The 71,918-nt window shown below is 46.0% G+C and overlaps 1 protein-coding gene across 2 annotated transcripts; it reads right to left on the reverse strand.

Annotated features, from left to right (window-relative positions):
* Positions 1–7,818: 7,818 nt before the first annotated feature.
* EHF (ets homologous factor) lies at positions 7,819–44,515 on the reverse strand. Of its 2 annotated transcripts, XM_012649570.1 has the most exons (9): positions 44,398–44,515; positions 24,452–24,551; positions 20,637–20,882; positions 18,284–18,346; positions 15,754–15,822; positions 15,568–15,636; positions 10,438–10,500; positions 9,033–9,228; positions 7,819–8,929 (listed from the first exon to the last, which is right to left on the reverse strand). In XM_012649570.1, exons 2-9 carry the CDS (start codon positions 24,546–24,548, stop codon positions 8,830–8,832), a joined length of 903 nt encoding a protein of 300 aa, XP_012505024.1. In that variant the 5' UTR covers positions 24,549–24,551; positions 44,398–44,515; the 3' UTR covers positions 7,819–8,829. The 2 variants fall into 2 exon arrangements, with proteins under 2 accessions (XP_012505024.1, XP_012505025.1); XM_012649571.1 differs by lacking the exons at positions 15,568–15,636; positions 44,398–44,515 and having other exon boundaries at positions 8,817–8,929; positions 24,452–24,548.
* Positions 44,516–71,918: the final 27,403 nt, after the last annotated feature.

Below are 71,918 nucleotides of genomic sequence, written 5' to 3' on the forward strand. Positions count from 1 at the left end.
ATCTGGTCTCCCAGCAACACTAGGATGTGCAGTTTTTCTTCTCTGACTTGGCCATGACCCGGAGGGGAGATGGTGCTGTCTAGATCTGAAGAATCAGTGTAAGAAGACTGCACGGCACCACCATGGAGGCCAGGGGGAAGAGGAGCTCCCCTGAGGCTGTCTCTATGTTGGGGTGGAAGAGCCCTGTGGTTATGGGAGGCCCATGGCCAAGGATGTTCACCTTGGGTGGAAGGATTTTTGAATGAGAAAGTGGGAAAACTGGCTTCCCTCCCAGCTGAGTCTGAGGGACCTTGGGTCTGTGCACTAAGCTGTCTAAGCTCTTGCGACAGGATTTTGTACCAAATGATGTGCATCTCTAAGCATCTCTGGGGCTATGATTTTAAGGCAGATCAGCCACTAAGCCCTCTCTGAATCTTAGAACCTGGCTAAGGATGGTCAGGTATGACATTAACACAGGGTAAAATGACTTGAAGGCACCATGTTGGCTAGTTACCGCTGCATTCCCATGCTAGACACGCTGAACACCTCTCTTTGGGTCATCATGAATTCAGAAACAAGTTCTTTACTTTATTCAGTGCTTAATTCTTTCCTTAATGCTTTCAAAGAGAGGCAATAGGGTATTATGATTAAAAACTCCATTCTGGATTCAGCCAAGCAGAGGTTCAAATCTCAGCTCTGCCACATACTAGCAGAGTGAACTCAGTTAAGATTGTATGCCTCTGTGAGCCTCAATTTCCTCATCTATAAAATGAAAATGACAGTAGAACCTGTTTCATGAGGTTAGAGTGAGGATTACCAAAAAACAAAACACACAAAACACATAAAAATCAAAGTGCTTAGCACAAGATCTGCATGTATAAACCCTCCATAAATTCTGGAATGATCAGGTGCTTACATCTGCTTGATTCCCATAACACCACTGGGAAGTAGGGATGTGTCTCCATTTAATAGAGAAAGAAACTAAGGGATGAAGTGAAGTGACATGTCCACAGTCCCCAGCCAGTTAGAGCTGAGGCCAGGACCGGAAAGAAAACAGCCTGCTCCTCCCCCGTTATCACTATGCAGTCTCTTGAGATCAAGATTTCGAGAACCTAAACGTTGAGGGGGAGAATGGGGAAAGAGAAGAGAAGAGGGCTGGGGATTTAATCCTGGGGAACATGCGCAGCGAGGGGTGGGAAAAACAAGGACCGAAGAACGGTACTCAGGGAAGCAGAAATGCAAGAATCTAACTGGTGCAGGACACAGGGAGCAGATACTTTCCAAAGGTGAAAGGGGTTGGGGGCACCAGTGCCAAAGAGCGTGACTCCAAAAGAAAGGCCTCAAAATTTGAAAATAAGAAGACCCTTCATTTATTCATTCAACAAATATTGATGGGGCCAGGCGCATGTGTTTTGCACGTCCTAGCTCTAGGAACACTTGGTGAACATGGAAGGCTCCTGCTCTCCTAGAACTTACATTCTAGCAGGCAAAATAAACACTATAAAAGTAAACTAATGGATTAAAAACATAAATTCAGATACTTTAAGTTCTGGGAAGATAAAATGTGGATAATGCCATAGGAAGCAATGGCGTTAGGTGGGCATCTGAAAAGAGTGCGATTAGGAAGGTGACTTTTTGAACTGAGACCAGTGTGACTAGAGAGAACCAGCCCCATGAAGATGAAAAGCGGGTGCATTGTAGGTGAAGGGAACAGCTACAGCAAAGACTCTGACGCAGGAATGAACTTGACTGTGACCTTCAAGAGGGCATTGTTAGGGACTTGATAGGAACAGAGGCCAGATGATGATGGAGGGAATTGACTTCCAAGGAAAGAGAGAGCCTAAGGGTAGATGTCTTATGCAAGAAGTTGTTCTTGAAAAGAAGGAGGAAAATGGTACTAATGCCATGTACAGCGGGCAGTGGGCAGTAGCAGCCATTTGTATTGGGGCCCTTTCATTTCCCTTCCCATTTTGGTGCCCTCCCCTGAGCACTAATATTCTCTACCAGAAAGCCACATCCTTTGGACCATTCACATTCACGACTGTACGGTATTTGCGGGGTTTAGAGATAAGAATAATCAAATCCTCCCACTCCAAGTCTCCACCGACAGCATCGAACTTGTTTGTACTTGCAGATACTGTCATCATTCCAGCAAACACTGAGATATTTGCTTTGGATCTTTATTTTATTTATGTATTTTTTTGTTCTCTACAATTCAGGGTCACCTTTGGTTTCTAAGGCTCCCTGGATCTTATTTCACAGTTGGTGAGTTTTGCACACTATCCTTTCTGCCCTCACCCCACCTTCCCAGGCCAGATTCTAGAGCAGTGCTGTCCAGTAGAATTTTCTCTGCTGACGGAAATGTTCTATATCTGCATTGTCCAATAGAGTAACCATAAGCCATATGTGGCTATTCAGCACTTGAAAAGTGGATAGTGTGATTAAGGAACTGAAATTTTAATTTGTGTAATTTTAACCACTGAAGCTTAAATAGTCACATGGGTCTCATGCCTATAGTTTTGGATAGATAGTTCAAGTGAGTTAAAACTCAGGAGGGTTCATAGCCCCCAAAGAGTCACTTTGCAAGTCCTTTGTGATTACTTTCAGTAATTATTTATTTGCATCAGTGCGAATAAATAATGCCCAGGTCAGTAACTGAGGGAATTTCGTCTCGAGGAGAAAAAAGAAAAATGAAATATATTCAACATTGGGCAATTTTGATGTGCAGAAATACTATCATCATACTTTATTGGGCCCAAACATGAAAATACTGCCTATTCTAAGTCTCAGAAGTAATCTCTAAAGATTGTTATTTCTGTAAGAGTTTCTAATCGGTGCCATTTCCATGAGATCTTCTTTGATGAAAAAGGGCCATTGTCAAAGAGGCTTGGGAAATTGGGCACACTTTCTCCCTACCTTGTGGATTCACAATGCAAATCCTCATAAAGACTCTGAGAAGTCCTACAGTAAACAGCTCTGTAAAACATTGTCCAACTTAGTATTTCTCCAGTGTATTCAACTCTAGAAATCTGTGTGTACATGTGTGTGTGTGTGTGTGTGTGTATGTGTGTTGACATTAGCATCCTGAGGAACTAAAGAAATACCAGGGTTAGAGCCAGAGGGACCTGGATAAACAATATCAGATCTACCATGTATTACTAGCTATGTGACCTCAAGAAAGTCACTTAACCTTTTTGACCTTGATTTTCATCATATGAAAATTGGGGATAATATCTATATATTGCAGGCTTGCATGAGGATTAAATATAATAATGTATGTCAAGAACACACCACAGTTTCTGGGACCAAGTGAATCTTTCTAAAATAGTTAGCTGTTATTTTCTTTATTATTTATGAAGTTATCTGACCGAGTGACTGAGACTTTCTGGACGCAGGGAGAAATGTGTTCTGCACTAGAAGAGCTCCCTTACTGCTTGGAAATATTTTAAAGTATTGTATTAGAAACCTGGGTGTTAGAGTCATCTTTCCTACCCCTCTTTGCTCATCTTTAAGAATGTACACCCAGCATTGAATGGCTTCCTGCAATCCATTCTCAACACCACAGCCAGAGGGATCCTTTTAAATCGGAAGTTGGAGCACGTCACTCTTCTATGGCTCTGCGTATCATGCAGAGGAAGAACGAGTGCCTTCATAATGGCCTCCAGGCTCTATGTGATCTGGTCCACCGGCGTCTCTCTTTCATCATTTTTTACTATTACTCGTCTCTTCTGGCAAACAGACTTCCTCACTGCTCTTTGGACATGACAGGAACACACTCACCTCAGGACCTTTGCACTTGCTGGTCCTTCTGGTATGGATCACTCCCCTAGGTATCTGCTTGGCTCCTTCCCTTAGAGTCTTCAGTCCTTTATTGAAATATTTCCTTCTTAACCCTGCCTAAGCTTGCAATACACCCCTCTATGCTCCGGCACTCTCTATCATGTCTCTCTACTGCACATCTGATATGCTAAGCATTATTTATTTGTTTGTTAGTGTCTTGTCGGTTACTACTCAATAGAACATAAACTTAATGAGAGCAGAGATTTTTGTCTTTCATTATCTGCCATAATTCAGTGCCTAGAACAGTGACTGGCACATAGTAGATGCTCAATAAATGCTTACTGAGTACAGAAGTGTAGAAGCTGTGTACATTCTGTTGTTATAGACCAAGTGCATCTCCTCTAGGCTCAGCTTCGGATGGCTTCTTGAAGAATGAAACATACATTTCCAGGCTGGGCTCTATAGTTTTTATTAGTATTTTCTGGGACCCATTAAAACAAAAAAAAACCCATATTTTGAAAAATATAATTCTTTCATAAAACAGAAATACTTGGTTGAATTTAATACAGCTCAAAGAGAAATATTGCTGATTAAAAAAAAAATAGTGGCAGTAGAGTTGTTTCCCACAAATTTTCAACCCATAAGCCAGATGGGGAAAAAAGCAATAATGATGTAGGTAGCTACAGAAAGATTAATCCCAAATTTAGTTAAACTTGTGAAGGTCTGTACATTTCAGAAGTTTATAAGACACAGTCTCAACAGGATTTTTTTTTAAAAATGCTCTCTTACTCCAGAAATTGAATCCTGAGAAGCAACGTTGGATAATTCAGCTCTGACATTGTGATTGCTGTGATGTTCTTTCATTCATACAGTACGTATCCACCAATAAGTAAATATCAAGATCTAGTACATCCCATATAATTAGACAAACTCTCACATATATGGTTCTATGCTGTGCTCATAGTAGGCACTCAACAAATCCTCCCTTTAACTATAGAATAATAACATAACTGCCTTCCCTCTTACTGTTTTACCTTTTTCTATACTTTATACATTTGAAAAACAACACACTTGCAAAACTAAAATCTAATATGCGTTGCTAACCTTGTCAAAAGATCCCTCAGTATTTTTCAAAGAGAAAAAAATAAAATAAAATAAAAACCAATCCCCAAATACTAAAACTTAGAACTGCTTTATACTTAAATAGCAATTTACATCATATAAACACATTCATAATCTTCATTGGTTAAAACAGGTCAAAGGTTCATTACTGGTTTCTTGTACCAGATAAGTCTCACAGTCTGTTTTGGTTTCATTTCAGCACAGGTAGGAAAGCAAAATAAAGAGTCTCACAGTAAAATGTTCATAGTAGATAATATGTCCTTGAAGGTTTGGCCGTTGTACTCTTATTCCAGTGAAGAAGTGATCCACGCCCCAATTATAGGTGTGGGCTCCCAATCAGCAGAGTTTGCCAGAAGATAGTCATTCATTAATTCAACACATATTTATTGTATACCCATCTCTTGCTAGGTAATGGGAAACGATAGTGGTAAGACATAGTCCCTGTCCTCAAAGAGCTTACAGCTAGCAAGGTGAGAACTTTAAGGAAGGACCAGCATGTTCAAAAGGAAACTCATAGCCTGGGTCCCCCCTGCTCAGGTGGCACATTCGAGAAACTGTAGGATACGTCTCTGGGAGCCAGGGCCTTGCTCAAGTTTTATCAAGTCAAATATCTAGAAGCCTGAGATGGTCTGAACCTGATCAAGTCTTAGCAATACATTTCCTGCCTCAGGTTCCCATGAAAACCTGCTAACGAGAGAGCCCAAGCCTTAAGCTCAAACCTCAGGGAGGTCCAAGGAGACCATGTTTAGTGACCATGTAGACATCCAGCACAAATGAGCTTCTCAAGTGAGAAGCCGTGTGTCCCCAAAAGAAAGCGGGAGGCTTATCTGCAAGACTACACTCTCCCTTTCAACACTGGTGGGGAGTAAGTACTCTGTTCACACCCCAAGTTGGCATGGCCCAGGTTCCTTGAGTTCTCCAAGTCACGAATAGCACATAGAAAATGCAGCAAACGCAAGCCAAGACAATAGAGGGATTCGCTAAGAACTTAATACTCCAGCCTTTTCAACAGGCACCAGGTGCTAAGAAACCATCATTTTCAACAAACAACACAATCTGCTAATTATCTGCAGAACTGCTCTAGTTGGTACTCCCCAGATTCATTTATCCCTAGCAAGGATTGCTCTTCAATGGAAAGGTTGCAGAAAGAGTCAAAGCCAAGTTGGAGGAATGTGAGAAACGTACAGATTTGAAAAGGGATGAACTCAGAGAAGGATCTAGGCACCTTAGGTGATCCACAAGCAAAGCCAGGGAAGGAACAGCAGAGGGAGAATTGGCAGATACCCCAAATAACGTCACACAACTCACACACACACAGACACACAAATAGTCACATGTTACACCAATTCAGATATCTGGGTGTTCAATTCATTCTGTGTGTTGAGCAGTCATGTGCTGGGAAGGCCCCATAGTTCTTCAGCCTTGCTTGGAAAGCAAGGTGTGTCTTTTCTGCAGGAATGTCTGAGTTGCACAGTCAGGATCTTTGCTGTTCATTGTTACCAGCTCCCTCGGTAACTTGACAACACCAAGTAAAATCTTCGCAGAGGCGAACAAGCCAAGTGGAAATAAAAATGGACCTGGTTGTACCTTCTGAAGGTCATTCGTGGGTGCTCCAAGGTCACCACACAGAATGGATCTCCGTATAATTAGCACAAATTCTTAACTACTTCTTACTTCTAGCCTTCCAAATACATTACAAACACTTTGCAACCTTTAAATATGAGTCGCTCACCTCCACTGGGCAAGACACTAGGGTAGGCGCTCTATTAGTTGATGAAGAGAACTCCCTCCTATTGCTACGCATCTTTATCCACATATTACTGTGTGAGAAAGGGAGGCAGGCTGGAGGAGAAAGTCAAGGACACGAGGAAGCCAAAAAGAAAAGCTGCAACAGGGATCCGTATATCCAAACCCGTTTTCAAGGTGTCTGCAGACTCACGTTCCTCCCAGATTGCAGGGCCCACTGAGAAGCTTCCGGGTACCCGAGAACAATCCCATTATCGAAGAACAAGCTTCCAACTCCTTGGTGACAATAGCTCCTCAGCTGAGTTTTCTATTTGTCTTTTCCACTTTTTCTTTCCTTCTTTTTTAAACATTCCTCTGAATGCAAAGCTAGGCAATAAACCATTCACTTGAGACGAGTTCTCACGAGACAGATAAGAAATGATCCAACAGAAAAAAGATTATAAGAATTAACACCTGCAAAGAGGATTCCTCCTGGAACTCTTTTTCCCTCTCACACATACACAGATTCTTCTCTCAGTGTTTCCTCCTGCAATATAGTTTTTTTTGTTTTGTTTTGTTTTGTTTTGTTCTTGAGACAGAGTCTCACTGTGTTGCCCAGACTAGAGTGCCGTGGCGTCATCTTAGCTCACAGCAACCTCAAATTCCTGGGCTCAAGCGATCCTTCTGCCTCAGCCTCCCGAGTAGCTGGGACTACAGGCATGTGCCACCATGCCTGGCTAATTTTTTCTATATATTTTTAGTTGTCCGATTAATTTCTTTCTATTTTTTAGTAGAGATGGGGTCTCGCTCTTACTCAGGCTGGTTTCGAACTCCTGAGCTCAAACAATCCACCCACCTCGGCCTCCCAGAGTGCAATATAGTTTTAACTCTGCCTTGTAATTCCAGTGAAAATGTCTCCTATTGTAGCTCTTGCCACACTACTATGTTTAATTCATCTGTCTTTGGCTCTCATCTAGGGTTCTCCAAAGAAGCTCCTCTACAGATTTCAACTCACTGTCCCTAACTCTTCAAAAAATAAAAATAGGTTGACTTTGAAGTCTTGCTTTTGCTTCGCTCTAGGGACTAAAAGACCTTACATATTTTTTTTTTCTAAGAATAAATCACCATCTTCATCTTGACTGGTTAAATTGGTGGTTCTCAATCAAGGGCAATTTTGCCCCCCAGGGGACAAACATCTGATGATGTCTGGGGACAGTTTTGGTTGTCACAGCTGAGGAGTGCTTCCGGTATCTAGTGGGTAGAGGTCGCGGACACCGCTAAACATCCCGCAATGCACAGGATAGCGCTCACCACAAAGAATGATCCTACCCAAAATGTCACCTGTGCTGAGAAACCGTGGACTGTAGAGATACAAGAGCAAACTCATCATTCGTGTTCACACCACCACCTCTTTTTCCCACTCATTTATTAAGCAGTTGGAATAAAAATAACCAAGGCTGAGCCCTCTTTTGGATAAATAGAAGTGAGCAGACATGGCAACTGAAGCTTTTCCACCGACCGTCCAAGGCAAAGTGAGGGGGATCCCCCTGGCATCAGGTAAATCATCTCTGGATGAGTATGAAGACCCCACCATTATTCTGCTTGCTGATTTAAACATTTCAAGTCATGCGATTATGCAGTGATTACAGCCCACCCTGGATTTTGGAAGCCCCCATCCTCCACTCACTGGATCCTAAAGGTCAGGTTAAACTTCCCAGCAACCTTCCAGTTTACTCCATCAATCTGAAATCCTGGAGTTCAGCCTGGCGACCGTGTCCACTTTTCTTAACAAGGCCACGTGGATGCTTATGTGTGGAGGACACATCACCTTTTTCTAAATCATTTTGCATACAAAAACATTTAATGCCCTCTGATTTTTTTTTTTTTTCCCTTTCTCTTAGCAAGAAGTACAAGGCCACAAACCCTGCTATTCTTGCAGTGGAAAAGAACTTCACAATAGAGGTGAAAACAAATCACAACCACAGACAGCATCGTATTTCACAGAAAACTGTGTACGTTTGTCCTCCATATAGGACATACTTCAAAGTAACAAAATAATTTTTTATCAACGGTAGTGTTCCTTCTTCCCATTAGAAGTAGTTTTTCTTCCCCCTCATGGTACATAAATATCAGAGAAAAGTAGTCTTCGAAATATTTACGTCCAGGAGTTCTCTGTTTGTTATCTGGTGTGTGTTTTGGTTTGTGTTCAAAGTGTTGGAAGCTTCAGTTTTCATTTTCTCTCCACCCTCGAGCATTCTTCCCAAATTTATATACCAGTCTTCTTCCATCCACACGTTCCAGAATTTCTCTTTTGTAGTAATATCTGTAACAGAGGAAATTACGTAAGGTGGCCGGTCAGATTCAGACTTTTGGGTACATAGCTGGTTGTGCGGCCTTATAGTTTTCAGAGACAAGAAACTCCTCACCTCATAGCTCGGCTGAGTTTTTCGTAGGTCATGCTGCTGTTGTTTTTCTTTTTTCCCCATAACTGAGCCACAGCCTCTGACTTCAAGAACCTGAAGATGCCCTCAGATCGGTCTTCCCACTTTATTAACCCCGGGTTCTTGTCTGGGTTCAAGAGAATGTCGCGGATGAATTCCCATAAGTGAGTTCCTCTCGGATCTGATGAAAAGCAGAAAAGGGAGCTTATGAAGTGCCTAAGTCACAGCAAAGAAAAGGCAGAGGGAGTGTTGAATTGCATCATCTTCCTTCAAGTAGGAGCTACTCAATTCTCTGCTACTCACCAGGGAAGATGGATCACAGGATCACCAAATGTTGGACACAAAAAAAGCATTTGAGAACGAACTAGCACCATTTTTTAATTTTACAAATCAGGAAACCAAGGAGCAGAAAATTTGACTGACTTGACCAGGGTCCCCCAGCCAATTAGCGGCGAAGCCAAAACTAAGGAATAGCTCTTAGGTCTCCTAAGCCAGGTGGAATTTCTTCTAATTATTATTCACAAATGGTTTGGGATTCATTTCATCGTGTTACTTTCCCAGAGAGCAACTTTCAACCACTTTTATCTAGTAGCTGAACCAATTAAATTGCTCCAACCCAGCAGCTGTGTTTTAGCCAAATGCAAATCAATAAGGCTCTAGAATTTTAACTTCTAGAATATATGGGTCTTGGGGGGGTGGTCACACAGGCATTGGTGCCCCTATTTGAAAATGAAGCAGCTACTGTAATCATGTTCGTACCCAAAATCAATTTTACTCCCACTGGATTTTTGACCACCCCCCCCCACAACCACTTCAGGGGCTGCATTAATTCAGTTTTGTGGGATGACATTCTGATTCCCTAAAATTTCTAGATTGATACCATCTTGATTTCTTTCTGTGCTCCTCCCCAATTCCATCTCTGATATTTCATATGGGTTCATAAGAATTTATTACTGGGGGAAATCCAACTCCCGAAGAGCAGTGTGGAATCTTAAGGGATCTTAAGACTCAACAGTTATTCCTTTAATAACCCACAAAGGTAGGTAGAATGATACATCTCAGCTGTGTCTTCCCACTGCACTCCCTGCCCACCTTTTTTTTGCTGGGACAGAGGGAAATTGCTAACCCTATGTCTTCGAGAAGTTCTTATTCACTGAGTGTCTCCATTTTAGAATAAAGATGACAGAATGAGGAGGAAATACACAGTGGGGCCACACCTTGAGACAGAGCTGCAGAGGGGTTACTTCGCTGGCAACTGATGCCTCTGTTTCTCACTCTACCCAGTCCATGGTGAACAAATAGAGGCAGCAGGCAGACGCAATTATTTGTCTAAAAACCAGTGGCCTCCAGTTTTGCCCAACATCATGGAAAGACACAAGCGCCAACTTACTGTGCTTTTTGGTGTGGCACTTTGCAGGGTGGTCTTGCTCCTTTTTCATATCAGGTGACTCTGCTAAGGAGAAAAATGAGAGCAATTCAATTTTCCTATTTCCTACAATTATCGTTTGCATTCATGTGTCCACTCATTTAACCAATATGAGCACCTACTGTGTGCCTGGCACTGTTTGAGTATGTGGTAGTGAACCAAGCAAAACAGAGATGATAAGTGCCATGGAGAAAAATAATTCAAGGAAAGAACTGGGGACAGAAATATGGAGGTGGAAATAATTTGCAATTTAACACAAGGTGGTCACAGAAGATGTCTCTGATAAAGCGACCTGAAATATGTGAAGGAGACAGCATGCAGACAGCTTGTGGGACAGCCTTCCATGCTTGAGGATAGTAAGTGCAAAGGCCCTGAGGTCGATGTGTGTTTGGCATGTGTGTGGCTGTGAGCAAGAGCAGAGGAAGAGGGCTGAGGTTCTGATCATTAATACCTTAGGGGACATTTTAAGGACTTTACTCCAAGAGAGATGGGAAGCCACTGAAAGATTTAGGTCATTGAAAGGTGCTTTTTTTTTCTTCTTCCATAACACAAAAATGTAAACATTTATAACAATGAAAGATGGCTTTTAAGCCAGAGGACTGCCTTTTTTGGCATGCAAAGTTACATTTTAATTAGCCTCACAAAGAGGCCATTGAGTGGCCTGAACTTAGTACAGAGGGCCACAGTGGACTATGGAAACACAGATTAGTTTAACAAATGACTCATTATGGTAACTCTTGCAACAACACCAAAGAGGAGATGACAGAGGCAAATCAGTGAAACAAAAATTGTTCAAAAAAAGAAAACTAAATGACAGCAGTGTGCATATGTGTGTGTGTGTGTGGTGTGTGTTTCTCAGAGGGCACTTCAGGTGTTGGGAGGACAAGGCAGATCTTATAAAAAAAAAAAAAATCTCACAATCAAAAACCAACCAACTTTAATACAAAGTAGTCCCTAAACACAAGCCAGTCCTTTAAAGAAACTGGGCCAGTAAAACTGGTCTCTTCCATGCGCATTGCATCAGGGCTTCCTAACTTAGGGTTTGCTGACCCGTGTGTGGCCTTCAAGGGCATTCTGAACTGACTGACACTGCATGCAAAGGAAGAAGGTCCCTAGTATTCATTTGATTGTCAGGAGTGGTCCATTATTCAAAAAAGTTTATGACCCACTGACCATTAGCTCCTAATTAAACTGGTTAAGAAGAATAGCTACTCTTTACTGAGTGCTTACTATGTACCAGGCACTGTACTAAACACTTTACATGAAACACCTTATTTAATTCACACAATAACCCTGTGAGGTAGGTACTCTCGTGATCCATAGTTTACAGCTGTGGAGGATCTGAGAGACAGAGAGGTCAAATGACTTGTCTACAGTCACACACACAGACTGAAAGCAGAGCCGGGATGTGAACACAGTCTGAATCCAGAAGCTTTACCTGTAACCACAATTCTATGCCATTTCCAAAGATGGTGGTCTGCGCTCAGTCTCCTTTGGCACATAACAGATTTCACACATGTCTATCCTGCAAGAGTCAGGTTCACTCCTATAATGCTTTCATTAGTGGAAAAAAATAGTTCCAATCCGATGATTCTGTATTTCCCATTGACCTATCTGATCACCCAGCTAATCAGGACTCAGTGCGCACAGTGGTTTCTCCAAAAGCCAAGGCAGGCTGGAGAAGAGGGGTTTAGTAGGTTCTGAATAGAAGAGAAATCTCTCATTCTGGTTAAGAATTTCTCTCCTGGCATTGTCACCAGGAGGGCCTGCACCTGACTTGGGTTTCTCTGAAATCAGGAAGGACAAATACACAGAAAAGGCAAGGAGACTTCACTCTCCCTCCCTGTAGGTTACAGGGTGAGGTTGCAACATCCCATCAGGATGTGACAATATTGCGACAGCTCTGGCACCCACCCCGGTTTCCAAGTGATACATCACTCTGACAGGGCCACGTTGTTCTGCAGACAAAGAGTAGCATTTACCCAGCAGGCCACAAGCAAAGCTCGCTTTCAAATGGCATCCAAGAGGGGATGCAGGGCCATTATTTCAGAGCCAGGTCTGAGTTCAGAAAAACCCAAGTGCCTCTCAGTGTATTGGCCTCAATTATTGTTTGTGGGTTCCAAGCTGATCTAGAATTAATTTATTTGGAGTTAAGGTACCTTTGTGAATAAGATGAAAACCTTGGACCCTCTCTCCACAAAAATGCTCGTATATGTATGCTTATAAAATTTTGTCAACCATTTCAGGGGTCCGTGGCCCACGTGGGAGTCCATGGACTCTAAATTAAAAACCCCTAGACTAGATAAACCATGAGGGCATTTACTCTTCCAAATGTCAGCCATTTACCCAAGCTAGACCTCCAGCCAGCTTAGGAAAGATTTAAACAAAATCCCCAAATAAAAATCTTTTCATCATTCTTATGCAAGGATATGCAGCCAAAGCCAAAAGAAAAATCTAATTTTTTCTGGCCCCGTCTGCCCTTTGCAACGTGCAGGGGTGAACTGTGGAATCCCTGACCTGCCTCAGCACTAAAATCTTTTGATCTACAATGTCACTTTAATAGGGTGGCCTTCCCTCCCCTTCTTCCCCCTGCCCCAGAATAGAAGTCAAGACCTTTGAAGTTAGCCATATGGTTAAGTGATTCATTCTCATAAAATAATGGCTTGCTCTGGGGAAGCCGTCCAGCCTGGCTTTCCCTTGCTCTGCACCCAGGCACTCCGGGCCAAGGCCCGTCCGGTCCAGGCAGGGGCAGCAACAAGCCACGGGTTTATGATGCAAGTACAGGAGCATGACTTCAGCTAAGCTGCTTCGCAAGAAGCAAAGATTTGAAGCATTTGCATATGATTCAGCCGTGAGCCATTTCTTTACGGGATATACAAATTTCAGCGTTCTAATAGGCTGTGCCACCCTAGCTTTAGGCTCAACAAGTCAGTGGATAAACACATCAAGCCCGAGCTGGCACGCCAGGCCGGAGGACTGTCGGGCGAAACAGGACACTGGCGGCGGCCATTTTATGAAACGGGCAGATGACAGAGAAACCAAAACAAAGCCTGCTTCCCCACCTGTGTTTATCACAGAGGGCATCAGTTTACGCTGAGCCTTGCCTTAGCTCAGCTTCTAACTTGCATTGAAACATAGAAAGATATTTCATTTCACTGCCCTCAATTTTACAGAAGCTTGAAATATAAAGACTCGGGCAAATGACAGGGGTCTTCTGGGGGGTTCTGTTTCCATCCAGCAGAGACTATAAACTATTCTGAAAGGAATTGACCCATACAAGGCTGTAATTAACTAACCTGGAGGGCTGTACCCCAAAGAACTTACCAACCCCAGACACCGAATTGATTCTTTTAGGTAATAATTCTGACAGAGGGCCTGGGTCGTTTAACTCATTTTCCAGCTTGTGTTACCACCGCAGAACAGGAATGAGGGGCTGGAGGGAACTGGGATCCCGGAGGGCGACAGAGAGCAGATCATGAGCCCATCTTAAGAAGGACTAGGCAAAAACACAGCAGGTGGCCTCAGGAGACAGTGAGTTTCCTGCTACTGCAAATGTGAAAGCAGAAACTGGACTCTGAGGTCCCTGTTGGTTCTGAGATTCTAGAAGGTGCCAGACACAGAAAAGAGAAGGATGGCTGGGCTGTCAGGGCAGCAGAGCAGGGACTATGGCTTTTAGATTTCCCAGGGGTCGGGAGGACCTAACAACCCCTGAGGCTCAGGAAGTGGTTGGTGCAGCTTTATTCTTAGTTGAATCTTGTGCCATAAGTCCAAGACCCAAGCAGAAGGACATGGGAGGGGCCACCTTAGGAAGTCTGAGAGGAAATCAGAGGGTACTCCGGTGGTTTCCTCAGCGCTGAAACCCCAGGTCTTGACTGGGTGACAAGAAATCTGGTTGCCACAGAAATCTTACCCCGATTGGCTCGGTTCCCCCAGAATGACAAATACACTGCAGCCTTTCCTGTGTTTGATCTATTGCCTAATTTCAACAAACACTTCGAGTGACACATAATGCTAAGGGCTGTGGGGGGAGGGGGACGCCGAGAGCTGAGTTGGCCTCAGTTCTTAACCTCGATTTCAGAAGCATTTACACTGGCTCCCAGCCCTGTCTCATTCAAGGGGCTTGACCCAAACAAAACCTCAAACCAAAAGCTTTCATTATTTAGGTTCTCAAAAATACACACTCAACAGATGCAAAAAAAAAAAAAAAAAGGGAAGGATTGCGATCTTTCTTTCACAAAAACTTGATTAAATCCCGGTTCTGAAGTTGCCCCAAATTCAATTCCTGTCTAAGCTCCATTTCATAGACCCAAAGAGATGCAGAAGTTTGCACCTGAGTCTAGAGAAAACAGGAAGCCCTCTCTTCAGCTAATTCCCCCACTGCACCTCTTTGGGAGGGGAGTGGCAATCTGCAAGCCCCCTCCCAGATTCCCAACATACCAACCCTCTCAGTCAGTGTAACCTTGGTTAAGAGTCACAAATAGCCCCCAGCTTCATCCAATCTTAACCAGATGCAACATATTTCATAAAGCACAGGGACTCTGACTGATTAGTGAGTACTGAAGACCCATGTGAGTTAGACCTAAAACCGGACAAAACAGTGTGATTTCAAGGGTTCCAGAAAGTAGTAGTGGTAGTTCCAGTGGCTACCCCGCCAACCCAGAAACCATCACCACAGGTTCACGGACCTCTGAATTTCTCCATTAGACAATCTTTCTCTAAAGCCAAATGTAGTTTGCTGAATACTGCCTTCTCCCTCAGGAGTACACCAAAGTATGAATAATTTTATTAGATATATCCCAAGAGCAAGTTTGTGTTGAAAAGAGAAGAAAGCCTAAACAACCTTTGTTGTCACAAGAGAGTGACTGTTTTCACAGGAGACAAATCCTTTGCCCAGAGGAATCTTTACCGGTCATCCTTGACGTACAAATATTGGCTCAAAAGCAGACCTCTTATAATAGTAACTCCATTCCTTTCCCAGCCTTTTTATGAGAAAGACCCCAATAATGCAGAAACATGAGATGTTGGTAATTCTCATCAATTCTCTGTAGGCACCTGTGTTAGGCACACCCAGCCTCGGATGTCAGGACAACTTACCGACAGGAAGGTGATTGGTGGTTGTCATGGAGATCTGAGCCCTGCAGAAAGTTTTGCTATCCAACAAATCTGTGGCAATGAAAAGATAAAGGGTATTTAGAGGCCCCTCCTTACAATGTAACACTGTGGCTGTTAGACAAACAGAATAAGAAGTAAAAGGACCTTAAGTGGTGGGGAGTTAGTTACCTACTGTGCTACCATAGCTGGTGTCATATAAATAGTTCTCGTCTTTCCAGGTGTTCATGATGGAAGGGTCTACGAAGAATAGAAAATGGTAAGGGTCAGCAATTATCTTCTCCAGGGTGAAGAGTCTGCCGTGTCTAACTTATTGCTCATCAAAGAGGCATGGGTGGGCAAGGGGTGGTCCTCAGAGGGAAGGGGAAAGATTCTGCTTTAGCCACTTACTTTGTAATAATGTTATCCCATTTTTCTTCCAGTGTCCTGGGGCAAATGGACTTTGTCAGGGCCCCATCCATGTGTTCCACATCTGTTGCATTTTCAGGGAAGCAAGACGAGTTGCAACAGTGGGATCCTGTCCTAGACCAATGATTTGGTTTCCAGGAATTTTCCCAGCCTTGCTTGGCATTGTTTACATTCTACTATATGATCACCAGAGTATTTTTAGCCTGGGGTATGTGGAGGGGGGAAATCTTGTAAAGGATAAATTTATTTAATTTTATAATAAATAATTAATGCACATCTTTTCCTACTAATATCTTCCTGGGAGAATTAAAGCTGTTTCTTTTAGAAAAGGTCTAGTCAGTCTTATCACAGTTTCTTTCTTGCTGAAATCCTAGGTCTCTCCTAAAGTTGGGTGGCAGCCCTCTCCCTCCAGGGTTTCTCCAGTTAGCTTGAGGGGTGACACAAAATTCTCAATACAAAACCAAGGAGAAGGGGAGAAGAGTGTTACCGAATCAAACAAACAACTTTTAAGAGCAGAGCCCCATTGCTTCGTCTCGGAAAAGAAGTGCTCGCTCCCTCACTCTCTCTTTCTCCAGGGTGTGGGTAAGCACATCTCACTTCGATTGACTCTTCAGATTTCAGACTCAAAGGAAATTCCCCTCCACGTCTCCAAATGAAGCTCAACTCCTACACAACCCCCAGATCTGGGCTGGTCTCCAACAAAAGCATTTTCTTTCTTAGCTAGCCAAGAGCTCTAAGATCTCTCACCTTGTCCCCACCAGAAACTTCCTGCTTTCTCCTCGCCACAGACCCAGACTGCCCTCAGCTCCCCTCCTGCCCGGAGTATGAATTTTAGGACCAGGGTGGTAAGCCACTGCCTGGGTTTCATTTTGTTTTTATAGCATAAATGGTATAAAACCTGACTCACTGGCTAAGTCCTCCTGTTTACGACATAGGGATTTAGCTGGTATTTTAACTAATAGCTACGTGTTTGGACATCCTAAGCCCAATCTCTTGGGGTTACACCCTCTCTTCTTGTTGGGTCACCTTGTACACCTGTTGTTGTCTCTGAAAACAAACCGAACCAAAGAGGTTTGGGGGTGTTGGCCCCTCTAGGAGCCTCTTCTCCCCTCCTCCCAGGGTGGACCTTCTTCTCCACCCTTCAGCTCAGCTTTTCTGAACTGGCAACACAAGAATGTCTGGATGGTCAAGGAGGAATTATCAAGTCTTTTGGGCTCTCCAATATCACCCTGGCTTCTCCGGTGGGGCTATCTGTCAGGTCAAGCGAGGGAGGTGCCCCATCCTTTTGGCCAAGTCCTGCATCTGTCTGCAGGGCAAGGGCAGGCTCGTAAAGCACAGAGCACCCAGGTGGCCCATCCCCTGGTCTCTGAAGAGAAGGGCAGGGCTAGGACAGCCTAATTAACATGCTTAGCAGCTATTGCTTTTTTCTTTAATAATGGTAGACCAGCCCCCCTATAAAAGAGCAAATAACTGCATGGGCCAATCACAAATCACCCCCAGGTCAAGTTCTGTCCTTGGTGACTGGCACACATCCTCAGGGAGGCCTGTGGGACGCAGTCTCCCTGGTGTGGACTTGGGGAGTGACCCAGGAGCAGTGGCTGCTGCATGGTTTTATCACAGCCTGTGGACTTTGGGGGACAGTATTCAGGAGAGGGATTTGGGACAGAGGAAGGGGAGCAAAAACGAACATAGATCCCAGGACTGTAGACTCTGTTGAGAGCCCAGAATAGTATTTTTCATATAAAAACACACTTAAGGCAGGAGTTGGGTTCTACAGCTGCCTTTGAACATCTCTACAGAAGCTCCCACGAGCCCCCAAAACTACATTAACTACAACATCAAGTCACCATCCTCCTCCTTCCTGCGAAACACACCCCCATCAGGGGAGAAGCGAAGAAGAACATTTACTCTTCCTCCTCTCTTGCGTTTCCAAACGTGCCCGACTCCAATCTCCTGACTCTTTCTGTGGCAAGGAGGTGCCCCTTAGGTTCTGCCTTCTCCTAGCTACTGGCCTGCAGTCTGGAGGGTGCCCTGACCAGTAGTAGGAAGAAGAGGAGTGTGGGTACAAGGGAGGCTCATCATCAGTCTAAAAATCAGAAAGAGTTGGTGGTCACTGGTCCCAAGGGCAAGGAATGAGGCTCATGGTAGGTGGCCCATTGGAGACAGCCAGGGAAGAGGCTTCTTTGGGCTTCCTGCCAGAACCCGCTCCCACGTTCTCCCTCTCTCTCTCTCCCAATTGTTCTCCCCAGGGCTGTGCTAGCCAAGTTGGCTCCCTTCATCCACTACTGCTCACCGGTTTGTTCAGTCTTGACAATGACATTGTGTGTGGACTGGAACAGGTCACTGCTGCACTGGCCTGTGAAGGACAGATTGTGAAGGTCAGAGAGGGCCCAGATGGAGCCAGAACTTGATGCTTAAATAAGGACAGAGCTGGCTTCTTTGAAGAGCTTCTGCCATCCCGCTGTCTGGTCACCTATGCTTGCTTATGGGAGGGGGGCTTCCCTCTCAGCCTCTACAAACTCAAGGCTGCAGTCCCTGGCCCCAGAAAATCAACTGTCTAGGGCACCAACTTCAGATGCAATTGTTTGGCATTGTATAGGGAAGGCATCCAGTATGGTGGGAATAGAACTTCGGAAGACCATTTTTTGCACTGCTAGCTGTGAGGCACTTCACCTTTCTGGGTCTCAGTTTTCTCATCTGTAAATTTAGGGACTAAACAAGATAAAGTCACTAGATGGCCTCTATGGTGCTTTCCCATACTGAGACAGGATCCAAAATGAAAATGAAAATATAGGGAAAACCATTTTAACTAGCTGAATTTTTATTTGATCTTAAATTTTATCACACCTATCTTGATTAGATCTGATCTATGAGATATATCTAGATAAAAGGCAGTGATTCTTTCCTTAATTATGACTTAGCACACATACAAGCAGTGCATGCCACGTATCCTTGTGTTTGCTTGCAACTCCTCTTGAGTTGTAGCACATATTAAAGTACATGTGTACATGTGAATGAATCTAGTATGTTTTTCCTCCCCAGGCAGATTGCAAATATCTCAGGAACAGAGATCACGTCTCCAACCTCTCTGACTTTTGGTCTTCCCATCTGTAAAATGAGCATGAATTTATTTTTCCACAACGTCATTAAATGAATCAAATCACTTACAGTGCCTAGTATAAGTAAACATTCAATAAGTGTAAATTGATAAAATATCTCCAAAAAGGCAAACAACCAAACAAGGGTGAGAAAACTGGCTGGCCGCTGAGCACTCAGAGGCAACAGCAGCATGCAGTGAGATCAAACAAGTCATGGAAGGTCAAAGACAGACGGACAAAAAGGGCCACAGCACCTCCCAGGCCTCCCCGCCTCAGGCTTCAATCAGGGCAAAGCTTTAAAGGAGTGGATTTAATTAGAGGTAGGGAGGTGAATATTTTTAATTCTTCAAGTGTAAGTCTGCTCTTTCTGAAGATTCCTGAGGGTTATTTATAGAGCCCTGTTTGGTTTGATTCTAGTAAAAGAAAAAATGAGCAACGATGCCTCGAGGTGGGTGGGAAGAAGGGTGCGCCAGGGACCTGAATGAGGTCATCCAACATGGCCGCCGCAGCCGGCTCAGCAGCCAGGCTCCGGGTCCTCTTCAGTGTTGATGGCAGCTGCCAGGGTCTGACTGTACTTTGTTGCTCTGGAACTCATGGTTTTTGAGCCCCAGTTAATTGCCCAAACACAGGCTCTAAGATATATTTGCCCTTCCCAATATGGACAGGCCAGCTCACTGTTCTTATATATCACTACTTTCCAAAATGCCCACAGCTCTCAGAGAAGTAAGTTTTTTGCAGCCACTTTCAGGGAAACCTTACGCCAGTGTCAAAGACATTCTGTAAGATGAGCTGTCTGCCCTACAGGGCCTTACAAGTCAGTATGAAATGTGTGCATGTGTGTGCGTGAATAACCTGTCACCCATGGACAGCATCTGGAATGGCGGCCTTTCCCTGTGCTAAGGGGGGGCCTGGGAGAGATATCTGGGGTGTTTGGGCAGCGGCAATTCCAGAAATCGCCTCGGAAACATCCCACAGCACACGTGTCCAGACCGTTTGTTCTAACCCTTTTTTTTGAGTTACAGATCTTTTAAGAATCTGCAGAAATATTGTGAGCCTTCTCCTCTCCTAAAACACAAACATAGAACTAATTTCATATATCTTCTCACCACTTTTGGGCCCCCACTTAAGAACTTAGGTCTACAAGTGTTTTTTGTTTGGTTTTGTTTTGTTTTTTTAAGTAGCCATGATGATCTTTAATAAGCAAGTGATTGGGAATTAAACTACTGAACCCTATTTGCAAAGGAAAGAAGAGAAGGTTTTCTAAGAGTAGCAAGTATTCTGTGAATACCCAGCCAGCTCTTGTCTTCTTGAAAATTAATATCGCCATAAGGCGAGAATTAAATTACAGCAGCGTTCATAAGGGATTAGACACACCTTGTACCCTAGGCTTCAATCCTGTCCTCTCATCTCCTTCCTACTTCCCTGTCTTGGGACACGGTAATTCAGAGGTGAGACCACCCCTTGTCATCTCTGACAAGGAATACTGCCGGCTGTGGGGTCTCCCCTCTTCCGGCTGGCTCCTAGCAGGGTAGGGAGAGAGATAGTCACCGTTCCACTTGAGATGCTGCAGGTTGCTATAGAGGAGCTGCCCTGCTGTCCCCGCCGCCCGGGTGAACTCCTGCAAACTCATGCTGCAGAGGTGCTCGCCGTTGATGTCGAACTCCTGGAAAGGGATGCAGCTGGCATCCAGCTGGTTGGTGTCCAGGAGGTGCTGGAGCCACTCCCACACCTGGTATTTGGTCCAGTACTGAGGATGGATTTCATGCCACTGGCCTCCAAAAAACCCGCTGGAAACTGCAAAACAGGAGGTGGCCCCATGAGTGACCCCTGGTTGTTCCTGGGTATCATGACAGACATGGGGGCACACTGCTGGCTGCCAGATGTCATGGGGGCACAATCAGCATGGGGGCTGGAGCGGAAATGTGGTTCTTTTCCCAATTGTGGCAGGAGCCAGTAATTTAGCCTCTGAGCATCTTCGTGTTCTTCACAGCATGAGACTTACCCCTGGACACTGGAGGAGGACAAGAGACCTGAACTGTTCCGAGCTCATTCCCTGCCTCCCCCTCCCCCTAAGGAAAGTACCGTGAAAGCTAAAGCATTGCCACAGTGTCAGCAACTTACTAACTTAGGTCCCCACCAAGATGCAGCAGTTCTCGTCCTCTCTCTCCCCTCCCCCATTTTTTCTCTCTTATACACACACACATACACACCCCAACTTCAGATCATTTTCAACCAAAAGTAAGGCCTGAAATTAAGGTTCTTTCCTCTATGATGCCTTTGCTTATCCCCAAAGGGGTCCAGAGTATTCATCTGCTAACCAGATATCCCCCCACCCCAGCCTGGTTATTTAGCTACTGTGATGCACCTCCCTACTCAGTGACCTTCAGTAGCTCCCCATTTTCCACCAAAATTAGGTATAAAACTGCCAAGCCAGGCCTTGAGGCTCTTCACTAACTATTCTTCAAGTGACCTATGACTGTTGTCTTTTTTCTATGCTGTTTTTTTTACCTTCGCTTGTGTTCTACCTTTCACTCCTATTGAATTCCTACCCATCTTCCAAACTCTGACCACCCCATAAAGCCATCAATGTCCCCAACTGACTGCAGGGCTCACTGTCCTCTGGCTCACTGGAGACATGCTTGGTATTTCTAATGGCTTTTGTCATGTGCTGCTTTTCTTTACAGGTCTCTAAGTCCTGCCTTACTCTCCTTGTTTATTGTATGCTTGAAGCCACCATCTCTGTCTTACTCATCTTTGTATCACCTATAAAAACTACCTAGAGACCTTGCCACAATGGATGCTCACTGTACATTTATGTATTGGAATTTGTTGCTGAAGAGGAAATGATGGAGGAATCTGGAGGATGTGTAAGGTGCATTCACAAGGTGCTTAATTCAGTTACCGGTGAAGAAGTGACGTTCATTCAAGTTAATAAATATCGCTGAGTCTACTATGTGCTAAGCATCTATGTAAGTGACTTGTGCTCATTTAAAACAATATTCCATAGTACTAGGGGGATGGAGAAGAGAGAACCAGCCTCCAGGAGCATGTGACAGTGCTCAGAGATCTTACAGTTCCCTTGAAAACAGAGATCGAGAGTAGGACTCTCTTCCACGAAAGGTGAGGGGTGGGGGTGAGGGGCAGATGCTACTGCATCCCAGCAAGCTGGAGCGGGGAAATCCAACTGCACGTGGCACGCAGATGTTCCCGCACACTCAAGGGTGGGCCAGTAGAGGAAAACGTAGTACAAGGAAACTGTCCCTAACCTTTTCTTCTGGGTCATCCTAGATCAGTACTTCTCAAACTTTAATGTGATTGTGAGCCACCAGGGAATACTGTCCAAATGCCTATTCTGACTCAATAGGTCTGGGGAGAGGCCTGAGTTTCTGCATTCCTAGCACCCATCCCCATGCTGCTGCTGCTGGTCTGTTGAGTGACAAGGTGCTAAAGGGCTCAGAAAGATTTGATTCCTGCAACGCCCATGGCTAGCCCTCAGCACCCCAAGAGGAGAAGCCGAAGGGGGAGGGTTTCCAACCCAATCCCACATTTGCTCACCCTTTTGGAATCCACCCACTGCCTCCAGACCTCAGAAGTGCTAAGAGCAGGAGGTCAAGTTCACATAAGGCGCAAAGGTGACCACCATTGGTAATACCTGCCAATCTCAGTGTGCGCCTCACTCCTCATACCTCATGGCCAAACAAAAGCAGCCCTAGATCCTTGCTTGGGCCCTAAAGAGGAAGCCAGTAGTTGGGGGTTGGAGGGCAAGGACTGGAAAAATCTAGTGCAAAAGTTTAATTACATAGAAACATTCCCGAATACACAAACACACAGCTTGGACTGGATGTTTCCATTTCTCCCGATTTTTTTGGTGTCTCGCAAATACAGCTGTTTAAGGATGGGCTATATTTTTTGTGGCTCTTCAAATGTTTGATCTTTTCTTCCTAAAATAACTGTGTTACCATGACAGTATAGTTCTGGGTTTGTCAACAAGCAGCAACAACTTTTAATAACCCAACAACAGGTCTAGAATAATCTCTTCTGCAAATTTAATATGATCTAAGGATGGTTCCTGACATTGCATCCTGTTCAAGTTCTAGGAGAGACACTGAAAATCCTGAGTTTACATTTTCTCTGTCATTCAACTGACCTCCTTCCCCCCTGCAATCTTGATGCAGAGCTGGGCCTTCTTTAGGGCCTCTGGAACTTAAGAAATAAAAGTGGCACCTAAATTCTACTCCCTGCTAAACACATTCCCCCAGTTTTCCCAAAGCAAACAGGAGAAACACTGCCTTAATCAAGGGTCCCAGGTCCCAGATGCCAAAGACGTCCTGTTCTATTTGGAATCCTCTTCTGGGTCCCCACAGGGAATCTGAGACCCACAACAGGAAATGTAACTGCCCCCAAAATGGAGCAGTGTGGTGGGACAAGTGATCGAATAAGGGAAGGTCACCCGTTCACCCTTTCAACCACATTGGACTGGGATTCTAAAATGAAACAGGTGGAGCTCCGCATGGATCAGCGTTTTGTTGGAGAATATAACCTCCCATTATCCTCCCACTCCTGCTTCTCAGACTGATCACCCACAGGCCATGTCCATGTTTCAAGGCCAGCAAGAGCAGCAGTGTCTCTGGCAGGGAGATTAGCAGCAAGTGTGGAAGGGAATAAGGCCCAGAGCTCCTTAAACTCACTGCTGTTGGATGTATGGCCGTCTGCCTAAACTCGACGCCTTTGCGAGGGGGTGTGAGGCTCCCGATTCGGCAACCACTTTGTTCATTTCAGCTTTACAGTAAGCCACAGGCTTGATCATCAAACCCTCCATAAGCCCCACCATCAGGCCCCTCCTCTTCTAATCAACATATTGGAGATTAAAACACTACCACTACCGGAGAACACCTGGTCTCCCAACAAATATCCTCTCTCTTGCAAAGGGAGGTCACTGGAAGATGAAACAAAAAGGTTAAGCTGCTATATCCCTCTCCTTAGCCTACACACACACACACACACACACACACACACTCCTCTCTCTCCTATCCCATCTTGCTATCCCAGAAAAACACTGTTAAAAGCTTCAACAGGTGGTCTTCTCTTTGGGCATCTCTTCTACCCCCCCTCACTGCCAGGCTGCCAACCTGGAACCTTGAATTTGGGGAGGAGATGATAAAGTATCTCAAATGGGTTTTTGTCTGGAGTCCTGGGGACCTGTAGGGAACTCCAGTATTAGGACTTTCCTCCATTCCCCCTGGTCCCACGTCCTCTGCTGAATAAAGCCTGTATTTTTCCAACGTTAGGTCAGGAGAGGGATTAAAGCAAAGGAAGAATCCCCGAGGCAGGGCAGTGGCCCCCGCAGCCACTCGGCCCCTTACCATTGCACGTGGAGTAGCTGTCGGTCCAGGCCGGCTGCTGGTGAAGGAGGTTGTTGCTGGGGTTGATATTCATTACACCACTTCCTTCCAGAATCATGATCTGCAAGGAGAATACACAGCCTGTTCAGCCAGTGCCTCTTGGACAAATATCATCTGAGAGTACAGATTGTAGAGTTAATTTAAGAAGAAGAAGAAAAAAAAAAAAAGAATGTGTCCTACCCATGGCCTGCCACCCATTGCCACGGCCTTTTCAGTAAAAGCAAAACTCACAGCAATTAAAAATTTCCAGGTTCAATTTTCATATGCATGAGGCAAGTTTTTACAGCCACCCATTCATAAATGAATAATCTCTGATCAGGAATGAAGCAGGAAGAAAATGCAATACCTGCTCCCAGGGCGAGTCTGGCCAGCATCCAAGGTTCTTTTCTTTCTTTTTTTTTTTTCCTTCACAAAAGTGAAAATGCCAAAGAGATTTTGTTTAAAGTGCAATTTCAATCAATGAAACTCCAAGCTGGTATCGGCACGGACCCAGCACCTATGCAGGAACTCCGATCGAAATCGCACCTGGGCACCCAGTAACAAGTTCCTTCGGTTTGCATGTCTGCCCTGGGACGGCTGATGGGCAGAGGGCCTCAATCACACTTTAGCAGAACTCCCCAGGTATTTGGCTTTGTGATAACATCAGGAATCAATTGGTTTCTTTGACAGACACTGCCCCTTTCTGGTAAAGAAAATTAAATTCTCCCATTCCGATAAAAATTGTGATCAGCTTTTCTTCTCCTATTGGAGACCTGGAGAATTCCACAGGCTTTGAAGCTGTCCAAAAGGTGGCTTCCTCAGTCTGCAGGGTCATTTTCCCAGTAAAGGACCCAGGAGAATGGGCCTATTCGGATTTTTTTTTTAAAACAATGTAGACATTTTACCTTCAGAAATATTCCCTTCAACCGTTCAGCATTTGCCATGCCCTGCCCCCCCGCTGGGCACCCTCCACATGTCAGACCAGAGCCCCAGTGGCGTGTTCAACCATTCAAAGGAAGAACAGTCTGTTTCCAGAAGGCCATTGGGCATTGCCCAGGGGCTGTAAAAGTAACTTGCTCTTTATAAAATGCTGGGGTGGGGAAAGGAATTTAGCTTTATGGCAGAAAGCTGTGGAAAATTTTCTGCCTGCTGTGGGAAAATCTTGCATCCTCAGGTGTCACCAATATTCCCAGGACTGAAATTGGCCACCCAGCGTTGTTTTCTAGTCCTTGACACTCCTTCTTCTAATTTAGGTGCCGCTCTTCTGCTTCTGTGGACAGCCTGAGAGGGGAGAAGAGGGGCCTGGGAGAGGCATAAAAATGTGTTCATGTATTTATTTATTCAACAAATACTTATCAGCCCAATAACGGGCTGGGCACTGTCCTAGGTGCGGGGATAGAGCAGTGATTAAGGCTGAATGAGGCTAGACAAGAGCCACTGTGGCGATTGTCATCATCCGCATCACTGTTGCTGGTAAATGACTAGGTCTGGATCTAGCCCGAGCAGAGGTGGGGAAGAAACGACAGTTTAGGAATGACGGCCGTCGCAACAGAGAAGGGATCGTGGGGCGGGTGGGAAGAGAGCAGAGCTGGAGTCCGTGTCCAGAAGAGCTCTGAAGCCAGAAGAGCTAACTAAGGTTAGGACTAACTCAGACAAGTGACTTAACCTCACAACCCCAATTTGCTCACACGCAAAATGCAGCTAATCCTACCCAGCCCTGTACCTTGGTTGGTGATTAAGTGAGTTTCTGTACCCGGAGCGCTTGGCCCGAAGTAGGGCACAATTGCATGGCAGGTGTTATGATGAGGAGCGTCACTACCTCCCTGGGTAAACCTGAACCAGATTAGGATTCAGGACCTCAGTTTCCCCATCTGAAAATTTAAACAAGGTGATTATACTGATTCCTAAATTCCCTTCCGGAAAGCTCTTGGATTCTCACCCTCAGAGAAGGAAAACTAACTCAAGTCAAACCTTTTCTTTCTTTTTCACAATAACTGGGCATTTTCCCATCCAGCTTTGCAGAGCAATTGCCCTCAAGCTAAGAAATCGGCTTGGGGACTTCAAGGCAGAGGAAAACCTCCAAGTGCCCAGAGGGGGTGGCTGGGGGAGGGAGGGGGACAGGGCCCAGTCTCTTGTTTGCTCAAGGCTGGGCTTGTTCCTTGCCAGCGTTTGCTCAACCACAAGCATGGAAAGGTTACTGTTTAACCCTGAGATGGCTGAAGCTCAGAGCCCAGGATTTGCATGGACGGATTGGCCCTCCAGGCCAGGGGAGGACAGACAAGAAAAAGTGTCCCTAAAATTCTTTCCCAAGGACTCGCCTGCAGGGCCGTTTCAAAGTGATCATTTCAGGAGGAGCGTCCTGCCTGGGCCAACTATGAGCGACTTCCTCAGCCACTGTGGGTTTTTGTTCACAGCTTCCCAGCAAACACAGAAAGTAGGGTAGTGTGGGGGCTGAGCACCCAGGCTTCAGAGTTGAGGAGGTACGGGCTCAGATTCCAGTTCCCCTGCCTTCCTGCGGAAAACCTTCAGCAAGTTCCAAGTCTGTCTAGCCAAAAACTTTCTGATCCTCGCTCTCTGCACCTGCCAAATGGGAACCACCTCAAACTCAAAGGGCTGTAAGAATCAAATGAGGTCGTATACATAGAGAACTTCGCAGGTACTGAAAAAAGAATTCAATAAATGTCGCAGAACCACAGTGGGCCGGTCCCCCCGCGTGTGGCCGAATGCCCACAAGTCCCTTTTCTCGGGGGAGATGTCACTTCTCGCCATGACCTTCTTTCTGGAGGCATCCAGAACTACTCCCAACCCCCACAGACCTTTAGGACTACAGGGTCTCATTGCTCCAACACCGCCACCCCTTCCCAAGAGCCGGCCTGGGCACACAGCACTGCTCCCTGCTGGCACCCCCTTTCCGAGGGAAAGCAGCCAGCACGCTGAGGTGCCCTGTTTTACAGGGCACATTAAATGGTTATCACTCATAAAAGAGCTTGTGTGGCTTAACCCTTAGTGAGTCAGAGTTCACTGGAGCTCACCTGGGCTGGTGAGCAAAGATGGCGAGCGTCTCCAACCCAGCAGGGAGCGGCTCCCAGAGTGGGCACACAAGGCCCTGGGCTAGTTTGGCTGGAAGCCTTCGGCCAAGTCCTACACCCCTCTGAGGCCCAGTTTTTCCGTGTAAAATAAGGACATTTGTCCCCAACAGCCTCAACTCACCCACAGCCCCATATACTAATATAGACCTTCTGTGGCTCATAGTGATTACATTCTAGGGTACACAAAGTGATTCTTTTAATTAAACAGTAATGAATGTGTTTAATGAATGTTCTTTCCGCTCTTACTTTACCTTCAGTATAGCCTTCATTATTTCCTTTTAAAAATCTATTAAATGTGAAGTAGAGACTTTGGAATCTGACAGGCTGGGTTACAATCCAGGTCCCGTCTTTCACCCATGTGACCTTGAGCAGGATAACCTTTCTGAGCCCCAATTTCTTCACTGGTTTAAAAATGGAAAGTGGGGGGCAATAATGATTTCCTCTAAACCTGAGGACTGTTTTGAAGGATACAGGATGGGTTTAAAGGTGTCTTGTGCAGCACCTGGCACATATGGCCCCAATAAAAATCAGTTTCCTTTCCTTTCTTTGAACGTTAGTTCTCAAGGTGTTCCTTTAACGCATTTTATTTCTTCCAGGACTGGGTCCTCAATTCAGAGCCTAAGTGAGAATGATTCCACCAGGTGAGTCACAAGGAAGCTGGAAGAGGACTCACTTCTCTCCATCTTCAGCTCAAGGGGGAATCTGGCCTGGCGCAGACGGGCGGGGTGGGCCGCCACTCTAGGTAATGGTCAAAAGCAAAGTTTTTCAATGTCCCCGCAACTGAAAATTTGCACAATTCTTTATGCTGTGGGCTGTCCTGTGAATTGTAGGATGTTTAGCAGCATCCCTGGCCTCTTGCGACTAGATGCCAGTAGCAGCCACCACCCCTCACATTGTCTCTTGGAGCAAAATCAGCCCTGGTTGAGAACACTGGTTAAAAGCCAAGGCAGAGAGGCAGACAACTTGGGCTTTGCTGGAATGGCAACCTCAGGCTGTCCCCTTAGCCTTTCTGAGCTGCCATTTCTTCTCCTGGGAAACACGCATACCAGTAGTACCAACCCATGGGCTCGCTGGAGGATTAAACGAGCTTAAGGGGACCTCAAAGCCTGCAGCGCAGTGCCTGATACATGTGGAATAACTTGCCCAATCAGTGGAGGTTACCTTTGTCTCTTCCCAGTGGTGTATATGCTGGGAAGATAGTATAAATTACCTGGGCTATAAAAAACTATGCACATACAAAACCAGGCATGGTGGCTCACACCTGTCATCCTAGCACTTTGGGAGGCTGAGGCAGGAGGATTGCTTGAGCCCAGGAGTTCAACACCAGCCTGAGCAACATAGTGAGACCCTGTCTCTACAAAAAATAGAAAAATTAGCCAGGCGTGCTGGCACATCTATAGTCCCAGCTACTCAGGAGCCTGAGGCAGAAGGATCGCTTGAGCCCAGGAGTTTGAGGTTGCAGTGAGCTATGATGATGCCACTGCTCTAGACAGGGCAACAGAGCAAGACCCTGTCTCAAAAAAAAAAAAAATGCACACATACAAAGAAAAACTGTAAATTTTACTTCAAACCCAAAGAGTGAAATGAAATGTGGATTATCCAGGGATTTTTCTCATATATATTCTCTTATCCCCTTAATGGGTAGGAAGAGCTGGAGAAAACTGTATTTGATTCCAGGAACCCATTGATTATCAAGACTTCCACATTAACCCCAAACTTCAGCCCTTTGTGCAGATGTTTGTAAGACTAACAGTTTTGGGGACAGAAGTATGCTCTGTATTTGAAGAGGGGGAGCTCTGCATGCTCCCCAACAGACTAACACACAGACAAGTACATAAAGCAAGGCTTCTTGCCAGGACCTGTTAAGCTTAGGTAGCGACTCCCCTGTGAATGAGGTACCACGAGCTCCCCTAAAAATTCTGAGCCACTAAGGCTTGACCAATCTGAAACCCATTTTAGCAGCAAGAAACCACTGTTCTGTGCTGAATGAGCCACAGCCTGAGTCATGGCAAGAGAGATAGTCCACCCTCTGCCTCTCACTTTTTTAATGAATGGTTTCAAGTAAACACAAACCCCCCCGGGGCTCTAAGTTGCTGAGGACTGGGACGGCTTCTGTGCCAGCCACACATAGAGACAACCCACAACCCCCACTGTGCCCACTCCTCCGCCAGGCTTGCTTCCCTCCCAGGACAGCGTCACCTGGACCGCTGTGCACAGGCTGGACCGATGGGGGGAACGGGAAGAGGGGCACAGACCACTTGATTTGACCCTGAAGTTTAAAGGACTCTCACAATTTGGCTGCTGGTGAGTGGCAAATTTGTGCATAGGAGCGGGGGGGGACCTGGCCACAGAGACCGAATCGCCACAGAGACCGGATCGCGCTACAGTCTGAATTGGAAGGACACACGTAGAGGTGTGAGGAGCTTCTAACGCAGCCTAGTGTTCCTGCGTTACTCGAGGGAAGCTCTTAAGAGAATAAGAGCTCATGACTCAGACAGCGAGGCTTGAAATTTTGGTGCTGCCCCTTGGCTGGCTGTGTTGACCTGGGGGCAGTTCTATCCTCTCTGCAGCCTCAGTTTCCCCACATAACAAAAAGGGGACAAAATGGAGCTGAGGTAAGGACTCAATGAGAATGCAAAGTCATCGTATTTTCTCTTGTGTAGCAGGTGTCTAATCAATATCAGCTCTTACTGCAGGGTCTGCCCACGAGTCTCCCTGTAAGCTGTGTTGCTTGGCTGTGGGACGTTCTTGGGGTGGGAGGAGACTCTTCAGAGGCAGGATAGTGTAGTGTTTGGGAGCCCCACGCTCTGGCGTCAGATGGCCATGGTTCAAATCCTGGCTTTGCCAGTTTACGAATAGGGCAAGCTCGGACAAGTTATTTAACTTCTCCGGACCTCAGCTTCTTCATCTGTAAAATGGGGGTGATAGGAAAAGTGTTGTTGAAAGACAAAATGAAGCGATACCTGTAAAATGCTTAGCCAAGCATGACACATAGTAAGTGCTTGATAAATGTCAGCTGATTTTCATAATAATAACTGTCGTTGCTATTGTTTTATTGAACCTCCAAGGAGGAAATTGAGGGCCAAGTTCATTTCAAGCAAAGCCTCACACCTCTCTCATCTGCACAGTATTCTCTAATTCCAGCTGGCTGGCACAGTCGATCTAGGACCAGGTCTGCTGCCTCGCCACTCCCCACTCTGGGTGCCGCTGGGGGATGTACCATTACAGCTGAGCTATGAACAGCGGGCCTCGGCCCCTGCTCACAGAAGCCACGCTGTTCCCCTCTGGGCACAGTTCTTGCCCAAAGGTCTGAAAGCCATCTCTCCTGCTCCTCTTTCTCTCGCCAGACACACTGCCTGAAGCTGCCAAGAGTGGTGGTAGGAAATACCCGCCGAAGCACTGGGTTCGCACGGGCTATGCACTCCCAAACACCAGGGCTGGTTGGCAGGTGCGAAGGAAACACTGGGAAAAGAGGCATGTCTAAAATGCAAGCTCCTGGCAGAGTGTGGCCAAAGGGTTTCTCTACCCTGAAAGTCCCTTAGCACAGGGAATGCTCGCTTGCTGCAAAGAATGGAGTGTGGGACTGGGGCTAATAGGGACAGGAAATGCAAGAGGAAGAACTCCTGGGACTCTAGCAGGGAGCTGGAGCCACTCATCCCAAAACCCAGGAAGCTCTGCCTGGCCTCTGGACTCTTAAGAAGACCAAAGACTACTCCACTGGCCTTTCTTCTTAAATATACAGAGAGAACCTCCCACGAGAGACCAACACAGCCTGTCTTGGGCCAACTCAGTTGGAGGGAAGTCTTTCTTTCACTCAAGTGTGGGGCTACTGGGACCCAGAACTGAATGCTCTAAAAATAATAATACTAACTATACTATAGTAACCAGGGCTTACTAAACACTTAAAATGTGCCAGCTTTGTGCTACTAGTTTTAAGCACATTATCTCAGTCAATGCTCACAACACCTCTACAAGGCAGTATGTCATTTAACAGATGGCCTATCAAGGCTCAGAGGAGTTAGGCAACTTGCTCAAGGTCACACAGCTTAGCAAGAATTGGAGGTAGAAGAGAATTTAAACTCAGACTGTTTAGCAATAAACCCTGGGAACTCAGACACTCTCTGCTGAGAAGGGAGTGTTTTGCTGGAGAAGAACGTCCCTCAACTCATCCTCACCCAACTCCCATTCCATACATGATCACAGCATTCTCCCTGTGCCATCTGCCGCTTCATACCTCCTTTATCAAGCTTATGGACAAATATGTGCACGTACATACATGTATACACATATATTCATATACCTGCATATACGCATACATGTGTATGTAATGTGAATATATCTGTATGTAATGTAAATACTGCCCCTATGACTCAATAAAGTTATGTTAGTTTATAATTGGTCCACAATTATTTGTTCTTTACCTGAAGTAGACACAGGCCAAAAGGCAGAGTTTGCCACTGCTGCTAGGGCGAGGGTGCTCTGGCAGTACCAGGGCCATAGAGCGCATCTTAAGCAAGGATCGCACACACCTGCATTCCTTGTCCCCGGCCCCAGGGGATTGGAGGTCAAGGCCATGGTCTTTCTTCTCAGCTACCTTATTCATTCAACCACATCGTCCCCAAAACACCGCAGAACCAGCTGCCATGTGGGCATTTTTACTCCTCCAGACAAAGGAGCAATTAGGCCTTTTACATAATTACTTTTGCAATGACAGTGACATCCAGATCATTCCCAGTACTTCATCAAAGTTACCAGCAGGTGAATTCACAGCATTTGCCTTAAGGATGTTGCAACAGCTTACTGACTTCCTGTTTCTATATGACTGTTGTTTCAAAGGACTACTCCCAAGTAGGAGAAAAGAAAATTCTTGCACATGTGAAATGTAACTGGATATAATACAGGCAATAATTTGTGTTTTTACAAATGAATCAAAATGTGAAGCAGGCTTGGGGAATGTATTTGATTCTCTTGGGATTACATCATGGGTAATTTCATAACTTTCATAATGTGTTTTGAAACAGACATTTTTCATGTTCCCAGGGGCAACATCTGAAGTATTATTGCTGGGGTTTCGAGCATTTTTATGACCAATAATGCAGTATTGGGAGGCCAAATCTGGGTCCATTATAGTACACATTATTAGATGTGAGCCATTTGGAAATATACATATTATGCTGATCTTTATCAGTCTTGGTGCCAGACCCAGACAAGACGGCACATACAGACAGTGGCAGGCACCAAAGTTGATCAAAAGTCAAGATTGTCTTAGATGAACCCTGTGGCCTTTATCAATCCCATTCAGATATGGCATGCTAAGGACAGGGCAAGCTTTGACTCTTAAAAGGGCACGGAGCCTTTTGAGACCTCAACAGAAGCTGTGGCTCTCTTCTCCTACCAAAAATGGACATCCACTCCTGGCTTTGCATGTCTTCCGTGGGCCTCTGTGGAGAACCTATTACTACTATATTATTAGTCGACTTGAAATAAAGCATGCCCTAATGCTCAGTGCCCCCCAATTTTTAAATTCAACAGTGTTTGGCTACTGAAAACTCAGACCTCTGGATCAGAATCTGCATTTCTAAGAAGCTCCCTTAACAAATCCTTGAGCACCGTCACCACGGAGAGTGTCTGGTGTGTAGATGGACGCACTTGCCTCCCCTCAATTTCCCAGCACACGATGACTAACTCCAGGAGATACCAGCCTGGAAAGAAATGTCCCATAACAGCAAGGAAGTCCTGGTAAAGTCAGACAAAAGATTCGATCTGGAGAATTCAAGCTCTAATCCATCTGTGGAGAGCCTATTACTATAATATACGATTTGTGAAGTCGGAATACAGGAGGTAATGCTCAGGCCCATCCTGAGCATTTCACCCGAACGGTGAGATTCAGCAAGATTTCGGTACTTAGAAATATGAGTCTCTGAAGGCGGAACAGGCAAATCTGACCTCAGAACGCGTAGCTTGCAGAGGAGCTCTCTGAGGGTTACTGCCTTCAAGAGAATCCTGTGGCTGGCTGGGCCACGCCTTACCCCATCTCACTCCGACCTTAGTCCTTCAAAAGATTACTTAGCCACTCTGGATTTTAGGTCTCATATCCAAGAAAATTAGCGTCTCAGCCTTCAACGGAAAGAAACTATCACCAAGAAATGCTTATCCAGCCATTGCACTATTTATTCATCCCCTCGAATTCATATGTATTTACCAAATGTCTACCAGATCCTGGGGGCCACGCTGGATGCTGGGGACCCAGTGGTGAACAAAACATAGATGCTGTCCTACCCCGATGGACTGTGAACAAGGATACTGCTTCCAAAATAATAATAGCGCCTTCCGAAGTCATCGGAGCTCGTTCCCCACCTCCTGTTGGGAATAGAATGGAGCAAGAGCAGAGAGAGCCAGCAACCCGCTCTGGCATTTGGGAATAACAACTCTTGAAAAGAATTTCAACTAGACTTAAAAGCAGGACTGATCCTCTTCTCTCCGGCAACCCTATGCCCTTGCCTTCACCGAAAACCCTCGCTAAGACCTGGAGTTGGCAGACGGGAAAACGCTCCTGAGTTTCACAAAGCAGCCTCAGCCAAAACCAATCTCCACTCAGGGCAGAATAAAGCAGTCGGTTGTCTGGATGGCTGAATGTCTCTCCCCGAGACAATGGCGTGTTTATGTGTAGAGGGTTAGGAGCAGGTTGTTAACATAAAACCCACCGTAAACAGAGCTGTTAATTCAGTTGCTGGCAGGGGCTTCTGTTATCTTCTGAATACCTCCCAGAGGGTATAAGCCCTACCTTTTCATTTGAGTTGGCAGCAGAGTTATTTTTTTGCACCTGTTGCTCTGCTCCGATAACAACACAGTTAAGCATTGATTTGTTGGAAAATAAACAGAAAAAAGCAAAGAAAGGCATCTGCCCAAACAGCCTGAGCTGGTTTGACCGAGCGTTCATGCCAATTTGTTTTTGCTATGAAAACCAAAGAAAAACCTGCGCTTTCAGTTTGGATGCTACCCTCCACTCCCTCAGAATAAAAGGAGGTATCAAATAGGCCAGTGGGAGCTGACAGGGCCGAGAAGCTAGAAGACATTGTACTTTTCCATTGGCTAGTTCTGTGAGGGCACTGAGGGGTGTCCAAGATCTGCAGAATGACGTGGCCGGCCTCCAGCCAGCCCAGCTTCAGATCATGAATCAGATTAACAAGGGCAGAGAAAGGGCTGCTGGGATATGATCGAAACCCAAACTACACTCTTCCAAATGGTTGATTTCTGAAAGTCAATATGCTTTAGGGAATAGGTGTGGTCTACAGGTTACCTCCTAAAGTGGAGGCTCAGAGCGCCCAAATCTCAGTCTAGCCTCTCCTGCAGAGGTCTACGTCCAGCCCCAGGCAAAGAGCATAATTTGAAAACCTCCAGTCCCTGGACCATAGCTTTCCCATCACGGAAATGAGGTTAGCCAGACCTCACTCAAAGATGGGCTATACACACTCATTCATGTCCTGCCAAGGGATTTGAGTTCCCAGGTCCCAGGTGGAAAGGGCCTGAGATATTTGAGGTATGATTTCAGCCTTCATCCAACCATCATCACTCTCTGACTTGTCATTAGTTTGTCAATATCACATGATGAGCTAAAGCCAAAGGGGCCACAAAAAGCTAAACAAATTACTCAAATGGAGATGGTGAGCAACACTAATTAAGCAATAGCGTCATCACCCGGCCTTCAACACGCACAGTCAGAGGAAGCCTCTTAACATCTCTTTTTAACCTTTGGAGAAGAAAGCACAGTTGTGGGCAACACATAATGCTTCCCTGGATAACCACCTTCCCTGGCACTCTCGGGGCCTTCATCACCACCAGACCACTGGCTTAATTGGGTGGGGGTGGGGGTCACAGATTCAGAAACATCACTTCTCCAGGAGTGTTAAGAACAGGGTATTTCAACAGGGGAGGGATATGGCTGGCTGAGCACTCCCAGGCATTCTTGTCATAAGCAGGGCAGGGAGTGGAGTGCCTCGGAACCAAACCAGGCAGCAGAAAAATAAAAGATTTAACAACACCCTTCATTGACTGAAAAATAAATAAGACCAACTGGGCAGGAATGTGGGAAGGGTGGAGGGAGTTAAGGGGTGGGGATCGGAGCCCGGGAGGGGTCGAGATGGACTAGGACAATGGATTTGACCATTTAAGGAGTCAAGTTTCCTCCCAGGAAAAGAACCAAGAGATTCAAGCCAAGGAAAGATCAACAGCCTCCAATTTGGAATCTCATAGCCTGTATAATTACAAAACAACAACAAAAACCATGACAGTGATGATAGTTCATATTGATTGAGTGTTTACAATGTGCTGGGAATTGAGCTAGGCTTCGCATGAATTATCTCATTTAATCTTCATAATAACCCCAAACATTAGCACTGACGTTATCCCCATTTTACAGATGAGAAGGCCTAGAGAAGTTAAGCAACTTGCCCAAAGACACAGAGCCCAGTAAATGGACCGGCTATATTATAATAAATGTATTAGGGAAGGGGTGGGAAAAGCAGTATGAGTCCTGGTAGCTTTGAAAATGGATCCTTGTGTTTCTAAAGAGGAGGAGGATGTCTCTTAGGACCTCACACTTTTAACTTGAAAGTTGAGATCCTTTAAGTATGGCTCTCATAGCTTTTTCCTCCAAATGTGAACTGGAGACCTATTGATCATCCTCGAGCCCTAATATGAAAGCTCTCCTTTAGCACGCACCTGTCCAGATGCTACAGGAACAGCAGTTCACGGCCACTCAGACCTGTCTGTCAAAACTGCAGCCTGGCTTCCTGTCGAAAGCCCTGGATTGACTCAGGGGCTGGGATTGGCTGCCTGAAACCACCTCATACTTATTAGCCATGATAAAAGAGCAGTAATAACAACAAGAAAAAAAAACTGTTCAAAAATTAAGGGGGAATTATGGCTCCTTTGGAAGAGCACCTGGTGTCTGAGCCAGCACAGATTCGTCTTGATGACCGGTCTGCTTGTGCCGTGACCATCACACTGACGACAGAAAGACCATGGAGGTGCCATTTGGAGAGCCTGAATCCCATCACTCAGAGAAAGAAATCTAGGAAAATTCTTCCCTTCTTCCACCATCACTGTGTCCATGACCCCGTTTCAAGTGTTGGAACAGTTTATTAAAACATAGCCCTAAAATGCAGATGAAACCTCGTAAGACTTATTCCATTATCATCTTTGCAGCTTAAGAAGCAAATAACATCTGAATTTTCTCACAAATTAGAGGACCTCCTCTTTGGAAGTAGAGTTTTCTTTTTGTACAGATAATAATTAAATGACAACAGACAAAAAAAAAAAGCCAGGTTCCCTGTCAGTGTCTTTCTGCAAGAACACTAGACTCTTGGCACAAGATCTAATTTTCCCTTCCAGAACAGACTTCACTCTGCTTCTTCTAGCTCACTGGTCTATATGGCAAGCCCTCTGAAAAAGAGAAAATGAAAAACCCATCCGTAAGGCAAGCAACTCCCTACCAGAAAGGTTTCTCAAGGAATTAAATCCCTTCCAGTGGATTATTCAGCCATTCTTCTAGTTGTTTTGGAGGAAACCTTTGGAGATCAAATAAAGCTATAAAACTCACCAACTCAAAAAACAACACCTTCACCCCCCCGCCAAAGGCCTCACCCTTCCACCAGAGGTCGCAGAGATGAGCCAGGCAGGCACGAACAGGGGGCTCCCTGGAACAGCTTCCCAGAGTCCCAGGGTCAGGAGCTGTCACACGTTCAAACAATTTCACTACATCCGGAGGCAGGACGAGCTACATAATTTGCAAGACTCAGTGCAAAAGGAAAAGACAGGGCCCCTGTTCAAAACCTAACGAAGAATTTTAAGATGGCAACAACAGAGCGTTAAACTGAACACGGAGCCTTTCTAAGCACCGGTCCCCGTGTAACTGCACAAGTTGCACATCTATTTAATACGATACTTACAGGCCTTCTCCAGGGGGTCAGTCCCAACCTTGGCCTTCACCTGTACCAATTCTCTATCACCACTGGGGAGGGGGGTGATCCTTGCTCTCTCTGCTCCGTGAACTACCTCCTGAGTTAGTCAGGAGGATTCAACTAAATATGACATTGAACATGACTGTAGCCACCTGGCTTACAAGCAGGCACTCGACAGATGTTAGCTATTAGTGTCATTACCATTATTATCATCATCTTCATTATGCCAAAGTCCTCCACAGCCCCAAGGCTCCTCATAGGCAGGGACAGTAGGTGGGAAGAACGTATCCCCCTGTTTTGGCAGAGACTGTCTACCAGCTGATACTGTTCAAGTCATTTCATTAGCCCTGCCCAAAAGCATGCTGTAAATGCTATAAAATGTACATAGACCCATTTTACAGTCTAGCAAGGCCTCTGGGCCTCTTCTCAAAATAATGCTTTAAATGACAAAGTAAAATGTACAAGATTAGAAAGGAAATTTATATTGAAATATAATTATCAAAATACTTTTTAAAATAAACTTGTGCTATCATAACAATATATGTGCTCCTTTATTAACACATTAAATAAAAATATCTAGTGCAGGTCTAATGAGGTGTCAAATATTGATATTTTGAGACATCTACAACAAGTGTAATGTGACACGAAAATGTTTGTGATTTCTCTTGGTGACAGTGACAGTTGCAGCTAATACTTTTGTGAAGTTTTGCCTATATTTATATTGAAAGAAAATGTCAAATTTTAGTTAGAGGTTATTGAAAATAAAGACATGTATTTCTTTTCACAACCAAGTTTACAGATGCCCTGAATTCTCTCCAGGGACATCAAGAGACCATGATAGAAACCTTTGCTGTTTTACTAACAAGAAGAACTACTTGTTCAACTCAAATAGCCTCTAGAAACTACTTCTACATGGCCAGAAACCTCCTTTGGACAATTTACCAAAAGACAGTGTCTGGACAAAATAAGTAAGTAGAATTTTATTCTTCCCCAAAGCCTCTAGAATGTCCAAGGTCAATGTCTCAGCAGCAGTGGTCAGCAGACATCTGGAGACACTCTCAAGAATTTTAGGAGGGGACGATGGTATACCTACGTCTGAAAGCTAGTCAGTAAACTGCCTGGAGGAGAATCAGTTTCTTCTGGAGGTCCCTACATGCCAGGCATCCAGACACAGGGACAGGAACATGCTGTGTGCCTAACCCAGGTCTTCCCCAGGACTTTCACGGGTTGTGGTTTGCGGCTGGCTCAGAACGAGGCCCCATTTGGAGGTCCCCCTTAATACGGTTCATTCTTCTCCCCGCTGCCAACCTTCCCCAGTAAAAACTCTACTGCATTTCTTTCCCTAGGTCACAGTGAAGAACCAAAATTGATCATTACAAAAAAAGACAAATCTCGGAATTAATACTCATCTACCCTGATCCGACAGAGATTCACTGAAAACATCCAAATTGAAGATTTACCCTCGACTTCCATTCTACAACTACTAATTATTTACTCACAAGCTTTTGAACAGGTGCTTTCACATTCTTTGCCTAATTTAATCCTTACAACAGCCCTGTGCAGTAGATGTTATTAACCTCATTTTCCAGATGAGAACACTTAAATGCTAGAGCTTATATAACTCACCCAAAGTCACTCAACCTCCCAGTGGCAGAGTCAAATTCGAACCCAGGTGTTTGAACCCTAAGTACAGTACTCTTTTCACCCCCTCCCAGGGGCTTCCAGGCCACAAAAACTCACAGCCTCGTGGCCCCAGTCAAAATCAGCTCTTCCTTAACATTCCTCGACCCCCGGCAGTGGAGTTAAGATGGCTGAAAGGTGAGCCAGGTGCGCCCTGATTTTCTAAGTGGACGTAGTTGAGGCAGAAGCTGAATTTAGAGTCAAATCTAAAGCCCACTGCAAAGACAAAATAAGTCTTGTTGGTAGTCACCATGAAAACAGGACTGAATGATTACGCCTCTGCACTCCAGCCTGGGCGACAGAGCGAGACCCTGTCTCAAAAAACAAAAAAACAACAACAACAAAATTATTGTCCTCAAGATATAGGGCTTAAAAAAACAAAAAGAAAAGAAACAACACTGAAAATCACTCTCATCTTTCAGACCCCACTCACCTCATCCTCCAGAATCCATCAGCCCTACTGAAGAGATTTTGTTTAAAGGTTCCTAAGAGGAAGCCCGTAATAACCTCCACAAGATGGCCACATTCTCTAAGTTCTGTTGTCGTACACAAAAAGTGGAAGACCCTCTTCCTATTCCAAGTGAGGCTCAACAGACTCTGGGGGAAGTTTGCATCAGGCTGAGAAAGAGCTGGCAGGGCAACTGAAATTTCTCAAAGCCACAACTGGACCAATAAAGGCCCAGGCCCCAAGACTATTTATTGTGTCCACGATAGCAGGTGACAGGGAAGGGGCAGCTCTGACCTTTTAAGTTCACCATAATTACAACAACATCAGAAAAAGAGCTCGTGGAGATGAGGTCATACAAAAGTAAAATTATGTCGTTATGTTAAAAGAGTGGGGTTAATGAGGTGGTCTTTCAGTTGGCAAAATCACTCCATTATACTAGGTATTTTGGCTTCTTTTTATTTTTGGCTTTGTTTCATCAGAAAGCATGTTTTGGATGCACCTCTACTGGTCATATTTTTAAATAAATAGGCAGGCACCCTTAAAAACAATTAAGATGCTTCTGGGTAAGAAGCAAGGGTGGCTCTGAGGGCCAGGGTGTGGGGAAGACTGGAGGAGGAGAGAGAATGTGATTCCTATGAACCAGAACAAGGGGCGCAGCCCCGTAAAACAAACCAAAGACAGAATGCGGTTAGGTGCTAGTGAAATCAATTTTCATAGGAGTATTTTACAGGGTGTCTCTTTTAAAACAAGGTCAATTAAAACCCTGGGCACCTCTTTAAATGGGCCACCGTGCTTCACACTGTTACAAGCTCTGGTCGCTCCAGACACAGAGCTGAGGTCCTTTGGGAACACCGGGGTCTCCAGGCTGGACTGTCCAAGGGCCATGTTCCCCTAGGATTACCCACAGGGTCTTCCTCCAGGAGAAGTGACCCATCCAGTCTACCCAGTAAGTCATGGTCAGTCGAGCTCAGTAGACACCACGGGCGCTGGAATGTTCACTTTCCAGCAGGCTCCTTTGGTGTTTTATCGGAGATGCCATTAGAGCACCTGCTCATGTACATCGACTGCTCCCTGTGGTCACAAAACCGCCTGCTTCACCCGCTTCTACACTCCCACCAGCTTGGGACACATGAGGCAAACTGATAAAGACGGGGCTGCTGCCATGGGAGTGGACTCTCACCCCCAGTGAAGGCTCCAGGTGTCGGGTCTTAGGGTCTCCACGAGGTACATCCCTCAGCCAAAATTCTGAAGACCCTAAGGAAGCCATTGGAGGGCTTCTTTCCTGCCTCATCCTTAGCATCTTCCATCCCGTTCTCAGCTTTCACAGGCACATGCTGATCCCGCTGACCTCCAGGCACGGCTGGTCCAAAGCCCATTCCCCCATCCACCCCCACCCCAGTCACAATGGCTACAGAATCTGAGGGTCGAAGTGGATCCTAAAGATGACCAGGTTCAAATCTTTTGTCCAGATGAGGAAGCTAAAGCTCAGAGAGGTAGAGCACATTGCTCAGGGCTACAGAGCCCTACCAGGGCTAGAACACCAGGTCTCCGGACTGCCATCCCAAGCACGGTCCCACATATTACCTTCCCTACACTATGCCCCAATCACTCAAAAGCTGGAGTCTGAAATTCTTCAGGGGAGATTCTTAAAGAAATATATTTTTTCCCCTCTGAAGTCTAATAAAGTCTTTATCAAATAACTCCAACGGATCCGTGGAAATCTCTACTCCAGCACATCCTAGCTTCCTGACATCAGTGCCATTTGGCTAGAAAATATGTCCCATCCTAAGATTAGCTGTTGTATGGGGAATATCCTCTCCACTGCACTGTTTATTTCCTGCACAGCTTAATGGTCTGGCCCTTTAAAACCCTGTGCAATTTACATAAACCTAATAATAGTCACATATTATTAATAAGAGCACAATTGCCTGTTCCTTAGAAGAAATTGTATTATTCTAAATCATATTAGTAAAAATTAGATACGAAGATGCCAAATAAAGTTCATTATCTACCCCCTGCCTTCAGTTATTCAGCAACAGAATTAAGAGAACGTGGGCTGCCCTCCTGCTTCTGTCTGCAGATGGCGATGCCCACGCCGCAGATTCCACTTACCCAAGCTAAGAGCCACCGCGCCGCGTTCGGTTACCCAGTAACAAAGGCAGAGTGAGTATGCATGGTCTCTAAACACCAAGCCTGCCGTGGAGCCAATGCCTCCCAACCAGGGCCCCACCCACAACAGAAATGATTGTCACTTCTACTCTACCAGAGAGCGATCTTAGCAGGAGAAGTGAACTGAAACAGCAGCAAAATGGTGTTAAGGAAAATCATGTTCAAGCTTTACATTTAGTTCCTCAAAACCATGTCATTGCTTCTCAAGTGTTAGCAGGTTCTACCACGGCATCCTTGGTATCCACCCCACCCCATCTCCCCAGGATTAGCATGAGGTCTTTGAAAATCGGATGACTCCATCTGGAGGAAGGGGAAAGATGGAATAACGTCTCTACGTCTGTGCATGATGCAGCCACATGACATGGGGATCTCGCACGGGGCTTGCAGGAAAGCAAGATGGTCTAGTGATCACAACCCAACACTCAAACCCCCAAATGTGGGGAGGTTGGGTAGGGCGAGGGGTGGGGGGAGATATGGCAGAAATAAAACATTACAACATTCCAGAAAGATAAATTCTACTTCCTTAGAAGTGAACTTTGGCCAGAAGCACTCACATGGTGACCGGATATGAGTTCCTTCTAGTTTCCAATTAGTTGATTGAATGCAACTGAGTAAACAGTTTAACCTCTCTGTTTCCATTTTTTTTCAGACCCTTAGGAGTCAGAAAGATATTGAAAGAGGATCAGAGTAAATAAAGTTGGTCAATGAGTGGGAGCCTGAGTGTGAACGGAGGGCTTTGCAGACGTCCAGAAAGGCCAAAGGCACTTCTAGACTGGGAGATCATAATATACTAATATATTAAAAAAATGAAAAAATATCCAAAAAGTATTGTTCAAATTTAACAAATGGGTACTTTCAACACAAAAGAAGAAATATAACTGCATATGGGAACGTTTGTACAAACGAGGCCTGGATCAAACACTCGCCCCACCCACACCACCTTTAAAAGGGCCCGACGAGGGCCACCATCTTGGATGGTCACGTAAGAGAACTTTCAGCACGGCTGTTCACACAAAGTGACTTTCTTTTAAAATGCGTCTGTAAAATATTTTGGAAACATGGAGAAGAATTGTCTCCATTATATTTATTATTCTTTCAAGTGTGATTACAGACTACCAAATGGCTCTCATTTCATGTTCCATCATGGTTTTTAAACACCATTAGCCATCGTGGTGGAAATGACATGGTCCTACATGAGTCCATGTTATAAGAGGAGGGAATTGATGAGTTACTTCATAGTCCCAGAATTTTAAGTCACAAAAAGAAAACAAGTGGAGCCTCATGTAAACTCCAAATGCAGCTATCAAAGTCATTCTTGAAATCTCTCAAGAGCCCTTTCTGATAGCATCTATTAACCGTAAAATTCTTCCTAATAGCGTGTCTCCATCTCTCCTGTTGGAAATTGACTCTTCCCTTGACCTCAGTGGAACTAGCACATAGCCATTCAGGATCTTTGATTGCCCTTTTACACTTTGAAAGACTATCTGAACACAGCTTCACACCCATGCCTACAGAACCAAGTCCTGCGTTAGACCTTTCCATCAGGAAGTTTTCAGAATCCAAACACTCAACTCACTTTCTCCCAGTTGCTAAGGTCAGTGCAGATAACCAGCAGGGATACCTGTGAACTTTGACTCGTAGACTCTTACACTTTGTATTAAAATCACACATTCCCACAATACTGGGAGTGTGCTAAATCAGCAAAGACGGATGTTAAAAATGTCACTTTCTCTCCTCAGTGCTGTGATTTACCAACAAGAAGATTAATACCCCACTGTTCCCGGTTCTGTCCACACTGGGGCCAACACTTCTCCATGGTGTCCAAACCAAATCAAAAGAGTCCCTGTCCTAGAAGGCACATGTTACTGCTGAGTCACATCTGCCCCTCTGGTCATAGTATCTCCAAATGGAACAGACAAAGGGTCAGTTTGTCCCCTTGAGATATGAAATCCTTGAAATCCCCCTTGAAATCCTTTGCCAAAATTGATTTTTTTTTTCTGGACAGATCATTTTTAGGTATTCAGCTTTCCCCAATACCCCTGTCTGCCTTGCCTCCCTGATCACTTTTTCTAGTGTGGATGCATATGTCCTTGCCTATTTCCAGCCATTTTCCAACATTGGAACACACTGAAAATGAATTGGCCTTTCCCTACAGCTCATGAGTCAGAAAAATTACCAGGAGAAGACATCTCTAGAAAGCGAGGTCGTGTACTCTGAGCCCCAACAGCTATTTAGCCAACTAGTTCTTTGCTCAGCTCTGCCAGAGTCACCTGTCTGTAGCTACCTATTTGTTTCGGAAGAATTCCATCCAGACTTTGCCACACAGATAAATTCACAGTGATTGGAAGTCCAGACAAAGCATGGAATCCACAGATAACATCCAAAGTAACCCAGCTGCCCCCCAAAATAAAACTCTACTAAGACCCAGTAAGGTAAGCCCATGTAAGGGAAGCTTCACTTCCTGCCAGCTGCCTCCAGGAGTCTGTTTTATTTTCCTCCGTCTGATTTAAGGCAGGCTTTTCTTTCCACTCAGGTGTTTGAATTCCAGAGTCAAAAGAAGGTTTAAAAATAAAGACTTACCTCATTTACCTAAAGATTCTGGGTGGCAAATCCAATAGCTGTGGCTAATGGAGGGAAGGCGGCAGACAGCAGCCAGGCCAGCTCCTCCAGGGATGGGGAGCCACAGGTGTTATCACGTCTGAGCCCTCATCAGAGTGAAGATAAATGCATATGACAATAATTTTAAATCATTTTTGTAGGATGTTAAGCAATAAGCCACCAACCGGGAATTCCCTAAGTCACTTCCCCCTCTTCTGATTGGCTGCCTGGCCCTTTAAAAAAATAAAATAAAGGATTACAAACATTGGCTCATTTGCATTTGGCCAACTCACACGTTAGTGTTCAAACAAAACAGGTCTAACCAGGTTATGCCTGTGTCTCAAGAACAGAGAGACAACCTGTTAATGGATGAGGAATTGATTTGGTGGTGACTGTTCTTTTCAGCTCAGAGGCTGTTTTAGGTGAAAAGCCCTGTGCTCACCAAGACGCCAGTAGGAAGGGAGGATGTAAAAGCAAAGTCCAAATCTGGAGGAGATGATGGGGTAGGGCGGTGTGGGGCCTCTTGCACACCCACTCCGTTTGCTAGTGTGTGTTCGGTCCACTCCGCTTGGGTGTACAGATCTTCGCCCTGGCTGGGCAGTGGCCGGTTCTGCAGGGTTCTCCCCGCCAGTCCTGTCTCCAGCCACGTGACTGCCTCTTTGACAGAAACCCTTGGCCATCTCGGTGAACTCTGAAAAGCCTGTCTCCCCCGGCCCCAGGTAAGAGCCTTGATAGAAGGTTCGAAAAGGAGGGTCCTAAGAGGGAGGGTCCATTATGAGATGTTCAGATCGAGCAGTCAACTCTCAACAGTGCAACAGCTGATTATCCAGTTGGTGGATTATCTAGGCCCTTCACTTCCTCTTGACACTGACATGATCTTTTTTTTTAACTGTTTTTGGACACTCCCTATAGAAGCCAGAGAGGGAAAGACCAAGATGCTGAAGCTGGAAATAAAACAACACAGTTTGGGCAAGAAGAAGGTGGAACATTGCAGGGGACATACGGGTTTTAAATCTCCATGCAACCCCCACCTCCCTGGGCCAAGGGGCATGTCGGGAGTTACCTGTACCTGCTTCACTGGGGCACAAATCTACCTCCACCCGTACAGGTGAGCGGCTAGTCCTGGCAAGCAAAAATACAATCCCTTAACCATTAACTTTCTCTCTCAGGTCTTCCTGGACACTGGCCTGGCACGAGTGAAGAAGAATCCAAGCAGATTTCTACAACTTACCAGGCCTCCCCTTTGTGGGAGAGGGAAGAGAAATTGAGTTTTGGCAAAGAGACAAAGATTTTGTGATCAAAACCAAGAAGTTCCCTGTGTAAAAAAGAAAGCTCTGCATATGAGCAAAGGCTGACTATGAACAGAACAAAAAGTAAAACGTGGTTATTATATTAAGGCAGAACAGTGAGTGAGCGGTCGTGTGAGCCCTTTCTTGCTGGTTTTCTTAGTTTATGCAACATGAATGCAGAGGTTTCTGAAAGTGTAGAAGCCATGGCGGAAGGGCAGGGGCAGACTTGGGAGGGTCTTGGAACTCTGGGTCTTGAAGGTTTGGGCCGCGCAGTGTAGCTCTCACAAGCCCCTCTGCCTCCCTAACCTGCACCAAAGTTCCCACCCATCCCGACTGCTCCACTTTGTGTGCTTGCCAAGGGCCCTGTTAAAATGCAAATGTACGCCTTGGGACTGATAAAAACAGTAAATGTCATTACTGCCCATTATCACATTAGCCCCAATTAGTTTATCAGCTTCAGATCTGAGCAGGGCCCCGAGGGAACAGCCTGCTGGAGTTTTACTTGAGACATGAATCAGGAGCAGCCTGAAGTAGCTCACTCCGCCCACCGTAGGGTATTTGCCTGTGGGGGGAGGGGTGTAATTGGTGCCAGTGGGACTCCAGGCAAGCGAACTTGGCCTTCTTTGCACTTTTGCTGGAGATAGCCTGAGATAGCAGGGTGGGAATTAGGGAGTAGGGTTGTGTGATCAAGAGGTAGTGAACTTCAAAAGCAGCTTCAGAGTTATGTGGCTCTCTGGCCCTGTCCCAATCACCTTTAATTATAGGCTCTTTAATTTCTAGCTGAAGAGTTCTGGTTCCATCTCCATTCCTTTATCCACTCTTACTCTGTCCGTTTAGATGGGAAGACTGCTCCGTTGAGACAGTCCTGAGAAGAGTCAGGGTGGGGTGGGGGATGGAAAGATGTCACCTCATCCTCACAAGCCACTTTATTTGCGGAGTTTTTACGTATGTAAAGTACCTAACAATGTGTCTGGTACTTAGTGGGTAATTATTAAGTATTGATTATTTGCTTTACTTGGGACTTAGTTGAATCTCCCAGGAGGAAAACAAAAACAATACCACACACACACACATAGAAGCTGCATTTGTAGGTATATTACAGCCATAGAGAAATTCCTCTGGAGTATGAGGGTTTTCACCCTATTGCCAACTTTCACAAGATAATACTGGTGTCAAATTGATAAATAGATGATGGAAAGGAAGGAAGGAAGGGAAAGAAAGGTGAAAGAAAGAAAGAAGAAAGAAAGAGAGAGAGAGAAAGAGAAAGGAAAGAAGGAAAAGAGAGAAAGAGAAGGAGGGAGAGAGGGAGGGAGGAAGAAAAGAAGGAAGGAAGGAAGGAAAGAAGGAAAGGGAAGGGAAGGGAAGGGAAGGGAAGGGAGGGGAAGGGAAGGAGGAGAGGGATGTCCTGAAACTTTCTACTACAAGTCTCAGATACATCAAGTTTGTCCTTCCTGGATAAGAGGTGTGACCACGAAACGTGAGACACAGCAGATTCTTTACACAGACACACTGTCAGTTCTCAAGGAGGAATCAGGCTCTTGTCTAGTTCACATCTCAGACCTCCAAGACTTGCTCTATGCTCCCAGGATGCCCCGGGGGGAAAGACGGACAGGGAAAGTGCCTAGAGTGATGATGCAAAGCTGATCGCCTCCACTGTGGGGCTGGGAAGACTAAAGAGAGAGAGGCAAAGCAAGCTGCCCTCACATTGAGAACTGAAACCAACTCTAGAAACCCAATTACTCTGCACAGAAATCTGCCTGGTCTTCCCTACAGGTCAAGGCCCTATCACCGTCTCAGACCTATGCAAAGACACAGAACCTTTGTTTCGAGTCCTGGCATTGGTCCCCACAGAGGAAAAGGACAGAACAAACTAGCCCAGGCTGTGCGCAGTGGCCTGGAGACCCAGAGTTCTCTTGTCTTGTCTACTAGGAGATCCACATCGTAAAACCAAAGGGAACGTTACCTCCCAAATCAAGGCAGGACGAAGACTCTCTCTAAGCCGAGTCTCCAGCCCTAAGGGGTCTGAGTCTTAACACCAACTGTGCCGTGGTTACAAGGTTGATGGGAGCTGTGTGCGGGCTTTGCAAGAAAGAGGATGCTCACTTCCTTTACACAGCACCTTTTAACTAAAGGCCTTGTATTTATTTTTGAAAGCAATTGTGTGTTTATATATGTTTCTGTCTATCATCCCCTCCTGATGACATGGAATTACCTCCAGGGCAGAACATGTCAACTATTTAGTGACAGCCACACTAAAATATTAATGTAGAACTGACTGGAACAAGAAACTCCCTCTGGTCCTATAAACTATGAGGGAGGAGGGTGAAATAGAACAGAACATTATCGTTTAATACCATGCTTACCATCAAATAAGGAACTAGGGTGAATAAGTATTATCTTGCCTCTTACCCTACTCCCCACTAAAGGCTACATTTCCAAAATATTTCAGTTTTTGGATGGGCTTAATTTCCTGGACATCTTCATTCTCCTCTGTGGAGAAGCTTCCCAGTCTCTGAAGGTGGCACCTGAGTTCTATGTGGGAGGTCTCACCTTGACAGCTGTTCAGCAGATTGGTGGGGGGCACTCTGATCGTGCCTCTTGCCATCGCATCTGGGTGCCTCGGTGCTGAGCAAACCTGGACCAATGGCAGGACCGCTCAAATGCTGGGGTGGGAAAGGGCAGCTCACTGTTCCTGAAAAGAATGACCCATTGCACACTTGCACATATGCACACTTGCACATATGCACACACACGTGCACACACACACACACACCCCTCAGGCATCTGAATATGTCGCCAACCTCACCTAAGCACCCAAGATAAATTTTCTGAACTCCCTCTTCGTATTTTAATTATTCTCAAGACACCTCCATTCTCTCTTAATGTAATTTGCCCCTAGCCCGTTCCTTCTGCCTCACCTAAATCTTATTTTTCTCTTCCTGGCCTTCTCTTTTCTCACAAATAGCTATACATGGTGACCTGACCTAATGCCCACGTCACTGCTGGCATAAGCATTTTGGTTCTTGGATCAAACGGTTTCCAGCATCTCAAAAGTATTTCCACCAGGGTCTGCAAGAAGGCTCATGTCTGTCTCAGAGGGAGAGAGAAGACCACAAAAGAGGTGGCCACTTCCAGGCAACCTTCTTATGGCCAGAATTTTCTTCTTTTTTGTGTGTGGAAGAGTTCTTTATAATTAGAGCAGTTGGGATTTTTTTTTTTCAGGCATTGCTCTTTTTCAACGGACAAATAAAAATTGTATGTGTTTATGGTGTAAAACATAATGTTTCAATATATGTATACATGTGATATATGTATACATTGCAGAATGGCTAAATCAAGCTTCACAATGGCCCCATAATTAAGGTATGCGTTTTCTCACATACTTATCGTTTTTATGTTCTAAGAACACTTACAGTCTACTCTTAGCAATTTTTAAGTATACAGCACATTGTTATTAACTAGTCACCATGCTGTACAATTAGATAGCAGACGTTTTTATGTTATTTTAGCATAAGAACCTTTCCAATACCATGGAATCCAAAATATTAGGTCATTATATATGAAATGTCTGATTTCTAATCAAAAGTGTAGTTTATTATATCTCAAACAAGAGGCAGTACAATGAATCAAAGTAGGTGCCTAAACTATCCACACAATTTTGCCATCTTAACGGTGGCTTGTTTATGCCAGCAGCGAAGAAGCCTGGAGAGCAAGTGGCGATGAAATGGCAAAAGGCATTTTCCGCAGCTTGTTGAGAATTGAATATTTTTCCTTGCAAGAAGTGGTCCAAACCCTGGAAGAAGTGGTAGTCAGTTGGTGCAAGGTCCGGTGAATACGTAGATGACAGAGAGTTTCCAAGTCCAGCTTCTGTAGTTTGAGCAGCATTGTTTGTGGCAATTTCTCTTCTGACACTCATTTAATTCATGCGGAACTCATCTATCCAGCTTCTTTACCTCGCGCATTTGTTTCCAATGGTCCAATATTGTTGGAATAGTAACATCAAACCTTGCTGCTAATTCATGTGTAATGGTTGAAATGGATTCTCTTCCACTACAGCTTTCAGCTCATCATTATCCACCTTGGTCTCAGGTCACCCATGTGGCTCATTTGAAAATCTCCAGAACAGACCTTCTTAAACCATCAACACACTGTGCATTGGTTAGCCACATCCTCCCCAAACACTTCATTGATATTTCAAGCTGTCTGTGCTGCATTGTTTCCACAACAGAACTCATAATCGAAAATAACACGTATTTTTGACTTATCTATGGTTTCACAAAAATTGCTCTGAAAAAAATTGAAAGATAATCACAAGCCAAAACATGTGTTTGAAAGACTGAGGATGTACCTTCATGATAAAAATAAAACAAGAAGTGTCAAAGTGAAATGTCAGTGATATCAACTGTCAAACTTGGTACTTAAGGAAATAGGACATTTCCTACTTAATCACCTAAGATAAAACAGATTATTAAAAAAATGCTGTATATGGATTGGAGGTAGGGCAGCTATAGCCTCACCTCCTTGGTCTCCCTTCTCCATGCTCATAGGCATCCAGCCTTCTCTGCTATTAATAAATAGGCCTCCCTGCCCTGAGCTACCTTTACAAATTCGGACTCCTGAGTTCCTCCCCGCATCTACCAAGTCAGCAAGTACCTCCAAGGGTGTCGTGACAGCAGAGAAAATCATCAGTTTTGTATTCATCACCATCCATTTGTATTCTGTGGGCTCCCACACCACTCCACAGTGATAAACCAGAAGATTCTGCTCCTACCACCCAAGGGAATGCTTTAGTTGCACTAACCTTGGGTGAAGCTCTCAGAGCCTGGTCTCTTTCACCCAGGGACCATGACACAGCAAACCCTCAGACTCAAGTGGAAAATGTATAAAATCTCATCCATATGTCTAATTATTGGGGATGGCCTGTGGTGTTGGAAGACTAGGAGCTCTCAGAACCTGTTCCGTCAGCCCTAAAAACACAAGAAGGCTCAGCTTTTTCAGAGCAACCTGGTATAGTGGAAAGGACATAGTTTTTGGAGCCAGATAACCTAGGACAACTTTGCCATATTTACTTAAACTTTAGGTCTCAGTGTCCCCTTCTGTTTATTGGAGATATTAATGTCCTCAATGAATTGTTTGGGGAGTTAAGTGAGATATTATATGAAGCCTTGGGAGAGTGCCCAGCACTGGTGGGCTCTCAGCAAACGTTTATTTCCTCCCTCCACCAAGCGTGTAGCCCCGGAGAGCTCCCCTTAGCAAGGCATGAAGGTACATACAAGTGGCCAAAGAACTAATCCTTTGTGTTTCTAAGAAAAAGTAGGAGAAGTGGGTGAAACTGGAAAGGCATAGAAAAAAAGAAGAGAATGATGGCTATTCCATTTATTAAATTTTAATCTTGTCCCAGTCACTCGACTAAGAATTTAATTTTCATTACTTCATTTAAGCTTCACAAAACTCCATCAGAAAGGTATATTCATATTCTCACTTTACAAGTGAGAAAAACGAGCCTCCTTATGCCCGATAAGTTAACCTGGTCAAGGACACACGGCAAAGCAAGTAGCTGGAGCTCTGACCAGTCAGTGTCATCCCAAAACAAGATCTCCTAACCAAACCCCCTCCGGAACAGAGAAGCTTCACAGCTGGTTGAAATTTGGATTATAAGATCTTACGTAGACATGAAAAGTCAAGCTCAGTTCTGGAAGGCGGTTAGAAATGTGGATGTTTCTCAGAAGAGTGACATTGGAAAGTTGAAACGAAAAAAAGTATGAAATGTGCAAACAGGTTCAGATCTTATAGGACAACCTTCAGCCCTTGCCCTTCAATAAAAATATTTTAAAAACTACAAGTTCAGAATAAGAATTGAGGGGAAACCCACTGGAAAAGTTGTGACTTGATCTTGCCTGGAAAGTCTGAAGTCTCTTTAGATAGAAAGGTCACTTTGCCACCCACCAGGCTTCATGGCATGGAGCAGGCCAAATACCACGGGGAGAAGCACTGAGGCATCCTGATCCAGAAATAGCAGAGAGGAACAGAGTGAAGAGCCTCAGTGATGGTGAAGGCATTAAATACGAAGGTTGAGGACAGCGGTGGAACCTAATTAGGGGTGAGGGTCGCCATCAGTTTCTCCATCCTCATCCTTCATAAGCAATTGAGAGTGTCTCAAAGTAGTGTAAAGTCAGCCAGATTGCTACCCTTACATGCCTTCCAGAGAGAAATGTGAAATTCTGGACTTGCTCATGCCCCTGGAAAGAACGCATCTAGAAACCTCTTGGAAGTGATATCAGAGAGTTGACAGTACATCCAACGACACTATGCAAAAAAACCTCATTTGCATAAATAAATCATCCATTCAGCCCATTCAAAACATATGCACCTGCACATTGGTGGAATGTCAAGAAAGAAGCCCTTGGAATTATTTCTGAATAATTTCATATTTAGGGGGAATCCAGATGAAACCTCCCCACATGTGTCATGGCTTGTCTATGATGTTTCTCCCCTCTCTCTCCCCTGCCCTTCTTCTTAGCAATCACATGTGAGTTCAGGGTTTGGAATTAGTCAATCTGTCTTCCTGGACAAGGACGGTATGCCAAACAGCACTATTTTGAGACTTAGTTTCTTTTGTAACGATGCCCTAGGAAAGTTTTATGAGGATCCTGATTTAAGGTTGGAGGTTAATAGGGCTGAAATTCGAGAACCAAATACTATTGTGTAGGTGGGTATACAGTAAAACTGAAATAAGGAAGTCTTCTGCAAAGTGAACAAAAATCTGCACAGTTGGTGCATCTGAAAACCTCTCGTGAGAGGGTAGCCCTGCTGCGAAAGGGACCAGCCGCAGTGGGGTCACTTCCTTGCAGTGGGAAACGTGGAGGCCATTGAGCTTATGCTGGAAAGAGTGGGGTAAGGAGCGCAGGGGGAGGGAGCCACCTCTGCCAAGGACACTGTGGCAGAAGGGCATGCCTAGCTTGCTCTCTCCCGCAACACCAAAGTCCAATGTCAATGGACGTTTTCCACCAACGCCAAAAAACTTCAAAGTCTGCTCAAGGTTTATAGTCTTCACATTTATCAGTCTGTGCTTCTCCAGGAGTTGCCAGAACCACCAGGGCAGAAAACCTCAGGGAGTCCAACCTCAGATCTCACAATTGTGTGCGATTGTGGTGGGGGAAGGGTGTCCTTGGCAAATATGTGATTTTTGCAAATCCATTTTCTTTCTAGCTTGGCAGGTCACCTTAACTTGGAAGCTGAATGCACAGCTGGGAAAAATATGCTTGTTAGGGGATGGGCCAATGCTCTGTGAATTCGAGCCTTGGCTGGGGGTAACATTCTTTGAACAATCGGGTAAGACAAGCCTGGAAAGATCGAGCGCCAATGCCAGTGCAGACATCATTGCCGGGCACCCAGACCCACCGTGGGTCACTGCACAGCCCACAGCCTCGCTCGGGGTAGAACTGCAACCCTTCCCGTTGCTCAGAACTGTTGGCAGCTGGCACCGGGCAGACGGTAGAGTTGCTGGGAGACAGGGCAAGGTGAGACCAAAGGAAAGAGGCAGGGAGACAGCAGTTCTAGCAGCTTTCATCCTGATGACCATAGAGAGACTTTGAAATGCACCCCCAAACTCACCTTGGCAATATTTCTTACCATATTAGTCACAATTGTGCCAGAATTTTATACACATATCTTCCATCCGGTACTTCCTCACGTGTGTAGCCTTTTCAAAAAGCAACTGGATCGTTCCTTTTACAAAAATCATTACCAGTTCCCTGTTCCTCAGAGGGAAGTATGCCCCCCACAGGTGATATGCAAGAGGATTTTAAATGCAAATAACAATTTTTTATTTTAACAGCTATGTGTTTTCTGATATGAAAATAAATTTACTAAAGTAAAAACGCGAGTCAGTAAATTATTATTTATTAAGTAAATAATATAGGTGGGGGACACAGACATGACAAAAATGGTAACGACAAAATGGATGTGATTAAAATTGGGAGGAAAATGGCTTCCAGACAGGCAGTTCAAACTCCTTGAGGGCACGACATTTTCCACCGATGTTTCCAGTCCTAAGTCCCTTGGCCTCCAACTGTTCCTCACAGGGTACATCCCAGGCACAAAGGCCCCACGTCGCTTCTACACAAACAGTCTGTGTTTCTCTACTCCCTGCTCCTACCACGTGGAACCCGCCCATTTCCAATGCCATTTCTCCACCCAGTCTTCGCCAAAATTTAAATCTCCCAGGACCATTAGTTTGTACTTGGAACCATTCAATAGTCAACATTCTGTAAATGTTTCTGGAGCTTCTACCATGTGCGGGGCCACTGTGCTAGGCACTGGGGCTTCAGCTATAGGAGTAAAACAGGACAAGAATTCCTGCCATCGTGGAACACAGATTCTAATGAAACTGGATGACAGTGTGTTTCTGATTCTGCCATGGGGGGTTGCTTTGGGGTACCACTTTTCCCTAGCCAGCCTGGCCAGACCAGGCAGACAGGGTCTTCGTCATGGTCATCTCCCCCAGAGAGGGCTGTCATGACATGAGTCCTTCCAAGTAGCAGGGCACTCGAGACTGCTTGTTGAATTGAGTGAGCAGGCCGAATAGCACAGACGTCTTTGCAGAATGAAAGAGTGCGGAGTTGCTTCTGCTGTTCCCTCTCTGTATCTCCTTCTTCTGTCTTTCACCCCCGTCCCCTTTCCAGAGCCACTGCCAAGCCTCTGCAGGAAGGCTGCGTGTAGAGTAACCAATTCATTCTAGACTCTCCCGGTTTTAGCACGAGTGCCCCACATCCTCAAAAACCCCACATTCCCAGGAAAGCCAGGAAGGTTGGTAAATGTAGCTGCATGTCACATGACTGTGCACCAAATCTATCTTCTCTAACCGCTGTGTGACCTTGGGCACTTACCTACCATCTCTGAGCCTCTATTTTCTCATCTGCAGATGGAGATAATACCACCCCCAAGGGCTGCTGCAAGAAATATAGAAATAATATAAGTTTAGGGAGATCATCTTGTTCCATGAATGGTTGCTGTGATTAATACCTTTGGAAGATGGACTGAGAGCGGTGTAAAAAAAAAGGGGGAGCACTGTGGCTGAATCAAAGAACCTATGAACTGGTTAAAGCCTGCTGAGTGGCCATCTCTCTTTTAAAGGCCGACGTGCCAAGGGTCAAGTGGCCACAACACACACAGTCTCTCCAGGGTCTCTGAATGGCAGGCAACAAGAGACTTGCTAGCAAAGTGACGTAAACCAAACCCTCGATCTACCCAGCTCTGCCTTATTATTTTTATTAAGCAAGTACTACGTGCCAGATACTAAGCATTTTATTTACATGCAATTTCTCATTTAATCCACAGAAAGGCCCCCTAAAGTAGCATTATAATCCTCCATGTTAAGGATGAGGAAACTGAAGCTGAGAGAGATTAAGTAACTTGCCCCAGGTCACCCTGCTGGGAAGGACAGATGGACAGATGGAAACTGGGTCTGCCTGACTTCAGAGCCTCTAACCCTAACCACCACCTAACTGTGCCTAAGAAACAACCTCTCTTTGTGCCTCAGCTGGAGCTGACTGCTTTTCTCCCCTCCAAATAGAAGGAAACTGGCATTTTACTAGGCACTGGGCAATCTGATCGGTCTTGGCATAAAGGGGAACTAGCAGGCGAGCCCTTGCTTGCTGGGAGACGGCTTACCCTGAGACCCCGCTGGGTCCCCCAGAACCCTGAGTAGGTATTTACATAATCTCCTTGCCTTGCTCTCCAGCTTCAGACTGAGGAGAAAACATAGAGCCGACCTGTGCCAACGTACCAACATGGTTTGGACAGGTTGTTTTTCAGCCCATAACGGTCTATACACAGACTAGTTCCTGTAGACTGACCATTAAGGAGGAAAGGTTTCCTGACTTGGAAACAGACGGGGGTTTTCGTCCCAACTCTACCACCTACTAGCTATGCCACTTTGAACAACTTGAGGCTCACTTCTCCCATCTGTAAAATGGGTCTAAGTTTGTCCCAGCACCAGCAGCAGCAGCATCACCGCCACTCGTGGAATACACACTTGTATCTTTGTATCAAATCCTCCCGAAAGCACTTTGATACAGTTACTATCTTTATGCCTATTTTGTAGTTGAGGAAATCACAGCACATTGAAGTTGGGAAGTTGGGCCAAGGTCATACATCTAACTAAGTGGTAGAGCCAGGTCTGAAACCCACGTAAGAACCTTGCTGTGTATCCCTGCATACTACTCTTGTCACCTGGACTATAAAGCTTTCCATGGGAGGACAGGTGTGAACGTGCCCGGCTCAGAGGTCACCCTAGATAGCAACCTCGATTCCACAATTCTCAGCCGCTGCTCCTCACACATGCCTGGAAGGAAGAGAGCGGGGCTCACCACGGGAGCACCCTCCCCATGGGAGCACCTCCTCCTTCCAGAATTGCACTGCCCTCCAAGGTGATGGCGAGTGAGTCACCAGTCCCGATAGGCACATGTGAGGGGAACACAGAAGGACCAAGGAAAGAGCATCAAACTGCAGAACAAAGCCAACAGCAACTTGTGGCAAAGATAATTACAGGCTAGGGTGGCAACACGAAGGCTCAGGGCTTCCAAGTTTATACGGTAATGAATCACAATCTCAGAGGCTTTGAGGAGGTCTGGAGGCCCCAGGAGGACATTGGAGACTCAACTAAGATTTTAAAAACAAAACTCAAAAAACCTCCCCGAGTCCCTACTACCATGCTGCGTAATCTCCTTGCCTTTCCTCCCAGCATACATCCATGCCCAAGTTCCCCAATGCTGGTGCCTGCTAGCCCAATATTCCCAAAAAGGGTTGGAGATGGGTATATGTTGGTAGTATGATAGAGTTGTCAAATATACACAAATCTACGATGTCAGTTAAAAAATGGAAGTCATGGTTCTTTGTGTTTTCCTGCAACAGAGTAAAAATAGCTCATTTTTCATCAAGATAGAAAATGAAAACCTACCACTGTCATATCCAGCCATCTACAACACCACCCTCTACTTGCAAGTTGAATGCTGCCATGCTAAAGTAGAAGCTGTTAGTAGATGTAGCGTTTTGGCTTAGAGTCAGATAGAGCTAAGTTTGTGTTCCAGATTTACCACTTGTGGCTGTGTGACCTTGGCCAAGTAACTTGACTTCTCTGAGCTTCCACTTCCTCTTTTTTTAACATGAACCCTAACAGTACTAACTCTGTAGGTTTAAGAGGACTAAATTGTATAATACATACGTAGGGCTACTTTTGTCAGTTATTTTATTATTCCCGTAATTCTGAATTCTGCCTCCTTCTTTCCCAGCTCTTAGCCACTTGTTCCACATGATTTCCACTGATCACCATCTCCCCGTGGTCCTCTGGGCTTGATCTCCTGTCCCTGATTATGAGAGTTTCAAAATGGGGCCAGTTGGATTGGGGACCCGCCCCGATCTTGGGTTCCTAACTCTGTGGTTATCCCGCACATGACAGCAGTGGGGACTGTGTCGTTAGTAATTGGGTCCCAGAACTTTCCAACGGCCCCTTGTTTTAGGTTTCAGAGGCTGGAGAGGCTCCATCTCTCCCTCTGTATTCTGGCCGTCCTCCCCTCTCTGGGCGCTCACTCTCTCACCTGCACGCAGCACCGGAGTTCATGGGCTCTTTCCATGGAAATGCTATTTGGTTACCCGGTGTTTTGCATTTTGTAACACCAAAGGCCTGGCTGGGACCAAGGCATGGGACCAGCCACAGCCTGACAATGACAAAGACACACTCTTTTAAACCAATGCCTTGTACTCCTTACGCTTTCCTCCTCTCAGACTGCATCCCTCCAAATGCAACAAAAATCCACATGTCAGAACTTTCTATAATAACAAAAACAGTAACAATGATAATTTCTTGTGACAGGCACAATGCTATGAGCTTAAAGTACATTATTCCATTGCTGCTAGATTTTATGTTTGGGAATGTGGCTATTCCTTTTACCCCTCAAAGCCAGCTCCCCAAATTCCCTAGGGCTAGTTGCTACCATTTTACTGGGTAACCATGTGTCAGATGGCCCTGCCTACTGGTGTCATATAGGACCGGCTTGTCAGCCAGAGGAGCAGTGGGATGAAGCGGTCAGTGGTCACATGGCCAGCTGAGGGAGGAGGAGGTTTTCATTGGCTTTAAAAGCCCGGACAGACCGGGAACACCCATGGTTGCTTCAGGTGTGGAAAGCAGGCATTCTGTTTGCGAGAGAATATTTGCACAATCTTTATAGACAGCAATTTAGTAATACCTATCAAAATTTAACATGCTCATATCCTTTGACTCAGTAACTATTTCTAGGAATTTCTCCCATAAATATATGTGCAAAAGACCACAAAAAATGATGAGAAATTGAAAATAACTTTAGTGTTCACCAGTAGGAGAAGGTGTAAACAAACTGTGGTCCAGCCACGTCATGAAATAATATTAAGAAGACAGATCTATATGCCACGATGCTGAAAGATGTCCATCTAAAGTGAAAAACAAGCTAAAAAACAAGGCTTATGATTGTTTTTTTTGTTGTTGTTTATTTGAATATATGTATCTTGTGCATGTCTGGGAAGATATAGAATAAACAACAGTTGCTGCTAGGGGGTAGAATTAGAGGAAAAGTTCACATTCTGTTTTAATTTTGTGACAGATGTATATTTACTTATATTTATATCTATATTTTATATAATATATATTTATATCTATATTTTATAGAGATATATGTGTATATTTCATATGACAATAATATCCCAACACAACAAATTTCTCAGTTCCTCTTCCTGTCATCCCTCTGGTAGAATCCTCCAGAAAAACAATGCATAATAACTCAAAATAAACATTTATTCAGAGCTTTGCAGTTTACAGAGTAATTTCATAAATAAAAATTTATTTATATCTCACACCATCCCCATAAACTTACGTCCATTTTACAGACGAGGAAACAGAGGCTCAGAGAAGAAAAGTGGTTCTGCCCCATGTCAAATGCCTGGTGGCAGGCAGAGCCAGGACTGGAAGCCCAGGTTGTTCATTTCCAGCACCAGGGACCTTTTCCAGCCCTCCCCAGGTGACACTTGCATTATTTCTGCCGTGGCCACAATGAGATCTCCAGCACAGGTGAAAACCAGAATCCCTAGGCATGGCTAAGGAACCTGAGAGGAGAAAGGAGAAGGGCAGAGAGAGAAGACGAGGAGAAGGACATGGTGGAGAAGAGAGGTAGAAAAGGGTTCGAGAAGGCACAAGAGGCTTGGCATCCTGTTCTACCACTAAACGTGCAGGCCATCAGCAAACCAGGTAAGCAAGACCCTAAAAGATTCCTCCTTCCCATGACTGCTCTGTTGTTTGGTGATAAGTCATTTGTCACCATCTTGCTCTAAGCTGTATGTGAACTGGGCCTAAACCCCAGGGTGATGGTGGGACCCCTCCCACTCCAGGTGTGTCCCATGAGCTTCTGCCCACAAGGCCCGTAGGGAGCCATGCCCAGAACCACAAGCAGGAGGAGAGGAGATGCCACAGGCCTCTCTGGCCTTTCTGTAATATGCACCTGCTTGTGGCTGTAACGTGCACCTTCAATGGCTCCCAGGCCCTTCGGAATAAAGTCCAGCCTCCGTAACATAACTCACAAGGCCCTTTGAGACCCGGCACCTACCTATTTCTCCAGCCTCATCTCCAGCTATTTCCTACCCGGCTTTCTACATAAGCAGGCCGTTCTCCCATTCTCTCTCTCCACCTCTCCTCCCCCAAATTACTGCACATGCTATACAGTTACTCCTCCTTCTTCCCCAGCTAACCGCTGCTCACCCTTCGTATCCCAACCCAATTACAGCTTCCCTGGGGATCCCGTCCTCACGGGCCTGCCCTGCCGCCACCATTCAGGCCCCACCCGAGTTGTTGCCTCCCCTCTCCCTGGGTCTCCCCCTCCCTAGCACTTACCACACTGAGCTGTGATGCCTCATTTCCTCGTCCCTCTGCCCGGCTGGACTAGCACAGTGGGCATTCTAGGAACCCGTACATATGTGTTTAATGAATGAAGAATGACACCGTATGGATGTCGCCCCACAGTAGGTGGCAGGTATCACAGTTCAGCACGGGAGGCCTGGTGGGTGCCACATAAATCCACTGCCTCCATCCACCTGGCCAGGTCCTCTCTGTCATTGCCTAGAAAATCTTGAGCCTCGAATTAGCACGTCATGAAGGGCGGTGACCACTGGGAGGCATGTTGTGAGAGATTTCTGGCAAGTTCTAACCACAATCCCTTAGGGGAGAAAACAGAACACCCTCAGGTTTACAAGGTGGTAAAGAACCAAAGGGCTGAGACCAAACTCAAGAGGTCATTGAATCCATCCCCCTGCCTCCAGGCGAGACTGGCTCAGTCACAGACAAGTGGGTGTTTCCTTATACTATTAGTAGGAGTAATATTATTAATATTAGTAGCAGCATAGCAAGGGTTGTACTGAAAAGAAACATTCACAGGGAAGATGGTGTCCGCCACTCTGGGTCACGCTTCCTAATCCCCAACAGAACACAGAACCTGGTCTCAGCAGGGGAAGATCGGACTGCACTTCCCTGTGTCAACATGATTGCTCAATGAGAGAAGGGAAGCAAGTAGGTTCTGTTCCAGAAGAGAGCAAAGAAAATATTCCAGAGTCAGGCCTTGGGCAGCCTCTCTCAGAGCAGCCCAAAGCATGTGCAAACTCACTACGTCACAACCAGACATCTCTGCTGTTTACAATCAACTCAACTCTTCCCCTATGCCGATGGCTTTACAGTTTGCAAGGCGCTTGTGCATCCGTGACCTCATTTGATCCTCACAACAACACAGTAACAAGTGCACCCCAAAACTGGGGAGAAGCCGAGGCTGGGACAGGCTGTAGGTCGGTTCCCAGAGTTCTCAGACCTAAACGAGTGGCTGAGCTCGGGTCAGGGAACTAAGATGTTGGCTCGCCAGCAGGACGCTCCTCAAGTGACATTCTGCTTCTCAGTCTGGAATGAGATAAGAAACGGGACAAGCAGGCCCACGTGCCCCACAGTCCACGTAGTCAACAAATATATGAGCACCGACTTTATTCCAGGTACTGCTCTAGGAATACAGCAGTGAACAGATTTTTTTAAAAACCCGAAAAACAAAAAACCCTGCCCTCATGGAGTTTACATTCTGGGACTGTGATTTTACAAGTAGCTTTAAGTGACATGGTTTCCAATGTTATAATACATAGACCTAGAATTAAACAATATTGACCCAACACTTTAGGAGACCAAGGCAGGAGGACTGACTGCTTGAGGCCACGAGTTCAAGACCAGCCTAGGCAACATAGCGAGACCCCATCTCTACAAAAAAATTTTTTAAAGCTAGATGTGGTGGCACGTGCCTGTAGTCCCAGCTACTCTGGAGGCTGAGGCAGGAGGATCGCTTGAGCTCAGAAGTTCGAGGCTGCAGTGAGCTATGATCACACCACTGCACTCCAATCTGCATGACAGAGTGAGACCCTGACTCTAAAAAATAACTAAATAAAAATAAATAAATAAACAATATTGAATCACATAGTGAGAAATGTGTACCCCTTCCAATTTCTTTCAATCCTTCACAGACTTCAAAGGAGGTCTCAGCTTGCTGATCTCCCCTTTCAACAAAAAGAGCACAAACTGCAGGATCGAGTGAGAAGTTAATTCCATCCTTGGGTCCTATCCTATTAATATTAACAGCTAATTTCTAGGTGTGGCCAGTGATGCTAATTTCCCATTAAAGGTAGTGCTATAGTCACTTTGTAAATAAATGCAAATTCTTTAATAAGTGAGTCGTTTTAAAGAAAGACCTAAAAGAGGCTAATAGGACAATTGGCAAATGAATGTAGCAAAACACTGGATGTCTGGGGGACTCTAACTAGGCGGGACCATTGGCCTGGGAGTATTTCTACATCTAAAGACCAGGCAAACGATGTTGCTTCCTCCTTGGAGTCGGGCTAGCCCACAGGTTCACTGCGTAATGCTTTAATTAATCCCACACCTGTCACCTTCGTCCCTCCACCCACCCTGCAGTCACCACTAGGCTGAACCCACACTGTCTCCAGGACAGAACCCACAGGAGCTAAGTCTGGAGCCCAAGAGCAAACACCCAGCCCTTCCTCCTGGCCCCAGGGATTTACCTCCCTTATCTCAATCCCCACACTTTCACCGAGGGCAAAGGTCACTCCAAGAAGCTTCCCTTAATTACGCTTCATTCTCAGAAGCCAACAGCCACCTACCTTAAATAAGGAAGAACCATCCAGTCCCATTGAACCCAGTTTCTCTCTACGTCAACGGGCTCCACGCAAGCTCAGATGTAGAATCACCTGGGAGCTTTATCAAGCTGCAGATGCCTCGCTGCCTCCAGCAGACCTGCCGAGTCAGTCCCGTAAAGAGGGGGCCTGGGAAGCTGCGTTCTGAGCTCCCCTGGAGAGTGCACTGTTCAGCCGTATTTGAGCTGATGTTCTTAGTTGGAAACACCTTCTCAATTGGCTTCCTGTTAGGCCAAGTAACAACCTATAATGATCAAGGCAGTAAGTGCAGCGGTTTAGTACATGGGCTTTGGAGTTGAGCAAACCTTGATTCAAATCCTGGGTTCGCCACAAGGAAGAGACTGAGTGGCCTCAGGTAAGCCGTTTAACCACTCTGAGTCTCAGTTGTCTCAGCTGTAAAATGGGGGTAACAAGGGCTTCTCTGCAGCATCAGGTTCTTTGAAGGATTCGGTGACATAACGTATGCAAAGTGTACCGGGCACTGGCTTGGAGTGAGAGCTAAAGACCATACTGCTATGATTAATGTAGTAATGGGATCGGTTTTATCTTGGTAAACAAATGGGGTTCAAAGCGCTTTGTAGGGAAGACAAAAGGAGAAGAAGACAGAGAGGAGTGAGAGGGAAGGCCAGACAAAGCCATCTTTGACGCCCAGATCTTATTTTACCCCCTTTCCCTTTAGCGTGTGAGGTCCTTAAGGCCAGAGACCAGGATTCTAGGTCATTCCTCGCAGTCTCCCCACCTTCTGATCTCTACCCACACTGGACATGTGGCCGAACTTGCTGAGTGACCCACAGCTGTGGGGCAGACACTCACCAAGAGAAATGAACTGAGCGGACCATTGAGAGGGGGAAGCTAGGACCCTGGCGTCGTAACAAGGGGGCTTGGCAAGGTCCTACCCCTTCCCTGACACAGAGAAAGGGCTCCTCTCTCCCCTACATGAGCATATTTCTTCTCTTCATTTGGAAATGGGGCTGTTTCCTGGCAGTGGATGACAAGTTCCCTCGTCTATTGGTTCCCTCTTTCTGCTGAGCACCCTGCCCTACACACACAGAGGACACTGCTGGGGCCGGGCATGCCTGGCATGCCTGCCTTGTTTCACAGATGAGGAACTTGAGACCCAGGAGGGTGAAATGACTCAGCCACGGTCTCACTGTCTGCCGGTGGCAGCCCCAGGATTCAGATCCAAGCGTTCTGACTCGCACCGGCTCATGCCACTCCACACACCACCCACGTGAAGAACACGGCCAAAGTTCCATGAGGACATTTGTCTCTTTGCCTCGATCAGTTGCCTGACCTAATGTCCAGATCTCAGTAACTAGTGGCTTGTTGAATGAACAAAGGGTTTGGAAACCAAATCTGCTCCCGTGAGTAGAGCCGTATAAGGTAATGAGGGCAGGGCTTCTCGGATGGTGGTGTGCACACCCATCACCTGGGCATCTTGCTAAAATGACGGTGCTGACCGGTGAGTTGGGGCGGTAGGCTGAGGACTCTGCATTCCTAGCAGGCTTCCAGTGATGCTGACGCTGCCAGGACCAGACCAAACCTGAACCAAATATAGCACACTTTGGAGCCACAGTGCTTGGATTCAAAGTCCAACTCTGCTACTTATCAGCTGTGCAGACATGAGCCAGTTACTCAAACTTTCTGTGCCTTGGTTTTCTCGCCTGTAAAAGGGAAGGTGGCAGTGATGACAGAGTACCTGCTTCCCAGGGTTATTGGGAGGGTGGAATGAGGTGACACATGTTAAGTGCTTGGCCTAGTGTCACTTGCACACACCAGGCACTCAGAGGGCAGAAGGCGGAAGCGGAGCCTTCCTTATGGTAAGGCAGCGTTCCTGCTTTCTGTGCCAGTCCCCACCCAAGAAGAGCGAACATCTTCTTCTTTGGCATCCAGCTAGTCTTAGTCCAAACCACCAAACTACCCTTGAACAGCCCCTGAAACCAAAAAGGATGAGCTCACCCTAGCCAAGAAACGGTGGGAGCAGCCAGGGGCGCACCGCCCGGCCTGCCACGCAGCTGTGCGAGCAGAGCAGCCGCAAACGTGCCGGCAGCACACGCTGCAGAGCGCTGCCTTGAAGCCCTGGAGTTCCAGCTGGCAGCCGATTGGATTTGTTTTCCCTAAAAGCCTCTCAGAACTTCCAGGAGGCAGGTTTTATCTCCCAGATCCTGAAGAGACAGGAGGTAATAAAGATCGATGAGGTAACGCTGCCGAATCCAGCTGATATCATCAGAGAGGGTAGGCGTGCTCGCCCGGGAGTTCTCAGAAGACATAAATCAAAAGCTCTTCGGGGTTATCAGGTCAATGGGGACTCAAGAAAAACTAGCAAAAGCTGGGAACCAGGTGCCTCATGTTGGCCCCTCTTCCCTACTTGAGAGACCCTTTCTCTCTCCTCTCAGCACCGCCCCAAGCTTCCTGACCCCCAGCCCCGAGCCATCCTCCCGTGGCCACCATCCACGCGGGGCATGAACCGCCCACGGCAGCTTAAACAGAAGGCTGGTACCTTCGTTTTCCCCAGAATCCAAGTCCTTGGCTGAAGGGGAAACACCGCGCTGAGAGCATTTTAGACGTCAGCCACGGGAAAGAGACAGTCGGAAGGAAAGCGGTGTGGTTTCAAGTTCAGGAAGACCTGAGTGTGAATCCCAGCTCTAGGATTTGCCCTCTGTGTGTATCCTTGGGCAAGCCACCAAGTTCGTCATCTGTAAAGTGGGTGGTTGTGGGATTGCAGAGAATGTATAGGAAGCTGCTTGCATAATGTCTGACCCTGGCAGCCCCTCCATGAATTATTGCGACGGTGACCTCCCCGGGTAGGGCTGGCCACCTTCCTCCTTGCTGCCAGCCCGTCTGCTCCTCTGCCCTTTGAGCACACAGACTGCTGGAAGGCATTCCCCGGGTCTCTGTTTCTTTCCACCGTGAGCTCATGGAGGGCAGGGACCCTGTCTGATCTATCTTGGATCTCCGCGCCCCGCACAGAGCTGGCACAGTCAATGGGCCAAGCTGAATTCCAGACCCTGACCTTAGAGATAAGGGGAGCCCTCCTCGAGCAACTGCCCCTGTCTGTCCTCAGGCTGAGGCTTGGCTGCAGGAAAAGGTCCCAGAGTGGCAAAGAGGCAGCGGCTGCTATCAGACCCTCAGCCCCCCGGACCCTAGCGTGCTGGTTCTCTCTGGCGAACAACCTCAGTTTGATCCGGGACTGCTCTGGGCGGGCCAGGTCCTGGCGTGTGCAGACAAGGAGGCACTAAGCTCTGGGTTGGGCATTTTCTCAATTGTTTCATTCTCTCTCTTATCTCCAGCTAGTTAGTGATTAACTGCTCTTTAAAAGTTTCCCAGCCTCCCCCGAGCTCCCCAGGAGCACAGGTGGCCAATGGGTTGGAGCAGGAGAACCTGACTCAGGGCCCAGTTCTCTCTGCAGGACAGGGAGGACCCCGAGGCACAGCCCCTGGGTCATGGGCCCAGTGGGGTACGGCCGAGAGGTCTGGCGCTGTGCTTGCTGGCAGAGGTTGCTGGGAAGGGGCCCAGGGAGGCGTGTCTGTAGGCACTGGTTCCTGGGAAGTGTGCGTGTGTGGCAGGTCAGAGAGAGGGGCGGGGGGTGGTGGGCAGGTGATGGGAGTGACAACCAGGACCTGAGACGGAGAAGGGATTGACATTATCTCACCAGCCCTGCCCCCAGGAGCTTTCTGTACAAACCCTGAGGCCTGGCAGCTTCCATCTTATAAGGGCTACATTTACCCACAGCCCCTGCAGGTTGGAGCGACCTCCTCCCACCCCTTGCTACCAAGCCCCACCCCAGCTGGGCCACAAAGGAGACTAGGTAGAAGAAGCAGATGACTTAGTCAAGGAAGCATCATCCAGAAATTTCCAGGGGACACAAAGACCATTTCCTTTCACAGCATGGGCCTCTTTGGCATCTTTTCCTTTCTTTAATTCTGAGATCTTTGATTTGAGGTTTGGACTTCCATAGAGACACTTTCAGGGAGACTTGTGAACCTCTAAAAATACAATAAGCAAAATAATCAGGAGTATATACGTAAGTGCAGTTTTCTAGGATGGCTTCTACATTCAGCCTAAGTGACACGAATCAGACCTTGTCACTTCTCCCCCGAAAACACTTTAGTGACTTCCTGCTTATTCCACTGCTTTAGGGGGCGGAGGCAAACCCTTCTGGTGACAGAGAAGCCCCTGCCTGTCCTCTGCCAGCCTCGCCTGGGGCCCTGGCCTGGGCCTCAGTTCCCGCTCCGTGTCTCGCCCTCCGAGGCGCCTGCCCTGCCAGCCCGCATCACCGGCACCTGGTTACGTCTCCAGAGCACCTGCAGAGGATCTCTCTGTGCTGGCTCACTCACAGTTGGGGACGTCAGCTCCCTGAGGGCGGACACCACGCTGCTCACAGCTCCAGCTCCAGCGGCTGCCTGAGTGCCCAGAGCGCCGAGATCTCAAAAGCATTTCTAGGATGAATGAATGAATGTGAGGTTTTCCTTGTCTTCTCAGAGGGGTTGGTTGTAAACCCCCAAATTTAAAAGCTATTGCTCTAAATCAGGGATCAGCCAACTACAGCCCTTGGGCCAAATCCAGTCCGCTGTTTTTACACAGCCTAGGAGCTAGGAATGTTTTTTACATTTTTAAGTGGTTGGAAAAAGCAAAAGAAGAATAATACCAGTAACATGTGAAAAGCACATGAAGTTCAAATCTCAGTGCCCATAACTGAAGTGCTACTGGAACAAAGCCAGCCTGAGCCTGTGTGTTCTCTGTGGCTGCCTTTAAACCATAATGCCAGGGGTCAGTCACTATGGCAGAGACAACCTGGCCTGCAAAGCCCAAAATCTCTACTATTTGGTCCTTTACAGACAAAAAAAAGATTTGCCAACCCCCTCTCTAACTAATGCTAAGAAAGGATGGAGGAAGAGAACGAAAGAAAAATTAAAAAGAAGCAAGAAAGGAAAAGAGAAGCAGCAAGGAGAGAAGAAAAAGAACATTCTGTTGAATACCTATTATTTACCCTGCACTGCGTTTGGTGCTTTACCTACTTGGTTTCTCAGCTCTAGATAAAATTTGAAGTAGAGGCAAAACCTTTGGGCAGGACCCTCCTTCTGTGAGCTCTCTGCCCCCTCTGGACACCTGCTGCCCACTGGCTGCCCAGCGGCCTCGCCAGTCTTTAAGGCATCCAGGCCTGACCCCCTCCAGCACCACCCACCTCCAACAGCATTTCCTGCTCCAGAACTTTCTCTCTGAAGGGATCAACGTTTGCTTGTCCATCTCATTCCCTGCGCTGTGCTAAGTGGCAACTCTCATGAAGACAGGTTTTCCATTGTCCCTGCCCCCACCACCACCACCATGCTACCCAGCACAGTTTCTGGCACATAGAAGGAACTCAATAAATATTTTCTGGTGACTGAATTAGATAATCAACCACATAGCCTTGGCTCAGTTAACCACCATTTTCCTGGGCAGAGGACCCCAGTGAAGAGTTGGGAAAAGACAAGCCCGGCACAGCAATGTCCCTGGCCACCCAAAGACTGTCGCATACAGACCTGAGGGCTCTCAGCCCCTCCCAACCTTCCTGCCCTGCTGCCCCTGCTGCGGAGACGCGCCCTCTCATCCCCCATAGGTCCCTCTCTCTTCTGCCCACCCTGTCACTGGTCTAGGCTTTTGGCTGGTCCAGGAAGAGGCAAGCAACAGAACAATGGTGGGCGGACAGTGTACAAACAACAGAGGAAAGGGGGGATTGTCCGGAGGAAACTGCCATCCCCCTACAGCAGCTTCCAGACATGAGCAGGAAAAGCCCAGCCAGAAGCTTGATCGGAAACCAAGCCCAGATGACCTCTCTGTCTGGTATTTCCTGGGAAGGGTGATGACTCTCACTTTTGTGGCTGGCTTGAAAAAGAGGATGGGTCTCCTTATAAAACAGAAGAAAGAGAAACTTACAAATACTAGCCCTGGGAGCTCCAAGAGAGTTGATGGGAGAAGGGGGAAGATTAATTTCAGAAGAAGTATGACGCATTAGTAAAGGCAACCTGGACAGAGCCGAGCAGCGAGCCCAGTTTCTTTGTTTGCTCGTTTATGACGACACCATATTGGCTCAGGCTTCCCACCGCTGTGTGCCTTCCCCATGCCTGTTAGAGTGGCTTCCAGTGGCAACTACCAATAACTCCTCGGGGACATCAAGACTAAAAGGGAGGCCAAGATTCTGGGCCATAAAGTGCCTCTTTTCAGGTAACAAGAGGAGCCTGTTGAAGAAAATTAGATGGCAGCAACATGGAAGAAACAGGTAGAGCAATCCTTGGAACCCACCAAGGAAGAAACTGTCAGGTTGGGGGGATCACCCTGACTTTCAGATGTGATCCAGCCTTTCCAGGGGTAGAGCAGGACCTTTCTGATGATCTCCCATCTGCACGCTCTGTTTCCGAAGTGCCGTTGTCTCTTCCAGGGCCAAACGATCATTTTTATACCAGCAAAATTCAAAACGTACAGATGTTTATACAACTGATTTTGCTTTCATTCAAGTGAAAACTACTATATTGAGGTGAGTCCCAGATTGAAACAAATATATAGTCTTACTACTCAAATTGACCAATTAAAAAGAAAAAAAACGCCTGTAATTCTAGCACTCTGGGAGGCCAAGGTGGGAGGATTGCTCGAGGTCAGGAGTTCGAGACCAGCCTGAACAAGAGCGAAACTCCATCTCTACTAAAAATAGAAAGAAATTATCTGGACAACTAAAAATATATGTATAAAAAAAAAATTAGCTGGGCATGTGGCGCGTGCCTGTAGTCCTAGCTACTTGGAGGCTGAGGCAGAAGGATTGCTTGAGCCCAGGAGTTTGAGGTTGCCGTGAGCTAGGCTGATGCCACGGCACTCTAGCCCAGGCAACAGAACAAGATTCAGTCTCAAAAAAAAAAAAAAAAAAAACACAGAAGAAAGTGGATGAGAAATGAATATCATTAAACTCATCATCAAAAGATGCTCAACCTCACTGATAAGCAGAGAAGCACAAACTAACACACAAGAAACCACCACACGCCCTTCCAATTAACAAAATTTAAAAATCTGAGGATACTAATTGTCAGCCAGGATGTGATGAAGAAAGAGTTCTAACCCTCCCACTGCTGGTTCAGGAGTGTGGATCATTATAAACACTTTGGAGAGTGATTTGTTAATGTCCGGAAAGATGCACATGCTCACACGCTCACAGGTGACAGTACAAAGATATTCATCACATCACTGTTTGCAAAATGAACAATTGGAAACAACCTAAATGTACCTCAGTAGAATGGATAAATAAATTGTGATAGCATCTTCATTTGTATTCACATTCTTCTTCATTCAATAAATTTCCATGAGTTTGTATTAATATGCACGAGAATCACCTGGGAAGGTTGTTAAAAAGGCAGAATTCCTAGCCCCACCCTCAGAGGACCAGAGTCTGAAGTCTGGGAAGGGGTCCAAAGAATGGGGCCCTTCGGCAAGCACACATAACACCCTTGCATGTGGTCTTTGAGTCACGCCATGTCTAATCATTCATCCTGACGTTAGATTGCAAGCTTGATTACAAAACTCAGTGGGCCACATGTGGCCCCTGCTTACTCATCACTTACTAGGTAAAGAGTCCTGAATCGCCTGGATTGGTGGGACACGGGACGCAGGAGCCTGGGAAACTCCTGCAGCCTCAGGTGTCAGACCCAGAGGAGGAAAGTAGAACAGGAGGTGAGGGACCCAGTGAGGGGACGGGATAGGGAGAGGGGCGCAGGGCAAAGAGGCCAGCACAAGCACATCTGATCTGCCTGGACACAGGTCTACCCTCGTATCTCGGTTAACTGTCGTTAGCTCGGAGTTAAGAAAGCCTACCTTCGTCCATCCTGCACCGCAACAGCACTTAACAAATCAACTCTAAAGTTTTAAAGAAAAAACAGTCCCAAAGGCTAAGGTTCTAGGTCTGGGTCGCTGCCTTCACACAACCAAAATTCATTAGAAAAGAGATGGCACGGAGTCAAGTTTTTATCTGAACCTTCGGTCAATATTATGTTTCCTTGTCCACAGAGGCAGGGAAGTAAGTGTTTGTAGGGAATTTAGCCAACCTTGGCCTAAACCCTACCCAGTTTAACACCAGTCACGTAATTAATCAGATGTTCTGGGTTTTATAGCTATGATAGCTAATATGCATGTAGTTATTGACTTTTTCAAGGCATTAGAATCCCATTATCTGTATTCAGTTGGCAAATGGTCTCTAAGCATAACTTGATGCTTCTTTGATGAAGATGCCTTGGGAGTCTACGGGATCATGTAGGAATTTACGGAGCTGAAAGGGCCAATTCGTAGCAAGTTCTGGTTAATGCGGTGCTGGTGAACACAGAGGTGGCTGTGTGTGGAGGTGGTGCTGGGGGCTTGTTTGAGCAGCTGCTCCCTCGCCAGGCAGCATAGCCCTGCAGGGAGAGAATCACAACAGTGAGAAATGGGGTGGGGTGGGGAATGGAGCCATCCTGTGTTTGATCTTCTTGCTGTACATGAGGAGACTGGGAAATACAGAGGAGAAATGCTCCCCTGGGTCCAGCCAATGAGGGTGCCAGCAGGGTCTGGAGGGAGAAATTTAGAAGCCAGGGTATCTCTCTGCCACCAGCAGCCACAGCATTTCCTCCCTGGCCCCAGCTCCCTCCAGACATGTGCATCAGACACTCTGGTGACACTATCTTCTCCCTCTCTTTTCAGCCTATAAATACTAGTGCCTTTCTGCTCTTGATAACCTTTGAGCTACCTCACCATCCCCTATTTGGCCTTGCATCTCTTCCGACACTGGTAGGACATGTTCCCTGCATTAAATTCCTTCTGTTGAAAATACTTGAGTACCTTCCTGTTTTCCTGGTTCGACTCCAATGGATCAGGAGGTAACTGGCCTTTACTATCCAGACAACTCTCATTTTACAGGAGAAAAAATAGATCTAGAGAGGCGCATGTTACATGCCAAAGTTGCACAGCCACTAAGCAGAAACCAGAAGCCAGGTGTCTTGTGGGCGGTGTTAATTTCCCTACAGCATCCAGGCCCTTTTCTCTCTCCCCAGTCTTTGCCAGCACAAGACATTCTTTCCAGGGGTCAAAATAAGAATTCATTTGGGTCTCATTTGCACTTGATGAAAAGGTGCTATAACTATGCAAATTGCACAGCCAAAGGAGTTCAAGGGAGTATTCATTTCTATTTTGATCTTTATAAGAATATTTTGCATTTGAGTCAACCAAGCTTTGTCAGCATTCTATAAATCCTAGGGCAGTATTTCTCAAAGTCAGAATTACCTGAGAGGGGGTGTGGAGTGGGGGGGGGTCTTAGTCTGTCAGGTGGCTATAAGAGAATACCGTAGACTGGGCTTATCCACAACAGAAATTTATTATTCACTTTCTTACGGACTTCTGGAGGCTGGGAAGTCCAAGATAAGACACAGGCAGATTCAATGTCTGGTGAGGGCCAACTCTCTGGTTTGTTGATGGCCACCACCATCTGCTTGCTGTGTCCCCGCATGGCAGAAAGAGGGCTAGAGAGCTCTCTCTCAGGTCTCTCTTATAAGGCCTTCACACTCATGACCTAGTCACCTCCCAAAGGCTACTAACACCATCACATTGGGGGTCAAGATTGCAGCATACAAATGTCAAGGGACACAAGCATTCAGTGTATAGCAGGGGATTTCTAGTAAAAACACAGATTTCTGGGCCCTACCACCTACTGAAATAGAAAATCTGAGAAATGGAAACTGGGACAGTGTATGTTTAACTAGCAACTCAGAGGATTATCATGAAAACAAATTTTGAGGGCCACTGTTCCATGAGATAGAAAAAAGTCATCAGTGTCCACAGAGAAGGAGGAAGGGTCAGTAAAGTGACTAGAGGGCTGGTTTCTGGCCAATCAAACGAGGATCTGGCCCCTCTGGCTTCCAACTCCAGCAACAGTTGCCACTTACTGACACCCTACTATGTGGCATGCTA

The sequence above is a fragment of the Propithecus coquereli genome, unplaced genomic scaffold, assembly GCF_000956105.1.
Source record: "Propithecus coquereli isolate 6110/MARCELLA unplaced genomic scaffold, Pcoq_1.0 Scaffold30, whole genome shotgun sequence".
In the NCBI taxonomy this organism is placed as follows: domain Eukaryota; kingdom Metazoa; phylum Chordata; class Mammalia; order Primates; family Indriidae; genus Propithecus; species Propithecus coquereli.

Bases quoted from the DNA above. Each gene is read 5' to 3' on its own strand.
- EHF (XM_012649570.1), bottom strand. From the start codon at position 24,548: ATGATTCTGGAAGGAAGTGGTGTAATGAATATCAACCCCAGCAACAAC. The intron at 15,823-18,283 runs GTGAGCAGTAGT...TATTCTTCGTAG, and splicing joins TGTCAAGACTGAACAAACCG to ACCCTTCCATCATGAACACC. The intron at 9,229-10,437 runs GTAAGTTGGCGC...GCTTTTCATCAG, and splicing joins GTGCCACACCAAAAAGCACA to ATCCGAGAGGAACTCACTTA.